Below are 70,860 nucleotides of genomic sequence, written 5' to 3'. Positions count from 1 at the left end.
GGCCGTCTCTGCCCCCAAAGCAGTGGGGGATTTGTTTGGGGAAGCTCATGGAGGGGCTAGTCCCGCTTCAATCGATCCCGGTTGGAAGCGAAGAGGGGAATTGCGAGGCAAAACCTCCTCGTTAAGGTTAATAACTTGAGAAGGAGTATCAGCCTGACAGGGTTGAGGAGCTGAGGGGCGTATCGCTTCGGGGTAATATACGTTCTCTGGCCTACGTAGCTCAGATGAGGCTTCAACCCCAGCACGGTTAAGAGCCTCGCTCCAAGTTCTCGCGCAGTAGATGCGGCACACCTCCGAAACCTCGGCTCTTAAAGCTTTCTCAGTTTCAGCTATCCCAATTTCGTAGCCCCTCTGCTCGGCTTCATTCATTACCTGTTCGGAGTTGATTCTCGCTTTCTCGGCTTGTTCTTTGAGCTTTTCAGCTTGCTCCCTTAGCTTCTGAGTTTCCTTAGATGCTTCCTAAGAACAAGAACTTGCTCCTGAGTCTTCTTCAGCTCGGCATTCGCCTCGCGCAGAAGCTTTGCTTATTCCTCGGCCTGCTTCTGGTAGCCTTCTGATGTCGATTCAGCACTCTTGCGAGCTTCTTATTCGACCTGTAGTTTTTTCCTTGCGTCGACTAAATCCTATTCAGATTTGGACAAGGTCTGTACAGCCATTACCCTTCTTTTCCTTTCACCATCTAGCTGATTGGAGCAAGCATTGAGCATTTCATCTAGCTTGAAAGTATTTTGGATGATCTGTAAAAAATGGGGGGGGAGTTAGCATTATAGTCAATGAAAGGTGCGCATTAGTGAGTAACAGTCATAAAATGAAACAGTGTAAAAGACAGCTTCTCACCATGCCCAAGTATCGTTTGTTGTCAAGGATGATTTGATTCTTCCTCATATTCTTTATCTCAGCCATATCTTTTGGGAGCAGTAAGGTCTCCTCTATGGCCGAGGCAACATGACACCCAATGCCGTCGTTAAAGTCTCTTATAGAGGCATCGTCTCGCAGGGGCTCCCCACCGAGCATAGGAGCTGGCAGCCACGCTTGTGACTCAGGATGTGGGGAATCAGATTTCTCTTGGCCCCGTGTAGCGGGGTGCTTAGTTTTCTGCTGCTTTGTAACTCGTTGGACATCCTCCTCTCGAGTGGGATGAGACTTGCTCGCATCTGCCACCTCCTTGCCCCTCTGTTCCCTGCGTTTTTTCTGCTCAGCAGCACTGGGCGGCGCTGGTTGTGGAGATGATCGAGGAGGGTGGCGAGGAGCTAGAGGAGGAGACCTGGCTGGAAGAAATGGAGCCTAGGATGGTATTGTTTTGGCGGGTGCAGACTTCCCCGGTTGACCTTCCATCAGCTCCATCAAGCTTTTCTGGGGTTTCCTTTGTATCCCCATCTCGTCAGGATTTTCCTCGGGGCTTGTGGGCTGATCAAAAATCCCGAAATCATCCGAGGATTCAGATACTGTTACAACAGTTTCCTCATCTTTTCCCTTTTTCCTTCCCCTATTGGTTCCCTTTTTCTTGAGGGAAGGTAAGGGTGAAGAAGGTCCCGCCGAGACGCTGGCCACGAAAAGAGGCTCTGTGCAAGGTGTGTATTTGGGAAGTGGAATACCCTCTGGAACGATAAACCCTTCGTAGGCAACACTGATACGGCGAAGCCGAGGATCTCGTGCTTTAATCACGCACTTCGGCGCCTGAAAGCCAAAAGAAAGAGGGGTATAGCCAAGAATTAAATGTGCTGCCCGGAGCTGACCATCAGCCTCATTCACGTATATTTCAGCTTTCAATAACCTGTCTAGGCTCGCTTTATTGACTAATCTGAGATTGGGCTTCGTGTAGCGTCTATCTGCAAAACCGTTGATTCTAAAGTTAAAGTTGTAAGACACGAAAATAATAAAGGTAAGTAAAATGTGTTAGCGAGCTAAATAGTATAGGTCTATAACTTCGCACCCACCTGGTGTTCCTTCTACTGTCGGGCAAGGTAGACCATCATGCCATTCCCCATAAAAAATAAGGAAATCCTCTTTTAGGTTCTTATTTGAAGTGGGAAGGCACTGAATTAGCCTTACTTCAGGATATCTCGACTTGAGATAATAGCCCTGGTCAGCTAGGCGGTGAAGGTTGTACACCCAATTCACGTCATGATGGGTTAGCTTTAGATCCATTCTCTGATTCAGAGCGTCTACGCTTCCCAGAACCCTAAACATATTGGGAGCACATTGGGTGGGGGATAGCCTAAAGAAGTTGAGGTAACCCCTAGTGATACTACCCATGGGGATAGTCATCCCGCCCTCAATAAAGGCGATCATGGGGATAACTACTTTCCCAGTTTGCTTGGCATCAACCCACTCCCCTTAGGCCGCATACCTCATCTCTACCGTTGGGGGGATCTTATACTTAGAGCGGAAGTTTCTAATACCCTCATCGGATTCAACGAGACATCGAAAGGGATTCTTCTGTTTCCCAATTTTTCTAAAAAACTTAGTAGAAAAGACTTTTTGGCTTTAAAACAAAAGTGGTAAAAACTTCAAGAGGACTTACAGGTTCAAAGGAAGGACCTCGGACAACGTACGATTATTTGTAGTCGCCAGGAAAATAGCGAAGACTGGAAGAAGGCAGATTCAGTGTATAAGCTCTGGAACCACGTAATCATCAAAGGTAAGGTGCAGGTTTAATTAGGGAGCGCCTTTATAGTCATGTGAGGATTGTGAGCGGTGAAATTCCCGCTTACAGAATAAGGGAAGCCCCCTGCCGTCTGATTTAGATCTCACCGTCGAACGTGGGAGATAAGGGAGTTGTCAGAATTTAATGCTGCCAAAATCGGGATGCTGAAGCGTCAGGGGCATGCCCCAAAATGCGCGCAGGTGCAGGCTTATGACGTCAAAATCCACCTTCTCTCCCTAGGAGTCGAAAAGTAGGATTTTGAGGGGCTATTGTGGGGACCGTTCGATCAATAGGCCCATAGGGTTCAGAATTGATTTAGGATTGTTGGGCCCGTGGCCCATCCGAGGATGTGTATCCGTCCGAGGACGATCGGGACGTGGTCTTATTGCGACCAGATCTCAGAATTAGGTCACCGTAAAGGATAGAGTAACCGACTAAGGATGAAAGAGATAAGGCAAACAAATATCTGTAACTACAGCTGCCTCCGCATTAATGACCTCTCAACCAACTCTCTGGCCGCATTAATGTGGAGGTGATACCTGAACAGTAAGGAAGCAGCCTTACAGCTGCCCATAGGAAGTTCCAGGAGGTGCCAGATGGGACAGAAAGAAATCCTCCGGACCCAACCTACACGTGTGCGGTAAGGATGGAGCGCAAAGGAGAGTATATAAACTAAAAGAAGAGTATGAAGAAAAGGATCGGAACAGAAAAAGAAAGGAGAAAAAGAAGAAAGTAAGAGTAGAGAAAAAGAATTGCACTAGTCACTAAAGAAAACGTTCGTTATACCAACTTTAGACCTTTAACGTGCTTGAGAGTGAATCTTTTTAGGAGAGACCACAGTTAACCTAGTTCTTTACACCCACGCTCTACAAATCATATTGTCTGGGCCTTTTTACGTGCGAACCCAATACTGTTTAGGTTCGTTACAAAATCGTGTCCTTACAGTAACCATAGTAACACCCTAATTTAAAAGCAACATCAACAGTTACCCTAATTTAAAAGCAACATCAACAATATTCAACTTCTTCGTAATTTTTTTTTTATACAAGATAGAAATTCGACTTTAGTCTAATCTAAGTGTATATATGTATGTAAAGTTCCCTCCCGAAGACTTAAACCCCGGTCTTTGCCTCCTATACCCCACAAGCACTTATACTTATGGAGTGACCATCGCATCAAGAGTATGCGGTGATCATAATGGGTGCATGGGTCATAATGGTTCAGCTATAAGCATGCATTTATCAAACAATAAAAGCAAGTCTATGTTAACATTAATTTGATAAGGATTTGTAAACCCTCTTGAGTAGAGGTATACATATTACATAGTATAAACCCTCTTGATTAGAGGTATACATATTACATAGTATAAACCCTCTTGATTCTAATCCTCTCATTTCTAAAAACTTCTAGTCACGTTGCATGGAGTTGATAGATCGATTGAGCCGAGTGAATGTTGCCAAGGATGAATCTAGGAAGAGACAAACGAAATCTCTGTTTAAGTCTTTAAGATGTGTATGTATATCAATTTTCAATTGGAATGTTATGGAACTTAACTATTATTAGAGTGTTAGGTTTGAGTTTCGGTTGCTGGAGCTTTCAAATGCAAGGTGATGCATTTGTGGTGAATTCAATAGTTGCTGGAGAGGAAATTTGAATCCTAATGTTTATGTTGAAAATACTAAAAAGTGTTAACTAGTTAAATTATAATACTCTTGACATGCATAAATTAAAGTTTCTGTTATTTAATTTTAACCATTTTCTAAAACTTGATTTAAATTGGGTGTGAGCTCTTCTGGAGACCATATAAAATTTAAATTATCAACATATATACTATAATAATAGCAAATTCCAATTTTGGATAATTAGACTTCCCCTTTTACGGATACAGTTCAATTTCCCCCACTATTTGTAATTTGTAAAGGTAAGGAGTAATTTGCTAAATTCCAATACATCACGAACGACTTTGACCTCCGCTTAAATTTCCCAAACTTGAATAAAGAAAAATTTGGTTCTAATTTTTTTTTTTTTAATTTTTATAATTCAATAATTACAATATGGGATAGACAATTTTCTTAATAAACGAGAGAATGCATATTGTCATGAATTATAAGACTCTTGAACCATGACTAATTCCAAATTTCTAGTTAGCTAGTTCAAAACCAAGCTTTTAATTTGGAGTTTGTGAAAACAAATTTTTCTATATGTATATGGTCCTAAAAAGATGTTCATCAAATTTTTTTTTTTTTTTTTTAAATGTTCCTCATGCAGGTCAATCTCAAAAGCACAATCCACCAGCTGCTTGCTTCTTCTTTTTTCCCCTTTCCTTTTCTTATTTTCTTTTTTTTATACTTTCCTTTTCAATGTATGTTTCCCAACAAGAGACCAGTGAAATGGGTCTTCACTTCACTCCACCGCATCACTCAACCAAAGGAATTACAAATATTGCTAATTCAAATTTCAAACTCCCTTTTCACCGTAGCTGCCAGCTACAATGGAAACTTGCAAATTGACAACAATTTTAGTTGGGAGATGCAAACACCACACCTTTGAAACACAGAACACTGTCATATTCAACTCAGGTTCACACGTCCCATTGTATATGATTCTAACCTAATTATGTGGATTTTACCTGTTACAACATTATATGATTAGCAACATCCCAACCAAAAAAATCTTCAGGATAAGTTTCCTTAGATGGTATACAAAGTTAACAACTGATCAAATTTGTAATAAGGAGTAAGGACATCTAACCTTCCGATGAATATTAAATTGTCTCAATTTGTTTTATAAAAGATTTCATGTTTATACATATTTTTGAATAACTCCATCCAATTTTCTGGAATGACTAGCTCCTGTATCTAGACATGATTCTTTTGATCAATTTGTTTGATATAAGTAAAAAGGAAGGAAAATTGCTTTATCAATAAGTTAATAATGAATGAACTAAAAGGCAAGCATGAAATATAATAGGAGCAGCAATGCATAAACTCCTCCAAGTAATCTTGTTGCTTTCAATTAAAATATGTAACTGAAAACAAAGTTTGCGACTTTTGATCGATTGCTTTTCAAATGTGGAACTAATCAAACTGCATCTCTCGAGAAATCGAGCATCAATCGAGGAACAGTCGAATTATGGCTTTCGATCAATTGAGCATCAATCAAGTAACTTGATCTTGAATACTTGAGCAAATTTTAGTAAGATCTTTTTATATTACATTGTCGCCAACCTAAAACCTAAATAGAACTCTAGTTCTAATACAAATTGTTGTGCAGTTACAAGGGTACGAAATGGATCATTTCATTAAAATACCAATCTGTGATCATTTCAAAGACTATATCATATATTTTGAATGGAATAATTGAAAGATAGATTAGTAGATTTGATGTAACTAACCTCCTAACTTGAAAGGGAGAATAGGAGGTGTTTGATACATATACTTAAAAATTGAAAACATATGTTTGAAAACATGTGTGGAAATACGTGTGGATAAAAAAGTGTATGGAAATACGTGTAATGTTATTTAAAAACTGAAAACATGTGTTTGAGTGGGTGCACTAAACGGGGCATATACTTTTCGGATTACTTTTGTGCTTACTTCTCATTAATGCATTCAAGGTATATAAATAGACTAAGATAAGATAACCTCGTCAATGAATCCTAAAACATAAGAACTAATCTTATCCTAATCTATTACTACCTTATTTAGATAAAGATCTATTACTAAGCCTAAATTTAAATACTTCTAATCCGAATAACAATTAATCAAGCACATTATCTCGGTCATAACACCATTTTTGTAACCATACTATTTGCTCTTTATGCATTGAGAGAGAGAGAGAGAGAGAGAGAGCCTCTATATTTTCTTATATAAAAACAATCTCACATTACTAAAAATTGATAATAAAAAACAATATATTATCAAAATTGTAAAATATTTTAAACTTTAAACTTTAAACTTTAAATTGCTTTTTTTAAGATTTAATTGGATTATGTTTAATGAATCCTATCCACCCTAATGTTTTAGATTTGTATAAAACTTGGTATTCAATTACTTATAAAGGGGGAAAAAATTTGAGCATCAGGAATTAAAGCCTAATCTAAAAATGATTTTTTTTTATTAATTATTATTAACATTTTATTATATAATTTTTTTTTAAAAGAAGGTAACACATGTCAACGTTCACATATGTAAGAGATAGCGAGTCTGAAGTCTGAACTCCCCAAATGTCTCAATCTCTTAAAAAATAGAAAAAATAATAATAAGTCTGGTGGACGACATTTTTACACCAACCAAGATTTTTTTATCGATCTGAAAATTTCAAATTTTTTTTAAATATCTCAAACGCACAAAGAGAAACTGAGAAACTCTCTGAGAAATGGAGAGAAACACACCAGTGAGAAAGCCTCACACATCCACCGCCGATCTGCTAACCTGGTCGGAAGTCCCTCCGGCTGAATCTCCGGCCACCGTTTCCGGCGCTCGCTCTCACCAGGTACCAACTTTCTCTCTCTATCTCTCTCTCAGGTGAAAAATGTACTGTTGGGTTTGTTTACATTTACTCATTGTGTGTGTGTGTCTCTGTGTTTGCATTGATTCTCAGCCGTCCGATAAGATCAGCAAAGTCCTCCATGGAGGTCAGCTCACTGACGAAGAAGCTCAGAGCCTATTGAAAAAGTAAAAAAGACTTATCATTTCTATTACTTTTCACTCCAAAATTGTCTCTTTTCTACTTTCAAATCATCATTTCCTTTCATGCATTATCTTTATCTCAATTTGCAATCAGATCTAACCCATCTAAATTTTTTGGTCAAAGTTTGTTTTTTTTTGTTAATTCCTGATCTGTGCTATAAATGGGTTCAATTGTTTATAATTTGTAATCTAAGCAATGAGCTAATAAGGCAATTATAAAAGTTAACTGTTATTTTGCCATATTTTAGTAATGGTCTTAAGGTGTTGAAGCCAATGATGGGGTTTCTACTTTTAGAGCTATTGCTTATTCAAGATCACTAGCAAATAAAAAATGGTTTTAAGAATTAATTGTTAAGAAGAGAGTGGCAAACTTAAATTTTTTGATTTGATGGTTCATGTAGATTGTAGAGGCTAAACTAAAGCCCCCCAAAAAGCTTACTTTTAGAGTTTATTTGGGTAGTATCAGTCCTTTCAACTCATGTTAACTCTAAATGCAACACCTTGGTTGAGCTTTGGCTCAAATGGGTGCATATGTAACTCACCATTCAAAAAAAAAGGGGGTAAAGAAATCGAGTGCTAGCTCCCTCCTAAATGAAGTTTTGTTCAGAAAAAGAAAAGAGCTGAACTTGAACCTACTTGGAAACTTACTCTTTTTTGCCCTTGTTAGGGTTTATGGGTGGGGTTCAAATTATGTGTGGCGTAACTTTTAATGGATGGGTTTTTTTTCAAATCAACTGTTGGATTATGTTGCCTCTTTAACTCTGTGCTTGCAAGATATCAAGATGATCAGTTGTTAATAACTATTTAATCCCTAAAATGTTTTAGTTTCAAGTTTTTTTTTTTTTTTATAAATTAACTTATACAGAAAATGTGAGCTAATTGATCAAACAGTAACATCCAATTAACACAAAATTTGACATGCGTGTTAAGAAAAATGAAAATGAGCAATCCAACAGTGAGATTTGAAAATATTAATTCAATGAAAATTTACTACATGGTTTAACATTAATAAAAGGTTGCATCAAGTGTAACTTGATCTGGTATCCATATATATATATATATATATATATAGAAAATATGAAGAATAAATCTTGCTGCTATAAAGTTTGAAGCTTATGATAACGTCATTTAGGATTCTCATCACCAGTTCTTCTGGAATCATGATGACATATAATGCCTGTTTATCTAAGGCTAGTTACAACTGTTTCTTGTGCTACTTCTAGGAAGCCATGTTCAGGATATAAATTAAAAGAAATTACTGGTAGTGGTATATTTGCGGCCAACAGTGAGGATGGTACATCCGAATCTGATTCAGCCAAAACAGGACTCCGTGTTTATCAGGTATGTAGTTGATCTCTTTGAATTCAAGATGTAATATGAACATATAAAACGTCAAAAGTCTATCATGTTGGCAATTCTCCTTCTAACTTATTATGGTTGAACTTTCAGCAAGCTGTGAATGGAATTAGCCAAATTTCATTCAGCACGGAAGAGAGTGTTTCACCCAAGAAGCCTACCTCTCTCCCTGAGGTAGCAAAGCAGCGTGAATTAAGTGGGACATTTCAAAGTGAGTCAGACTTAAAGAATAAGAAGCAAATATCAAATGCCAAGAATAAGGAGCTCAGTGGACACGACATCTTTGGACCTCCTCCTGAAATTGTACCTCGGTCAGTGGCTGCTTCACGCACCTCAGAATCAAAAGAAAGTAGAGACATGGGGGAACCTGCACCTCGAAATTTACGCACGTCTGTCAAAGTTTCAAATGTGAGTACTTCATGGGCATGGAAGTGAATCTTTTTATTTTCAAATTACATCCTGCCAAGTATTATAATTTCGATGAGAAGTTCAAATCTGTCACTCTGCTATCACCTTCTTCTAATACACCACGCCGAGTGAATGGGTATGGAGTGTCAAATTTTATGCATATACTTAAATTACAAATGTTCTATGGGCTCAATAGTTCAATTCCCAAGTTCCTGAATTATCAGAAGAGGATCCAATGACAATAATTTTTCAATTGCAATCTTATGGTAATTACAATTCATCCTTTTGATTATTACATTATTTCAAGGAGTGCAATACATGTAATAAAGCAGTTCAAGCTTCAAAGTCATAATTTAACTCTTTTCATACTGCACGCATAGCTTACCAATGAAAAAAAAAATGCATACATAGCTTGATATTCTAAATTGTATTATTTCTTCACTTGAATGTCTATTTTAGGTCTCTCAATCTAATTGTTGCTAAATTGCATCATGTAATCAGTATTTTTCTACGACTAGTTTTTGCTAGAGGCTTGACTATGTCCAATACCCCTTTCAATCAGTTTTGGTTTTCTTCTAACAATTAAAATGCTGTGTAACCTTAACACATTTAAGCACAATGTGTGAAGGAAGATGTAGTATTCCAAATTCTGTGGTTCTGCTACTACAATTCTCCCTTTTTATGGTCTAATGGCTTGAAATTCATAATTATCCAAAATGGATGTTTTGTGAATTTTCATATATTTTGTTTTCAGCCATATAACCTCATGTTTTATTTTTGTTCATTTTATGTAGCCTGCTGGAGGTCAAAGTAATATTATGTTTAGTGAAGAACCGACTGTCAAGACAGCAAAAAAAATACATAACCAGAAATTTGCCGAGCTGACAGGCAATGATATTTTTAAGGGAGATGTTCCTCCTGGATCTGCTGAAAAGCCACTGAGCACAGCTAAGCTGAGAGAAATTAGTGGCAGTAACATCTTTGCTGATGGGAAGGCAGAGTCGAGAGACTATCTCGGAGGTGTCCGCAAGCCCCCTGGTGGTGAGAGTAGCATTGCTTTGGTTTAAATAATGAGTATATGCTGGTTTCTTCATATCCCTTTATGATGAACTCTTGTATTGACTGATAGACCTTTCATGCTTGATGAGGATTAAGAATGTGGGTTTTGGAGTGAATGAGTACTGTTATATCTTTACATTATTAGGGTTTAACATCCATATGAATATGGGATGGCTGGTTAGTTGGGTTATTTGTGTTTCAAGTTTCAACTATGTATTTACCTATGAACTAGGTAATATTTTAGGGAACCTTACATTTTCTGTAATTTGATCCTAATATTAACATATGTATGTGAGTGTGAGGACAGACGGATGTGTATTAGATTTTAAATAAATAAAAATAAATTATGTTAAATTATAAGATTGTTATAGCATTCCCATTGGGTCTTGCAAATGCCATATGTTGGTTCAATTTAGCATCAGAGCCTCAAACCCCCCCACCCCCCAATTACCCGGTCTTGCAAAGTCTTGCGATTGCAAAAAAATTGCAATTGCAATTGTCCGGGCACTGTAGCAAGCTTGTATAAGTTTTATTATATTTTATTCTCTCTTTTCTCTTTCTATTTATTACTTTATTGGATTATATTATTTTATTAGGTAGTATATATTATTTTAATGAGTTGAATAGGAAAATAAAAGTTGGAATGTTAGGTGTGTTGTAAAATGGTATGGAATAAATGATAAAGTAACTTTTGAGGTGGTAAAATAGAATTTTTTGTAGAAACTAGATGTGAATGCTCAAAAAATAAATTACTTATGTTATTTTGCTCAAAAACATATCTATAAAGCGAAAAGTCAAAAGTATGTAATAAATATATGAAATTATATAAATAGATTCACAAATTAGCATAACAAAAATAGTATCTTATGAAATTTTATAAGGTAACATATGCAGCTGTCTATTTATCATGAATTATTCAGTGGAATTACTAACATACCTATATGTATTTTTATTAGTCTTTATTTTTTTCATATTTTCTTCACAATATGAAAGATAGCCTATTTAGCAAGAGAGTGAGCTAGAGTTGACTGGCTTCTCTGTATTCCTACAAGAGTAGTATCAGTTTCCATCATATAATTATATCACTCCATTGATTGCTAACTGCGAAAGTGTACATTTAAAATGATTTAGAAAACATAGCTACCAGACCATATTTCTAGGCTAAATTGTACATATTGCATAACATAAGGGCCCCCATTTTAAATTCAGCAAAAAAAAAAAAAAAAAAAAAAAAAGGTCCCCCATTTTAAAGTAGTTGTTGTTCAAAAGCTGTGCTAGTTACCACTTTTTTGGGCCATGTGAGGGATCGGGTGAACCACTCGGTCTCGTCGTGGTAAAAGATGTGCCATGTGATTTTCTGCTCCTCACACGAGTACTGCAGAACTTGTTTTGGCCCTTCCGAGCATGTGTCATTTGCCAATGGAGTAATGTATCTTTTGAGTTATGCTAACTTCATAAATTTTTACAATCTTTTTTGCAATCATTAGAATAATGTTAGGTACACAAAACCAACACCACTTTTATTAGTATCATTCACATGTAATCTAACCTGTTGTGATTGTGAAAAGCTGTACCTTTATACTTATCGTTTGTTGGTAAATTACATCCAAAGTTGTTTGAGAATTACTAGTAGTATTAGATCCAAAGTTATGAGCTTGTTGTGGTTACTCAGTCAATGGCATATATGATATATATCATCAAAATAAAATGTATTAAAAAAAAAAAACCAACAAAATACAAAACACTTAAACACCACTATATAAAACAGAACCAGTATGTGCATCTGAATTAGCATGACAAACAGTGAACAGAGCCCACAGGGAACCATAAGAACACACATCCAAAGCAAAGACAACTTATCACACTCAACATAAATAATGTTCATATAGAACATAACAAGAGACACATCCAAAGAAAAAAGAACTTATAGCGAATAACATAGATTATTAACTCAAACCAGCAGGCATTTCTCATGCATCCCCATGTCCAATCAGTGCAAGAAGCATTTTCTCATAGTCTCCAGAAGTGTCGCTGTCAATTGCACGTTCCAGAGGAACGCTATTCCTCCGATGGTATTCTTCTTTAATTCGTTGCATGTCAACCTCAGCTCGAGTTGTGACTACTCTTGTAAGAGCCCATTCATCTGTCCCCAACTTGTTGATTGCCAGACGCAAAACCTTCTCGAAATATTTCTCAGGGCAGGTCAAGCACTTAATTGTTGCTCTTAGTAATTTGAGGTACTCATCTTCAGGATCAGTCTTCAAATCCTGCAAAAAGGATACCAATTATCAGTTTTAATAGCATCATATTATTACCAGAAAAGAGATATTCAACAGGTCACAATAATATTTACATTTAACTTTAATCACTATAGGCATGCCAAATGAATGAGCCTGGCTCAAATGGAACTTCATCCTTCTATAACAATAGATACTGGGTTAAGTCGAGGGTTCAAAACCACTAAACTATAATTGCCAAAGACATATATAGTAATCGAGTCACAATTGCATGAATGCTACTTAGGCCATCTCATAACAAGTATCACCACAGCCACCAGAATGGTTTTTAAATCTTCTGCTAAAAATAATAACATCTAAACGGCCTACTTAATCTTTTAGACACCATAAAAATATGAAATTCATAAAATATTATTTAATACAGTGCTTCAATCAAGAACTTTTTCTAGAGTTTCCTCTAAGTACACCCTTATAGGCAACCAAAATGAAAATAATAGACATTTAATCAATTAACTTATATCTCTAAAATTTTGAAAAAAAAGATTTGATAAATGAGCGTGACCTTGGGAACAATTCTAGTCACAGAACATATATCATAGCATATGCTAATTACCTTATTGATGGCATTTCCAAATGCGTTGTTGTAGTGATTGAGTGTCGCATTGATCTGTGATTTACTCCTTGTAGTTAGAATTCTAATGATCTCTTCATCATTGAAAGCTTTGTCTGAGATCTTCTCATGAAGTATCTTAGCCTCTGATTTTGCCAATGTCATGTTCACCTCATCCCCCTCGTATCGGAATGAGGTCACAAGAGGAACCAAAAGCTGTCAGGGAACCAGAACTAATCTATTAGCCAATGCATATTTTGCAAGCAGAGCAAAGAAAGATGAGAACTTTTCTTGGCAGAAAAACTGAAAAACAAGTAAGATGTACAATTCATTTTAACCTCACTTTTTTAGTACTTTATAATAACTGATACCAATACCTTCTCCAAGGAATAATATCATCCATTGAATCTCCGAAAGATGCACTACCTATTATTTGCAAATTTACTAATACTGAGAGACATTGTATTTATTTGTACTCACAAACATCACCAATGTACAAAACATTCATTTGTCCAATCAATGTCTTCATTTTCTCTTAGTTTTTAACCGGCTAAGGAAGTTGCTACATCTTTTTATAAAAATAAACTTTGTTTCTCACAAACTTAAATCTAATTACTTATGACTTAAGGAGTTTTAGGCTGTACCTTGCGAAAATCTCCAGATGTATGATATGCAACATCTTCTTCAAGGGATCTCTTAAAACGAGCATGATAAGCCTGCCTTACCACAAAGAGGTCATGTGAAGACCTAGTACAAGCTATTTCCATGACAATCCAGTTGTTTGAGGTCAACCTTTTTGTAGCCTCATTAGCCAAAAAAGCATCACGCTCAGCAGGATCCAACACCCACAGCAGCACAGTTCGCTATTTGATATTGATGCAAACAAAATGGACAATAAACAAGCATTACCATTAGCCTCTTAATTATGGCGCTAACGCAATCATTTCATAACTTCCCCTCCTACCCTAAAAATCATTTCACAAGAATCACAACATTTTAGTGTGTTTGGATGAACTTTTCATTTATGGCTTATTTTGTTTAAGAATAAGCTGCGCAAAAGCACAATTGTATCTAGAAAAATGTGAGATTTCAAACGGCTACACATAAGCTAGTAGTGAAAATAAGTTGACATTTTAAGCATAAATAAACAAAACTAGTATGTAAGCTGGCCTTTTAAGCTAAAACAAACCGAATGAGTTCGTTTGTTACGGCTTAGTGTCTATTTGCTGGTAGCTTATTTTTTTATCTTATTTGGTTATATACAACTTTTTTTTAATAGGTAAGAATAATTTTATTAAAATGAGACTACTTAATGAAAAATAACACAAAGTAGCCTAAAGAATTACAAATAGAAAAGTATTTACATATGAATCGACTCTAAAAATAATACATTCTACTTTTTAAAGCCATAGTTTTTCTAAGTACTACTTTAATCTACTCTCAGCAATTATGCTCATCAAAATGCACACTTTAATTTATAAATTAGCCCAACTTATTTCATAGGTACAAGTTTTCAAAGCTTCAATTTTTATTATAAATAAATGAGTTAGTGAAAAAGCAAACCTCAAAGTCACTAGAGAGTTCTTTGTCAAGATCTTTAAGAAGATCTTCCCCATAAGTCTGAGCATAGGTCTCCCTAATTATCTTTCTCTGAGCTGCATTCCTGTGTGCCAATATCGATATGATCAATGCCTCATTCGTTCCCCATCCTGAATAGATCAACATTATCAATCAAAATCCATGCTAAATTGGATTATATATAATCAGATCAGAATAAAAAATCAAGGATTTATGAAGTTATGATTGAATAACATAAAATCTCTAATCTTAATTAACATAAAGACCATAAAATCATTAGCACATTACCAGATTGGAATTGGAAAACTTAAATGTGATCATAAAACAGACAATTCAGTTTAAAGCACAGATCAAACATAGGTGTGATCAAAACGATCTGAGACAATTAGAACAAAATGCAAGAAATGACATTATAAGAGTAATATCAGAATTAGTAGATAACAAAAAGATTGATTAGAGGTTGAAACAGACAGAGAACCTTGGAAAGCCTTTCGGAGTTGCTCAGCATCCTCGGCCGGTGAAGGAACCAATGCTGGTACTTTAACAGATGCCATTGCTGTCTTTCTCTTGCAGTGTTTGTGTTTGTGCAATTGAAAAGATTATGTGAGCTTGGCCTTTTATATGGCAATGAAATGAAGAGCCATTATAGGAATAATTTTTATATAAATGTTACCTTGATTTACTTTTTGCGGCAAGGAATTAAAAGTGTGAGCGTGAATACCTACTTGTTTATTAGACTAAATGCCACGTAATAGTAAGCAACAGTATAAGGAAAACAGCTCATGATTTTAAACTACATCATTGCAAATTCATGCCTTGCTTACGGTTGAATTTAAATTTGAATCTTATCCTATCTGTCAGACTGGGAAAGTTCTGGGATAGTTCTGGGAAGGTTCTAGATCTCTATGGCCTGATATGAAAATTATTAAGTACTCTCGGAATTTCATAAATGTGTACTTTTCCTCTCACATGAATAGTGGGTTCCACCATGAATTTAATTAGTGGGACCCACCATTCATATGAGAGAATGAAGTATATATTTATGGTACTCTGGAAATACACAATAATTTTCCGCCCTCTGATACTATTATCTGCTTCTCTTAAGGGACAAAATTCACATGATCTAAGAATGTCTTGATTCTCGAGCCTAAACTCTTTTTTTTTTTTGCTCTTGAGCCTAAACTTATGTTAAGGTTTAAGGAATTTTTTTTTTTTTTTTTATTTATGAGAAATACGTGAGCTTTATAATATGAGGAAAGATACAAAGTATCTTGAATCACTAAGGACTCAATAAAAGATTGAGTTTCTTCTATCCAAATTACAAAGTTATAATTTACGATTCTAGTTTTGGTGTCTAAGAGTCCGTTTGAATACCATTTATTTTGCTGAAAACTGAAAATACTGTAACAAAATAATTTTTAAATGTGTAAATAGTGTCGTGAGACCCATTTTTAATTTTTTTTTCTGAATAAAGTACTTATGGGTCCCATGAGCAATGCATGGGGCCCACTGAACCGTGCATAGTGTCTTCTGAAACGCATGCATCAAAAAAAAAAAAAAAAAAAAAGGAAATGCCAGACGCAAGACGTAAACGCTAGGGCTGTCCAGATCAACCCGCCACCAGCCCCACCCGCTCGGACCTGACCCGGAACCACCCGATCCGACTGCTCTGGCGGTCAAACTCGAGTCCTGACTCCAAAAACCCAACGTCGGCAGGTCGGTTTCGGATCTCTTCCTCTAAAACCTGTGAAACTCAACCCGCCTGAAGACCATAAAATCTGGCCATTTTTTCCAGATTCTGACCCATTTTTCACTTAAATCCGTCGATTTCTGGCATAATAAACACCGGATCTGGCCGGACCAGTGATTTCTCATCAAGATTTGGCAAAAATCTCGTCGAATCCGACGAGATCTCATCGGATCTTGGATGGATCTAGCAAGATCTCGTCGCGTTTCCTTGGACACCGGTGAATATCAGGTTTACCCGAAACTGACGACCTCCATCCGACAACTCGAACCAACGAACCCGTTACTATAATGGGTCGGTTGCGGGTTGAAAAATAGCCCACCCGAAATGTAACGGGTCGGTTACGGGTTGGGCAAAAACCCAACCCGTGGACAGCCCTAGTAGACGCTATCCAAAAGCATACTAAGAGCAACTGCATCAAAGGTTGTAAAATTTTGCAAAATACAAAAAGTGGTTAATTTTACATATTTTGGCCCAAAAAAATACTCACATCAATACTTATAAAATTGTGCATATATATAAAAACGCTCAATTACCGTGCATATATGACGGTTACTGTAACTTTACATTTAATATTTTACTATTTGTTTCTCTCTCCTTCACCTCACTCTCTCTTTTGCATCATTGAAGGAAATAATAAAAATATGTAAAAGAATGAATATTTTATTAAATAAATATTTATAATAGATAAATTAATGTGGATGTTTTGTAAAAGTGGATGTGTAAAATAGAAAAAGTATATTTTTTTAACAAAATAGACAGAAATTTTACACCCTTTGATGCAGTTGCTCTAAGCTTGTGGTTTAAGGCTTATTCTAGAATTTAACAACTTAATAGGAGCCCAATATTTGAGTAACACAAAGCTCACCCAAGTTTGGGTTTAAGAATTTGGCAAAATGTCTTCATCTTGCCCAAGAGATGATTTTTTTTTTTCATCTTGCCCAAGAGATGATTTTTTTTTTTTAATCATGTCATGCCCCATCCAATATGTATAATTTTAATTTTTTTTATGTACTATCATATTACCATCTCTTTCTTTTCTGCTCAAAAAAAAAATCTCTTTCTTTAGTACCTTATTGTTTGCCCCTTCCCATTCTATATTATCTCGTTCACTCTTTTTTTTTTTTATAGATAAAAGGTAAAAAAATAAAAACTATCTCGCTCACTCTTTGCCCCATTGGTGTTGTAGTCAAATAATAAAATGCATCCTTCCGAACCTCACCCAAGTTTTATGGGTTCAAAGAAAAGGTAGAATGCATTTGTCTCACCCCAAACATGAATTTTGTCTATTTCATCCCATCCCATCCCATACATTTAATTTTAATTTTTTTAATGTGTATCATATTAATATTATTATCTTAAAAGTACTTGTCTCTCCCTTTAGACCTTTTATTATTGCCTCTTCCAATTCTCCATTATCTCTCTCTCTCTCTCTCTCTCATTGGTGTCGTAACAAAACATTAAATGCTTTCATCAAAAACATTAAATGCTTTCATCAATTTCAACTTACTTCGCTGCTATCCTTAATTGGTTTCATAGAATTGGAAGCAATAAAAATAAATAAAAAAGCTACAAAGGCATGTCATGTTGCATCACATTTAGATTTTAATTTGACCATGTGTTTCTAGATGATAGGAGTGACCATTTGTGTTTGAATATTGAGTTCATGTACTCATGAATATTCGACTATATGAGTTAACACTAATTCGACATATTTATTAAATGGGTCAAGATTTATTAATCCTAACACAACTCATTTATTAAATGGGTAAGTCGTGTCGACCTGTTTATCAGATTTTACCAAAATGAAAAAAAAAATGCAAAAACAAACAAATAAATATTTTTAATATAAAATTCATAACTAACGAATAACATCACAAATAATTATCTATACTACTATTTAAAGAGCTTCCTACTATTTGGGATCCTCATTTTCTTGGTCCAAAAATGCCCCTACATCTCTATGTTTAAGTAGAGACAAGACTAAAGGACAATCTGATAAAAATATAGTTCTAACTCTCACTAAAATATTGCTTAAAAAATAGGACCAATTTCCTATGGTTTTATCCACTTATAAATTAGATTTTCAAAATAAAAATTATATATAAAAAATAAATAACAAACTTTTTTTTTTGCTACAAAATAGGATCACTAAATCCAAAAAAGCCTTATCTCACACACATGTGATGAGACTAGTTCAAAACTAAAATATATCTCAATATCACAAATAATCAATCACATTATGTCAAAGAAAGTAAACTACAACAACTAATAAGTTTAAATACTTAACGTTTGAAGGGTATATTAGTAAAATGTCATTTAATTAAATGAATCAAACGAGTCAAATGGGTTCTATAAGTTGAACACTAATCCACCAATTTATTAAATGGGTTAGTCGTATTAGTCCGAATATAACGCGAATCCATTAAATCTCAACCCATAACTTATTAATTTCATGTTGTGTGTATATTGTGTTGGATTCATGGATCGTGTCCAATTTTACCACTCCTCATGCTATATAGAACGAAGGATGTGATAATTAACAATGGGTCAATCAACAAAAGGAAAATCTCAAAAAGACAAAAGGAAAATCCAAAAAGAATGGGCCAACTCAGTACTTCTTTAATGGACCCACTTCACTTGTCCAAGAAATAAGCCCACGTCAGTACCGTGAGGATAGATAGGTATGAAAACGACGTCGTTAATGTCTACTTTGAATAAAAATAAAATAAATATATGAAAGTACGACGACTCCACTGGGGATCGAACCCAGAATCTCTGGTTCCGTAGACCAGCGCCTTATCCATTGGGCCATGGAGTCCCTTTTGTCTATCCCCGAAGTTAATTAATATTTAACGTACTTTAAAGGACTAGAGACTAGATAACATTGAAACCTACAACGAGGTCACCGAGAATAACTTTTGACGTCCATTACACGACCCTGTCGGGTCACCTTGTTGGCCGCCAATGCCATAGGTTAATATCTTTCGTTGGGTGGCAACAAATTCAACTGCTTTGAAAGCTATGTTACTTTGGATATACTCTTTCTTCTCCTGCCAATTCCTCCTTACCCAGACACTGAAATTCTTTAATATAAAAAGAGAGAAAAAGATTGTAACTGTAACATAGTACTTTTGGCATTTATAAAAAAAAAAAAAGTGGGAATACAGAATCAAGAATCATCATATCATATGTGTTGAAAATTGTACTGTAAAATTCCATCTTTTGTGTGTTTTATTTGTATTTGGAAAAATGGGTAGACAGCAGTCACTGAGGAACAAAGCAGCTCACTTTGTGTCTGATCTCACCACTGTCATCCTCAACCCCATCTCTGACAAACCTTCCAAACCTCATCGTCATCCTCCTACACCTCATGTAAGGATCTCTCTCCCTCTGCTATGCCTTAAAAATCTTGACTTTTCTATATTTTTTTCTCTTTTTTGTGGTTGATTTTTTATATTTTAATGCAAGTTTCAGAATTTGGGGGTTTTGGTTATTGGGGTTCTGGTTCTCTATGTGGGTTTTTACTATATATGTTCTACAAGTCATCAAGCTAATTGTTTGGAATCTTAGAGCTCTGATTGGCTCTAACCATAGATGGGGTTTATGTGTATATTTTGTTTGTGATCAATTTATCATACAATGGAAGGTATTTCATTATGAACTAAAAAAATATGAGACTGATGGTTAGGATGCATAGCATATAGGAACAAAACCCTTCATCCAGATAAACATTAATATTGCTTGAATTATGATTGTGTTGAGTTTAGAATTTAGACTGTTCATTAATTTGTCCAGATTCTAACTCTGTAGTTTTTGTTTTGTTAGGAAGATGTGAGTGAGTCGAAAATAAGTCAACTAGAGTCAATTAATGAAGAGGGTTCTGGGGATTTAGGGGATGGGCCTGATACTTCATCATTTAGCGCTTTTCTCTACTCTCTATTGTCATCCTCTGAGACTGAAGATAAATCAAAATCAGATGAGCAAAAGAATGACGAAGTGGAATCGGGTGACCTGCAATCAGACAATGTAATTAAGGAAAGTGGTGGGAAGAAAAGTTTGTTTTCTAGGGGAAAACAATCACTTGGTAGAGCTATGTACAAGGCTGCAAGAATTGGTGGCTATCGATCCCAGGATCGTAAGGGTGACTCTGAGATGAAAGTTGATGGGAATGATGCTGCTGAATTAGCTGGAGTTGAGATGAAGAATGTGCAAAATGAGAAAGAGTGTCTGGCTTTGATCGAAGTCCCAGACATTTCTGAACCTTCTTTGCTTCTTTCAGAGAAAACCAGAAGTGCTCTTTATGCATCGCTTCCCACACTTGTTCAGGGGAGGAAATGGTTATTGCTCTATAGGTGGTGTGAAATTTCATTTGCATAATTGAATTTGGATCTTCCTAAAGTTGTAAAAAAATCTTGCTGTTACTATCAATTATATACTTTTGCTTAACATATCTATTGACCTCTGCAGTACATGGAGGCATGGCATATCACTTTCAACCCTGTACAGAAGGAGCATGCTTTGGCCTGGATCTAGCTTGCTGGTAATTATAAATTTTTGTTTTTCTGGAGATTAACTTGGAATTCATATATTTAATTACTGTCTTCGAGTAGAAAATCGTGAAAGATTTATTTAGGTGCTCAAATCATTGAAGAAATATGTTTTTCTTGGAGATGAATTCATAGGCAAAATTGGATTTTAACATATTTTGAAAGTTTAAATTCTTTGAGCAGATGTACATATCAATTTTCCAAATTTTCTAGAAGCTTGAGGTTTCAGAACAATTATGTTGTTAATTTGAGAAAGATGACCTCTTTTATTTCTATTGTTAAGCTAGGAGCACAATTTGTGTCATATAAATTTTTGGGTGTCACTACACACACTTAAATTCAGGATAAAACTTTTGTATTTATCATATGAACTTACTATTCTTTCAGGTGGTTGGAGACCGTCGAGGTGCAGTATTTGGTGGCATGGTTGAGGCCCCTCTAAGACCAACCGACAAGAGAAGATATCAGGTGTTGCTGAAACACATAATTTTTTTGGGTTCGTTCAGCTAACTATTTTGTTTTATGAATCTTTTTGACACCAGACATTGAACAGGGAACAAATGATACATTTGTTTTTACAAATAAACCGGGTCATCCTGTTGTATTCCGCCCCACAGGTACTTACTACTGCATATTAGCTTTCACAAGCAACTCGTCTGTGATTTCCCATCGACATTTGAGTCTTAGGCTTGGTTTTTCATGTATTCAAAATGGAAAGCAACAAGCTACATTTGTTTTCTCTTGCTTAATCAATGTAGTTAACATTGTTATCACAAACAAGTGGAATGTGTGATAAACATTATGCTTTCTACCAACTAGGATTACAAATAACAACAGAAATGATTGCTATACTATTATTCTTTGAGTGCTTAGAAGATATGTATATGCAATGGCCGACCCCAATTAGTCTTTACTCTGTTGAATTGAGGATCCATATGGACATGGTTTTATCCAGAGTGGACTTCCTGGTTGGACTGGGTTAATCATGAACAGAAGTCAATCTATTACTGTTTTTTTTTTTTTTTTTAAAATTCTGAAAACCATGCATTTTAAATAATACCGGTGAAATATGCAAACCATAGGTCAATCCAGCAAACCACTGAACCATTCACCAGTTCAACCGGCTCAAGTTGTAAAAATTTGAAATGGTTGTCGAGGGGATTCAAACAAAAGACCCCCCATGAAATTGTCTCTTTTCTGTGTATCCTAGGTTAGTTCCTAAGAGCTAGATAAAGACAGATAATTTCATCATGGGAAACTGGAATTTGATTTGCTACATTTGCCATTTACTGATCCCCTCCATAAGATTGCATGCTTGATGTAAATTTCCATTTTCTTATTGTCTGAAATTTAGTTTGTGTCGATTTTTTTGTAATGATTTGCTGGAATTCAAAAAAAATTTATTATTTATTTTCAAAAATGTATGTTGTCATTTACAAAGTAAATGCCAACACTAAGAAGCTATCATCTATATATTTTAGTTTCCTGTAACATTTTAATTCTAGGTTTAAGTCAAGCAGTAAAATTAATGAGATCATGGTAGAGATTTGACTCTCTGGTTCTACCTCAAATTGGATGTCATAGAAGTATAATTATGTGGAAAAATTATTAAAGGCATGCACACAGCAGTGTGGTCCTGAACCTAAACCTGCCTTGAAATGGACCACTTTCTCAGAAGGGTGCTGGGTTTTTGTTCTACCTTTTGGTTTGGTATGCAAGACTAATTTTGGTGGAATGCCTTGTTATATATGAGCAGGTGTAAATCGCTATTTCACTCTGTGCTCCACCGACTTTCTAGCAATTGGTGGAGGTGGTCACTTTGCACTGTATTTGGATGGTGATCTGTGAGAATTCTACCACCTCATCCCTCCCCCTTTGTTTTGTTGAATCTTTCTATAGTAGCATACCTTAGTTCCAGGATAAAAGAAAATGTTGCCATATTAGTTTTGTAACTATCTTGATTTTTTCTCTTGCAGTTTGAATGGATCAAGTTCTGTTTCGGAAACATATGGAAACACTTGTCTTGCACACACTGAAGACTTTGAAGTGAAGGAAGTTGAGGTGTGAAGAAATTTATTGTCTCTCTCTCTCTCTCTCTCTCACACACACACACAGAAGCACACATGTTTTCTACAGCTTGGCTTACCAATTATTTGGTTGTGGTGCATTTGTTAATTGATGCAATATCTCTTTTGTATTGAAAAAAAATAATAATAATAATCCAAAATTTCTTCATGTGAATGCAGTTGTGGGCCTTTGTATATGCTTCAAAGTACGAGGAAATACTTTCTTTAAGCCGAACAGAGGCACCTGGGATTTGCAGATGGTAAATGCTCTGCAAACTCATTTGATGATTGGCCACCTTCTTAGTGAGGTAGCAGCTTTGTACTGTTGCATAATGCTGATTGCTGATTGTCTTCCTAGTTGAGAACTGAGAGTGGACGGTCTTTTGTATATACCAAGATATGCTCCAACTCAGTATATTTTTGTACATATGTATTCGCCCCTGTATATACAAAGAGGGCTTGTGTTTTTTGAACTGCCAGTTTTGGGTAAAAGCTGAATGCTGATGGTATACTGGTTGATAATATGAGTAGTGGTCCAAGCAAAACAATGTGCAGTTTCAGAACTGAAACATGCATTTTCGTTTTTTCTTTTGGTCCTTTTGGTGAGGGGTGGGGAGTCAAGTGATGAACGTTCGGTTTACAAGGACTAGAATTACGAAAATTTACTTCCTTACATGTTTAGAAGAGATCTAACAATGAGAGCATTTACTTTTTAGGTAAATTAATTTTTCCTTAAACTATACTCCTTTTACACTTTTCCTCATAAACTATGAGAATGTATACTTACTTCTCTAAACTATTACTCATGAAATGGGATATAAAGTGTTACACGAGTAATATTTTAGAGGAGTAATTGTGTACTCTCATAATTTATGGAGGCAAGTGTTATGTGGATAATAGTTTAGGAGAGTAAACGTGTTTTTTCATCGTTTAGGAGGTAAGTGTAAAAAAAGGTATATGGTTTAGAGGAATGAAGTGTAATTTCCTTTTTATGTTGCAGTACTAAAAAAGTAATCTATCTGTTATCTTTTGTGTTCTTCATACTCCAATAAAGCAGAGGTTTGTTGATTTATTCAATAAAGTTTTATCCAAGTGGTTGGATAAGTATTCACAATCCAGGTTGTTAAAAAAAATCTATTTTACAACTTCAAAACCTATTTTATCTATTTTACCATTTCATTTTACAACTCACTTAACATCTTAGTTTTTATTTTTACATACAATTCATTAAAATAATATAAAAAATTAAATTTACAACTCATGAGTGAGAGAGATGCAGAAGTATGAGAGAGAGAGAGTAAAATATCTATATTTGTTTACAGCTCATGAACAATAGGGTTGTATATGTATACAAACCTTACCATTCACCGTTGCTAAAAAATTTTAGATACTCATACATGAGTAAAGCTATGTTTTCTTTTCCCAATTATTGAATGATCAAAAAAAGAAAATGGTTGGTGTCGAATATTCAAATTCTCTTTTCCCAATTATTAAATGATAAAAAAAAAATGGTTGGTATAGAATATTCAAATTCTCTCTCTCCAATTATTGAATGATCGGGAAAAATAAAAGTAAGCGGATAAGTTTACTTCTAAATTAAATTAGAAGAAAAAGAAGTGACCAACTAGAAAGGAAAATGCTTGGTAAGAGAGTGTAATTAAGTGTGTGTGTTCAATAGTTAGTTTGTTTCTAAATAAAATAAAATAAAATAAATCCTAGAACTACAAACTATTTTACAACATTTTTTACAAACTTCTGATGTAGTAAGTAGTTATTAGTAAATTAAAAATTGATGTTAGTAGTGGATCCATATCAACATTTTGTAAAAATATTATAAAATAGTTTATAACTATAGAAAAGAATGGCTTTTCCTCATTTGTATCGGATTCAACTTTTCATGAACATGGCTATATTATTATGTACATAGCCAACATATTTGTATTTAACCAAATATATTTGCATTTTATTGGTATGATACACACAAGTAATGAATTCTAAAGCCCGACCTTACTTCCACATTGCTTTTTTTTTTTTTTTTTTTTTTTATAAGTAAGAATGACATATACGAAAAGCTACTCTATGCATGAAGAACATGGAGCAAACCTAGAAAATACAAGAAGAAAAAAACAGAGAAAAAACTAAAAAGAAAACCAAACAACAAAATAATTACAAAAGAAAAATGGAGCTAAGGAAAGAAGGGAGAGAATCACAAGTTGTGAGTCCCCATGCCCGAGACCAATCAAAAAGAATCTCACTAAAAGAAGTAAGCATCTGATCACCAGAGCTATCCAAGTCCTCAAAAGTCCGCCGATTCCGCTCCTTCCAAATACACCATAGGATGCACAACGGAACTAAGTTCCAAATCTGAGACGAGTGCTTCCTCAACCAATTCCACCAGCCAAAAAGCAAATCTGGGATCGATCTAGGTATAACCCAAGACAAGCCAAAAGTTATAAAGACAACTCCATAACTGATAAGCCATTTCACAATGAAGAAGTAAGTGGTCTACCGTCTCTCCACAATGATGGCACATAATGCACCAATCCACAAAATCCAATCTCCTCAATCTCAAGTTATCACCCGTTAGGATCTTATTCCAAGCTACACACCAAACAAAAAAAGAAACTTGCCTAGGGGCCTTTGCTCTCCATATAGCTTTCCAAGGAAAGACAATTGAGGGAGAATCCCTTAATTTGTTATAATACAACCGGATGTCAAATTCCTCATTAGGCTTCAACTTCCATCTCATCTGGTCTCCAACTTCCATTGGAGGAGTATTAGGTCCTAATAAACGAAGAAAATGCAGCCCTTCATCCATCTCCCAATCATAAAATTCTCTAATAAAACGAACATCCCAAATTCTTCTCTCCTCCGCCCCCTGCCTTGACAAAGAAGCTCCTACAGATGCCTCCTTATCAATGGCAATACCATACAACCTTGGGAAAGCCAATTGAAAAGGTTGATCCCCATACCACCCATCCTGCCAGAACCTCACTCTATTCCCCAACCCAACAACAAACTGACAATTTTTGCTGAAATCCTCCCAACCCATGCGAATACCTCTCCATAAACCACACCCATGAACTCCCCTACCCAGCTTTGAGGTCCATCCCCCCCATTCTTCCCCATATTTTGAAGCTACCACCCTCCTCCATAACCGATCCTCTTCCTTCTCAAACCGCCACAACCATTTCCCCAATAAGACCTTATTGAAAGTAGTAAGTTTCCTTATCCCCAAGCCACCATTGGCTATAGATGCACAAACTTTATCCCATCCTACTAGATGAATCTTGCTATCACCCTATAGAAAGTCCCTTTGCAACTTTTCAATTTTATTAGCCACATGAATAGGAATGGTGAATAATGATAGAAAATAAGTAGGAAGACTAGATAGCGTACTATTGAGTAGCATCAATCAACCCCCCTTAAACAAGTACAGCTTCTTCCACCCAGCTAATTTCCGCTCAATTTTTTCCAAAATTGGATTCCAAATTGAAGGGGAATTATGTGAAGCCCCCACAACGGCATGCCAAGATAAGACATAGGCAAAGTTCCAACTCTACAGCCCAAAATTTCAACCAGGACATGCACATTAACAACCTCCCATATTGGAACCATTTCACTCTTGTGCACATTGACCTTCAAACCTATTACTGCCTGAAAACTAAGTAACAACAACCGAATATGAAGAATTTGCTCCACATCTGCATCACAAAATAGAATTGTATTGTCTGCAAACAATAAATGTAAAACACATTCCCAACCACCCCTCCTACCCTCAACTTTAAAACCACAGATCAAACCAACTCCCTCCACTCTTCTCAACATCCTACTAAACACCTCCATCATGATCAAAAACAGCATAGGAGATAGAAGATCCCCTTATCTTAAACCCCTTGAACTACCAAAGAAATCAGCTGAAGATCCATTAATCAAAACAGAGAACTGAATTGTGGATATACAAGTACGGATCCACTTACACCACTTCACTCCAAAGCCCATTCTATTCAACAAATACAGCAAAGCCTCCCAATTCACATAATCGTAGGCTTTTCAATATCAAGTTTACAAATGACTCCAGGAACTCTACTCTTCCCTTGGCTATCCACACACTCATTCGCAATAAGAACTGAGTCAAGGATTTGTCCCCCACCCACAAAGCTATTATGAGTCTCAGATATCAACTGATCTAAAACCACTCTCAAACAATTTGCCAAGATTTTATACACACTCCCCACCAAGCTAATAGAGCGGAAATCTCTAATATTAGAGACATCATGCTTTTTAGGAATTAATGCAATGAAGGTAGCATTAGGGATTTTTCAAACTTACAATGTTGAAAAAACTCTTCAAAGACCACTAGGACGTCTTTCTCCACTACTCTCCAACAATGATGATAAAACGCCATAGTAAACCCATCCGGACCTGGAACTTTGTCACTTTCTAAGTCACTTACAACTTGAAGAATCTCCTCTCTCTCTCAAACTTCCTTTCAAGCCAAACCCTCTCTATATCCCCAATACGATCAAATTCCAAACCTTCCACAAAAGGCCTCCACCCCTCAGTCTCCTTGTACAAATTTTTATAAAATTGTACTACTTGATTCGTTACCTCGGATTCCTCCTCAAAAACCACCCCATCCACCTCTAAGGTCCTCAGAAGATTAAACCTTCTATGAGAGTTAGCCATTTTATGGAAAAACTTGGTGTTATTATCCCTTTCCTTGATACATAACATCCTAGATTTTTGTCTCCAGGAAATTTCTTCCAAGGAAAGAAGATGCTCCACCTGGGATCTCAAATCTGCCCTATGACATTTCTCCCCATCAATGAGATCAAAATCCCCTTCCTTAGCGTCTAATGTTTTCAACTCCTCCAATAATTGCTTCTTTTAACGTTCTACATTACCAAATTCTCGGCAATCCATTGAACAATGTCCTCTTTCAGAGTCTTTAGTTTTTTTGCAAGCACGAAACTAGGTGTACCTACAACGGAATGCCGATTCCACCAAGATTGAACTCTATCCACAAATTCCTCCGTCTTTAACCACATATTTTCGAATCTGAACGGACTTTTCCCCCTTGCCATTCCACTTTCCTCCAAGAGAATTGAACAATGATCTGAGATAAGACGGGGTAAAATCCTTTGAATAACATCTAGGAAATGGTCCTCCCAATCTGGAGTGACCAAAGCTTTATCAATCAATCCTAGACATCGATGGTTGATCAATACCACTTGACCATGTAAAACTACCTCCTTCCTAAGGCAAATCAACCAAGTTAAGATCCTTAACAAATTCAGAGAATTTTTCCATAGCTAGGGTCAAACGTGTCTCACCCTTATGCTCAATAGGAAAGCTACCCACCAACTCATCCCACATGTGACCCCTCTCATTATTCTCATTTGGGCCATAAACGCCTGAGCATGCCCATATAAAACCGTCCCCCACCCCTTGCCACTTTATTGAAACTAAGAAAGTACCAACCATAACCTCCACCTTATCCAAAACCCTTTTATCCCACATAAGCAAAATACCATCAGTAGTCCGATCGGCCTCCAAAACAGCCCAATCCACATATGGACAGCTCCACAAACTACAAACCAGTTGTCTATTCATGCTAGCAATTTTCGTCTCTTGTAGACAAACAACATCACACTTTTACTCCCGCAACAAATTCTTCACCACAAGTCATTTCCGAGGATTATTTAAACCTCTAACATTTCACAAAAGCATTTTTATCTTCATAAACACAAAAATATCCCCAACTACTGACACCAACACAAGACCACCCTTTATCTCCTATCATAATTCACCAAAGAGATTAAGTTTTGCAACTTTCTACGTCCCTTGTTTTTGGACTTAGCCACTTTTTTTGCTACCCGTTGCTTTCCTGTGTAACACATTGGCTGCCTCCATCATAGTTTCTAGCCTCTGTAAGAGAGCAATGCACAACTTCTCATGTCGAGTCATTAACAACCCAACCAATTTACTGAAACCAGGAATTCTGTGTTTCACCCACCCAAAAATACTTAACTTAGTCTCAATACTCAATACCTTAGTGACCTCTTCTAACTTTGCCGAATTTGTCGACGCACTCGGAGCAATGATTTGCAGAGATAAACAAACTGACAATTCTGTTTCACCAAAACCCACAGAAAAATCAGCTGCATCCTCCACAAGCATAACCTCCCTAGGAAGGCTTAAGAGTTCCTTACAATAAGAGGAAGCAACCTCCTGACCCAATACTCCAAAACCCAGTGACCCAGCTCACAAAAACTCTAGAAAAAGATCGGGAAAAGGATGTCCAACCAAACGCGACACTAATTTGAGAGTCACCGTCCTCTTACCTTCAGAAATCAACCCACCCGACAACATATTGGAGCCCAAAATACTGTTCCGATCAGAGCTAAACCTGAAAACCATCGTCAGAGGAGACTCGATGCACCCCGACACTTCTACCGACGAAGCACAACACTAACACTCCACCTGTATCGAAAAAACAGGACTCATCAGAGGCATCGAGAAGCTCTTTCCTCCATTCTCGACTTGAACCTATTCCTTCTGTGTCCTCACAGGACCTCTAGCTACCTGTATTGGCATCTTAAAGCTCGTCGGAATCAACAATGTGCTCTCCTCAACCTTCTCGTGAATATTGGTTGAGAAGATAGGCCCTACAAATTTATTGGAACATTCTCTAAGCTCAAAAGTTTTTGGGCTTATGGTATTTGGGCCTAAACTAGACTAACTAATTGGCAGTTGGGCTGCCAATTTGTTAGAGCCCAAACCTAGCTTACCCTTGCCAAGTTCCTTACAAGCCCGTGTTACCAATTTAAAATTCTTTACTCCCCCTTTATTTCTATCCCAGGAAACCCGTCTCCTTCCTTTCACATCAATCTCCACGATTAGACCACTCCCTATCCAGCATGATCTCCTTAAATCACTCATCTTCCCAATTTCATTTGCTTTTGAATTCAAACTAAAACTTGATGTGATACGTTTCCTATTTTCTGCCGAATTTTGCTCGCCTAAATCTGTCTCCACATTAATGCATTGTTCCCTCCTATCCCCTCCTCCCACCACCATCGTATCAGGCTTGCCCACCGGAAAATCCCCCACTTTAGCACCTGTAAATCTCGAATTCATCACCAACAACCCCCTTGACTGATTCTGTCTCTCCACAGACTCCCCTTGAATCATATTTTTATCCTTATCCTTGGTTGTAATATGTTGTGACTGAGTCACATCCCTTGGCTGCACCTGACCCTTCAAGATCTCAACAAAAGACCGAAAGGGATGAAGCCCCAACATTCTCCTCTGTGGCAGGGACACAAATTTGGCCTGGCCTGAACCACCTAAAACATATTGGTCAAGCCCAAAGACCTTCCGACCATTTTGTGCTTTGCCTCCAGGAATTATGACAGATCTTCTACGCCTGCCAACTTTGAGTTCAAACACTAAAAGGAATTGACCAAAGGAATTTGATCCTCACTATAAAGTGTACGCAGTATCTCCTTCCCTAAGTGTAAAAAACTGTTTGGGATTGATTCTGACCACCGTGTATTCTATATTCTTCATCAACCATAATGTTGCATTCTTGCCCACGAATACTGACTTCATGGAAGTGTTTGCCCTGTTCAAAAATACGTAAGGAGAAAAATTTTCCACCTTCCTCAACCACCAATTGAAAAGGCTTAAATTCAATGAAAAAACTATGAATTCCACCCATACTTAAACCCCTAACCCTTCTTAAACCTTATGTTGAAATTAGACAATGTGCATTCCTTGAAGAAGTGAATGTCAACCACAATTTGAAAGAAACAGGAATTCTAGTGTTCCACCAGAAAACCAACTTTGCAGGAACTTTGAATGGAACACCATGGAAAAATCAACCCATTTGTCAATTTTTTTTTTGTATTTTCTACAGGTGAAGTATCGTTTGAATTAGAGCTTATTAGCAAAATACATTTGTTTGAAATGACTATTCGTCTTTTGGACCAAGGTTTCTCAAATACGGGGGGAAAAAAGATACAACAAATTAAACATCCATTCACAACCACATGACATTGCCAAGCTTAAAATTGTTAAGATAGAGTAATCTAAGTCTACACAAGAAACCTGGGAAAAGACAAGTACAGAACTCTAATAGCCTAGCAACCAACAATGCAGAAATTGATTACAAAACAGTTGTGAGAGAGCCGAATTGATGTAAATGACAGGAACTTCACAGCCACAAGCCTTTTGTATCAGGATCTGTCACAATACCAGAAAAGGGTGTTATTAACTACATAATCTCACCAAGAGCCTTGTAGCTCAACTAGTTACGCACCTTCTAGTGTTTTTAACAGAGACATTCAAGATTCAAATCACCCCTCACCCGTTGTAACTATCAAATTATCACCAAAAACAATACACAATCTCATGCAAAATGCTTTCCATGATACATGGACTGTACAATAAGTCAATAACCCAATTTCCTTGCCCCCCAAAAAAAAAAAGATTTGGTGCATATTTAAATGAATCAAAGTGTAACCAAGAAACCAGATACCTACCCGTCAAGAACAAATTTCAAGTGATGTGACAAATAAAAAAGTGTGGGAGTCCTCAATCAAACAACCGTTGTAGCTTTCTCTACAATCTCTGGTAGCTTTTGAGGGGAGCCATTTATCAGATTGGCGTCCTTGGCATCCACTTCTTCCTCATATGCAGCTGCATGAACACCAAGGGCAGCACGACCAGACGGGTCAGGATTTTTTGACCACGCAGCGTCCCATTCCACAGCTTTTGCTGTACTGCATGCTACACTAGGACCTCCAGGAACTGTTGACCTTGCAGCATTCTGTTCAGAAACGGCAAATTGAAAATAAGTATTTGTAATAAAATTTTAAAGATAATGTATACAATAGTCAGCAGGCACAGCAGGCAACATTCCAGTAGATATTGATCTTCCATTTAATTGAAAATAAGGTGTGGGAAAAGAAAAGGAGAAAATTTAGAAATTTAGAACTGTGACTTCAACATTGCACCTTCAAGATGAGAATGGAAGAAAATCTAACACCACAGATGGTAGATTAAAGATAATGATAAACAAAAACAAGCAAATATACACCACTCTAACTCTCATTGGAAACATGCAAAGACCAACCTTAGGATAGAACTTCTCAAATATAGACCTATAGTAGTATGCTTCCTTTGTGGCAGGAGTATTTTCAGGGTAAATAAAGCTTGCGTTCGTCAACATTGCATCTGTTACCTGGCCAGTAATGAACAGAAAAATGAGAAATAATCATATGCAGCCAAGGAAGAAGTATCACTTATATTTCATGATCTGGAAAGTCAAAAAAAGTTAACTACAGCTCTGGTTCCAAATGGTATATGGCAACACAACTGATTAAGCAATATAACTCATATCACCAATCCCACAAATTCAAACTATGCATACTTGTTTGTTTGCATGATCCTTCAAGCCGTCAATCCAACTGTACCCAACACCATCACTAAACTGTTCCTTCTGCCTGTATAATATGTGCTATAACCAAAAAACAAAGAATTCCAACAATTATTGCACAAATATTACATATTCAAGTCAAATATAAGAAGATGTAGGGAAAAAATAAAAAAACAAAACATGTAAGAAGTTTGGGCAGAATGATGGATGGGAATGTAGCAAAAGCGCAATAACCCCAACCTTTGGCAAATATGGATTATGTTCGTCATCGAATGCATTGCGTAGGATCCACTTTTCAATTCTTCCAAGATCAGGCCTGATCTGTCATTGCAAATACATGGAAGTAACTAATAGGTACATTCAAAACAAAAGAGGGGGGGGGGGGTGTTTACATATACAGATTTCAGAGCAATTGCCATCATAAATGGACAATTAGTTTCAGAATGGTGTTTCATTTGACATCATAATCTTTAAATGGATATAAAAATAATTTAGAGATTTCTTAACGATCTCCCCTACCCTATTTCAATTCTTGAGGCGCCTATACTGAAATAAGCACCATATACTAGGATACTTCCTACCCCTAAGAGTAAAGAAAATCCAGAATAGTAAGAAATGGAACTCGAGATGCATATTCAATCATCATGGGCCGTAAGAATTAGAAACAGAAGCACAGAAAGCAACCAAGAAAAATCAAAATTTTAATATGTGTTGATATGCACTAAGGTGTGTAAGATATAAATGCCAATGGCAAACACCAGCTAATAGATAGTTTTCTAAAAAATAACAACCATAAATTCCTTAAATTTTTTTATAGGTAGGTAGCCAGTAACGGTTATTGCATTCTGATCACATATTATATCTGAACTGCTCTGCAGGTTAAAACTGTGAAAACAAAATGTACAACCAGAGTCAACAAGTGTGATACCAATTTCCACTCAGGATCAATGCTCATAGCAACGTTGATGAATTCTTTATCTAAAAAGGGTACACGAGCTTCAAGACCCCAAGCTGAAGTTGATTTATTGGCCCTCAGGCAGTCATACAGATGAAGAGATTTAATCTGTTGCAGTATCACAAAATGTCAAATAATAACATGGTAGTATAACAGAATCCACCAATTTTACATGCACACAATGATCTACCACAAAAAACTGAAAAAGGCACTGTGTGGATACCTTTTGACATGTTTCTTGGTGAAACTCCTCCTTGTTAGGCGCCTTGTGGAAGTACAAGTAACCCCCAAAGATTTCGTCTGAACCTTCCCCAGAAAGAACCATTTTCACTCCCAAAGATTTAATTTTTCGAGACATGAGAAACATTGGTGTGCTAGCTCTGATAGTCGTAACATCATATGTTTCAATATGGTAAATGACTTCCTCAAGTGCATCTATGCCTTCCTGAAATGCCAAAGAGAAGAAACATTTCTCATATACTTGAACTAAACAAATCTGAGCCTTTTGCCCCCCTTGTGGGGAAAAAAAGGAGGGAAACCATAAGTAATTACCTGAACGGTGAAGTGAAACTCATGATGGCGAGTTCCAAGATAATCTGCTACCTCTCTGGCAGCTTTCAGATCAGGAGAACCCTGAATATTAGAAAATGGAAAAGGAGCACATAAACATATAAAAAGATAATCCATAACCATAAATCTAATAAAAAATTAATTTCAGGATAACAATCAAGAGACACATAAACTAGCAAATTCTTGTCTCAGTAACACCAAATTTTGCACATGTAAGATAAACAATTAAGACGTCAATAACCAGGTCAATTTCACACTATTCTGCATCAACTTTTTAACACCCTATACAGAGGTCACACAGCAGATCAAAGTCAGTGACTATAATAATCTATAGATACCACTAGAAGCACTCAGACAGCTGTTTTAAAAGCCATTGGACATAAGCCAGCCAATATCCAAGCATGTCATTAAAGCCCGTCCTAGACACAAAAGAATAAAAAGATAAAAGAGGAAGGACTAAAAATAATAACCAAGTACTATTACCTTCAAACCAACGCAAAAGGTGTGCAACTGTGATCCCCACTGACAAGCAGCTTCTAGTTCTACCATATGGCGGCTAGCCACTGCAGCAACAAGAGAGGAGTCCAGTCCTCCGGACAAAAGTACACCAAATGGTACATCTGTCATAAGTCTCTTTACCACAGCCTAAATGAATTTGATACCAAAAAACAAGATGGATGAAGTTAAAAACACTAAGTATTCATTTAGTATGAATAGCACACAGGAAGCAATTAATATAGAAAATCAGTAACATCCAAGATGACCAAGAAAATAAGATCAACTAAACTAGTATATTTCACAAATTCAAAGAGGATAAACTAATTGCCCTACAAGTTAAGAACAAAAATAATAGCACTAGAATTTAAACAAGCACAAGTTCAGAGCATGCCTTCTTAAAGGTCTCACGTAGAAGTATGGGATCATATGGAGTTGAGGGTATCTGCTCTGAAAACCATGGTGGGTTATACCATCTTCTAAGTGCTCCTGTCAACATGTTACAGATTATAAAATAAACAGTTCATAAAACACCTAACACATCTAAGTACAAAGTTTAAAATTTCTAAAATTAATCATAATGTCTTGAGTTCCCCCACAACCAAAAAAAAAAAAAAAAAATTGTAAAATAAATTTCAGACACAATCTTTTTTTGTTATAAAAAAACATAACCAACTTTGACCATTAACAATATGATTATAAATTTTTCTTAAAAAACTTCAAGAACATTCCATAAAAGGCATTAATAAAATAATCCTCATTAACATGAATTGGAGCTTCAAATCCAAAACAGATTTCAGAATTTAGACCAACCCAGAACAAAAATTAGTCCATCAACTTTGAGAATGCATAACCAATACTATATTTAATCAAAAGAGAACTTTGCTCTTCACTAGCTTTGTAGATGTATACCCTGTTTGCTGGAATATAGATGCCCAGGGAGAAAAGACATGAATCTTTCACAATCATCACTCAGAGCCTTCATTTCTGAAGCAAACCATACCGATCCTACAAAATATGATCAACCATTAATTAAAGTATGTGGTCCTCACTAAGATTTTGAAAAAAAAAAATTCAAATTAAATGGCAAGCTCTAGATGAAGTACAAAACAAAAGTTAAAGTATCAACTGAGCCAAACTGGGTAGACTTTAAATTACCACTAATTTAAGATCTCACTAAAGCTGAGGAAATGGGAACTTAGAAGCATTGTAGTTTTTCCCATGATCAAGCCCATCTTATATGTCAACATACCCCACTTATTAGAAATGATTAAAGTCAACAAAGATTACAACTAGTATTTTTTAAACTTAAGAAATATATAATAATAAATAAAACATAATTAATCAAGAACAGGAACGAATGTCAAAGTAGAAAGATAATAAAACAAAAAAAAAAAACTCCTTGCCATCCCTTGTTGACGTTAACAAAGTAGTTTATCTTCTCAAATCTATTAGGCTTCACTAAAACAAGTAAACCACAAAGGCATATAAATGAAACAGGAATAAACATACTAGTGCTCTTATATGAGCAACATTGACCACAAGACGAGATATCAGTATTACCATGTAAACAATGTCTAGCACCAGAATGGTTTTTATAAGCGTAAAAGTATTAATGTATCAACAATGAAAATTATAAATTAAGACAGAATCTACAGGAACCTAAATATTGGGAGCCAAGCAAGATTAAATAATGCTTGGGACATCCCTCATACCAGCTCTATTAGATAGGAAAGGAGACCAATATACGATAGCCAACAACTTTTAATATTCCACTTAGATCTAGCCCGTTAGGAATAAATGCCCCTAGATTACTCCGCAATTGATTCTAGCGGGTAGGGTCAGTTGCTTGTAGATTTACTATCTATAGACGAGTCCCAAGGGCTCTTCTTTAGAAACTTCCCTACGGCATTCAAAATATATATATATATATATATATCCACCTAGATCTTAAGAGAAAGAAATTCCTCATACCAAAATGAAGTTACATACCATCAAGACCCCAACCGATATATAGTGGGGTAATACCAATAGCGTCACGAGCTGCAATAAAACTGTTGTCCCGGGTGTCAAGAAGAACAAAGGAGAACATGCCATCCAACATGTCCACAAAATCTTCTCCATACTCTTCATACTGGAAAGAAAAGTAGCTAAGTTCTCAATTGCTTATAATAAGAAGTATGAGCACAAAATCTAAATAGGTTTTCAATTACTTACAAGATGGGCAATCACTTCACAGTCGCTTCCAGTTCGGAACTGATGAGACTTCAGCTTCTCTCTCAATTGTTTGTGGTTATATATCTCACCATTAACCTAAGGACAGAGTTCCAAAATTCTAAGATGAGGACCATGAAGCTTTGTCTGTATAGTTATAATTTTTTTTTATTACATAGATAGGTAAAATTTCATTGACTAAAACAGAGACACCACCCAGCACATGGGATATGTGCAAGGTGCGACATATAGTAAGAAAAGGTTCCTACCAATTCAGTATGAAACACTAAATGCAATTGTATTGTATTTTTATAAGTGAGTTTTGGCCCGAGGGGAGAGGGAATGGGAGATTCGAACTAGCAACCTCCACCCCATGAGGCATGGTCCCAAATCAATTGTGCTACCCTTTGGGGTTACCAAATGGCATTGTTAAAGAGAATAAAAGCTTAAAACTAAATATTATTGATAAGAACCATGAACGATACAATGAACGCACAAATCACTTTTATCCAAATACAATATTGTAAGTTTACATTTCTACATTATCCAGGTTCTACCATCTTAAAGTTCATCCAAAGTCTACCAAAATCAACATGTACATTCAAAATTTTCTCTATAAATTTTTTTAAGGGGCTTTATAGTTTTCCAATAGCTTTAAAACTAGAAATAAAAAAGATAAAAATAAAAAACTTTTATAGTTTTATTAGACAAAACTAGACATATGATGTTCCTTGAAGGCCTTTGAAATTATCAATCTTGTTGTGTATGCTGTGTCTATGAACTTGTTATCAATTATCCTCAATGCCTAGTAAATATGTGAGGGGGGAAAAAACAAGAGCAATGATCAAGACACGATTTTTTTCACATCTTTCTTAAGGTGGCAAGTTGTGATTGGTTACTTTCACATGGGCGCATCACTGACCGCACTTTTATTATGCACCCATCACAACATGCCACCTTGATTGCCTAACACTTGATAAAAATTCTAGTGTCACTAGATTTATTGAACAAAAAAAACACAATAGATATAGAAAATACCGTGACAACAACGGTCTTGTCTTCGTTGTATAGTGGCTGATCGCCGGAAGTAGGGTCTACAATAGCTAATCGTTGATGAGCAAGATAACAGTTTCCATGACAATGCAAGCCACTCCAATCAGGACCTCTATGGCGCAATCTACACTTCCAAATAAATCGAAAACAGAAATGATTGCTGTTAGTATTAGGCATTTCATTGTCTCTATATAAACAAAAAAGCAAAGCCAACATGTACTTGGAATCCCAAATCCCCCACAAAAAGAATAAAATAACAATGACCAAAATTGAAATTAATTTCGCATTTTTGGTTAGGCAAAGTAAAACAAAATTAGCGTATCTGTTTCGCGTCAGCTTATTTAACTTTTTGTCGATTGCTTTTTATATAAGCGAGGTTATAAAAAGCTGTACATAAATAAAAATGATCATTTTAGAATTAGGAAACGCTTTTATATGTATGTATGCATGCATGTTTGTATCAAGCTTGAAATGATAGAAATGGCTGAATTTGGTTGAGAAAAATGTAATCGTATAAAATGTATTCTTAATAGAACCAAACATCAAAAATTTCAAAACCATGATTCATGACCATTTCATATCAAAAGAAATTGAAAACCTGCGAGACAATTCGATGATGCGAGAGCGCTTGGCTTGAGAGTTGTCAATGCAACCGAAGACGGCGAGAATTCCACACATGGCTGGGCTGGCGGCTTCTCTCTGTCTCTCTGTCTCTCTGTGCAGGACTGTGTGTGTTTGTGTGACAGAAAAAGGAGGAGAGAATTGAGAGTGGAGGCTTGGTTTAGGTGGGGAATCCAGTGGGATTTTGTGGTATTATATATGATCACAGCCGTTGATTCTGACTCAGTCTTTCAAAAGATTCCGATTCCTTTTTTCTTTATTTTAATTACCGACTAGGGTTTAGGGCGTGTTGCTCTGGCAAATCGAATCTACGCAAGTCTCTTTTTTTTTGAGAATCGAATCTACGCAAGTCAAGATCTGCTTTTTTACTTTTTAGTACTATCTGTGTTACTTTATATCCATCTCTGATTATATATAGAGAGATGCTACGTTTACAACATTTCTACAATATTTTTACAATAAATTATAGGTGGTTAATTGTTATTGGTTCAAATTTCAAATTAACGCTAAGATTACTTTTTTGTCCCAACAATAACAACTAGTAACAACCTGCCACTTAAGATTTTTTGTAAAATTGTTGTAAAAATATTATAGACATATCATTTCTCTTATATATAAGACCATGCTAAGGCACTCGTTAACCCTTCATTTTATGACATCATTTTTATATTAATTATTATTTGTTAATAAAAAATTTCTTTAACTGGACTCTTAATTAGTATCCTAAGGACACTCGTTAGGATTTTCCTTATATATATAGGGTCCAGTTAATGTATACCCTTAGAGCACATGTTAATAAAATTCATATATATATATATATATATATGGTAAGCTAGAAGAGCACGATACTTTGGATTTTTTTGGACTGTTTGGTAACGTTGTTCTAATAACATTATTTGTATTTTTTAGAAATACGTGTGAGTAAAAACAAATGTAAAAATAAGTGTAATGTTTAAGAACTGAAAAGTATTGCTCAAATAACCATACCAAACGGCCCCTTTATTTTTTTCTCTTTTTTTGGACAATTCATATCAGCTTCATGTTCATATCAGATTATCTAAAATTTTCTTAGTTATTTTAATTTTTTTCAATTACTATAATCATCATCATCTGTTCTCTTACTTTATGGTTAGGATAGGTAAAAAAAAATAAAAAAAATCTAAAAGAAAAATAAATAGTGTCAATATAAAATTACACAGTTATTATAACAACTATATATTTTTACACAATTTTGTATAGACTAATGTGAGTAAATTTTGGACTTATTTTTTTTGAGAATCACCAAACATACTCTTAATTAGCTAAAATGTGATACTTTTTTTTATTATACAAGCACACTAATGTGACACTTTGATTGGTTTATTTCAAAGTAAAATATTTTAAAATATTTAAATACTTTACATATAAAACATTTTCGAATTTCGACAACCTAATTGCTAGCACATGTTATCGACGGTTACCCAGCGCACTAGACTAGCGACCTAACCATCAAATAGAGGGAGGGTTACTATGTGTTTTGGTAAAATATTTTACCAAATTTTTAAAAATAAAACATTTTACAACTTTTTATAAAATATCTTACCATTAACGGAAAAATACTTTATGACCACATATTACGTGTAAACAAACTTGAAAATAGGAAAACACTATAAGGAAAAAAATTTACTTCAAACAAATGAAACGTATTATTAGAATCAATTTGGCAAAGCTATTGTGGAATTTCTCACCCTGGTATATCTAATCACGATCTAAATCCTCTTCGTTACACTTTTTAAAGATTATTTAATGGTTGGGATTTGTTACCTTGTATAAAAGACAATAATTAATGTTAATTAAAATTTTTTGCAAGTCAAATATGAACACCCTAAATTATACGTAAAGCCGCTATTGAGGGTGCAAGGCCCGTTGAAGGGTTTGGGACCTTGGGTGGTGAGTTCAGTAAAAAAAAAAAATGTCACTTTTAATAAAAAAAATTTGATGTTTTTAAATTCTAATAATGACCATTCATGTTTCTCAAAAAAAAAAAATAATAATAATAATGACCATTCATCAGACAAAAAAGTATCAGAGTGTTTTGCCATTATGAAATTTTCACGAAATTGCATGTAATCGAAAAACAAAACTCCCATTAATGGATAACCAACTATCAAGTTATGGTGACTCTCAAAAAAAAAAAAAACTATCAAGTCATGGTATGTTTTTCTTCTTTAAAAAAAAAAGAAAAAGGTAATGGTATATTTCAAAATTAAAACTTTTTTTTTTATGAGCAATGCTACGTACACAAACTATTTTACAATATTTTTACAAAATGTTGATGTAGCCAATATTTTATTAGTTTTCATATAAACTCACCATTAATATCACTTTTTCATTTATCAATAATCACTCACCACATTAATAGTTTGTAAATTTTTTTGAAAAATAATTTATATCTCTAATATTATCTATATATATATATATATATATATAAAACCGAAACCTTTGCTGGCACCACAATTTTCCACGTCAGCACAATATTTAAAAAATAAATAAATAAATAAAATTTATAACTCCTCAAAACCCTAACAACCTTACCCCTCTCTCAAGTTAAAAAATATAAAGTCACGGTTTCTGCAAACTCTCTCTCTCTCCAGACGTAGGAAACCCTAAAGCATTCAAGATCTACAATGTACGGTATAAATTTTAGCTTATAAAGTTCAACTTTTGTAAGGTTAGTTTTGTTTATATATTAATTAATGCATAGTACTTTGTTCACCATTGAATACTCATATAATCAATTTCTAATTCAGTGTTCAAGAATTAAACCAAAATTCTAACTGCGCTATCATAAAATATTATTATTAGTATGAATTTTATGGAGTTGTGGTGTTCAAGAATTAAACCAAAATTCTTTTAAATTATCTATAATATTTTGTCCTCTGAAAATTTTATCTCTTTGATTTTATTATATTGTGTTTCTTAAGGTATAGAGAGATTTTCTTTGATTTCTGCAAACTCTCTCTCTCTCTCCAGATGTAGGAAGCCCTAAACGCACGGTATAACATTCAAGATCTACAACTCATGATATAGATTTTAGTTTATAAAGTTCAGCTTTTGTAAGATTAGTTTGTTTATATATTTAGTCCTTACGTTTAGGTTTAGGTTTAGGTTTAGATTTTAAGAGATTTATATATTACTACTATGTGGCTAAATTTCCCGTGACATCAGTTTTATGTTTTTAACCAAATACATCAAGAAAGCAAGAGAAGGCGCATAAATATTTAGTCCTTACGTTTAGGTTTAGGTTTAGGTTTTAAGAGATTTATATATTACTACTATGTGGCTGAATTTCCCATGACATCAATTTTATGTTTTTTTTTTTTTAATTTGTTTAATGTAAGGTTAGTTTGTTTACATCAGTTCTTTATCTCAAAGATAAAGTTTTTATTTCTACCGCAAGAACTATTTAGGTATGTATCTCTTGCAAGCACACATGAACTTAAATTGTCTTTTAATATATGCATACTTTATTATTTTCTAATAATTTTCCCGTGCATCGCACGGATTAGCGACTAGTTTTACTAATGGTTATCAATAGTCTCTTCGCACAGTGACATTACCCAATTCTTGTATAAAGGGAATTTAAGTTCGAATTCTCCATCCCTACTTTGTATTAATTAAAACAAAAAACAAAAAAGGAAATAGTAATGTGTAAATTTCTTTAAGGCGTAAACGCCACATATATAATAAATGTCTCGGTCAAGCTTATGTATTGGTATTGCTTTTACTAGCTTTATTTGTTTAAAGTCAACAAAATAAGGCTAGGCAAAAACATGCGTCTTGTCAAATTGTCAGTCAACTTGTGTACTTAAGGAGTTGTTTTACTTTTCTTTTCTTTACTAGGGGAGGTGGGGGAGAGGGCAGCTACTAGTTTGGTCCTTTAACTATTAGAAAGTCCAATTAGGTGCCTGTTTGGTTTGGATGTTTTCCTGCGTTCAGCGTTTGCGTTTTGGGCATGGGATTCACGTTACAGTAAACGCATTCTTCTTTCTTTTTTTTTTTTTTTTGGTTTTCATGCGTTTCAGAGTGATGCGGCTACTGTTCATGCACTGTTGCATGAACAGTAACCGCAAATGTTGACTTCCCACCGTGAACAGTGATCCGTGCACTGTTTATGGACCCACAAATTTCACTTTTCAGTAACTTTTTTATTAAAAATAGGTCCCACGACACTATTCACATATTTAAAAAATATTTTGCTACAGTGTTTTCAGTTTCAGTTTTTTGTTTCAGCAAAAATAAGTTCAATCCAAACAGACCCTAGATCATTCACTTAATTTAAACATGGCAAAACAGGTCAGATTGAATAAACCTGCCTGTTTTGTCACGTCTACTAACATTTAGTAAATTAAGATTGAGGTGTTGTGCGTGCCGGAAATGAAATTATTGGGCTTAACTTCACTTGAACTCACAACTTATTTATGAAGTGGGTTTTAGGATTTCCTACTTTGGATCATTTGCAGTACAAAAACTCAAAGTAATGTTCTCTCTCTCTCTCTCTTCCTTCACCCTTGTTTTTCCCCTTTTTCTTCCCCAACTTCTTCTATTTATAGCTCTAAGTTAGTGGGGAGGTCATGATTACTGTCATTGTTAGTGCAATTAAAGGTCCAATATTATCTGTTGTAAGTGGGTGTTTAGGTGAGAGTGAAATGCTGAGATTATGACTTTGGAACTTGGTTCCAACTCAAGCTAATATACCCGGTAGTGATGCTACCTGGGAATTGCCAAGCACCCTATGGTACGTCTAGATTTTAGACTTTCTTAGTTGTTCGGGAAATTTATGCCGAGCACCGATTAGGGGACAAGATTTAAACTTGCAGTTTATGAAGGTAGTATAAAGTAGAGATTTGAAAAATGGGGCCGTGCTACTGGGCCTGAACCCAGGGCCCAATTGGGTCTGGGTACCTCGGTGTCGTACAGGTTTAATTCTTATAAAATATTTACTTATTCTTATTTACTTAATATGTTATGTACTCCATTATAGTTTGTTATTATTTACTTGTCACATTTATTTTTTTCTTCCTACTTTAAACAGATCAAAGATTATATCAAGATTAGCTTCTAAAAAATTGGAACAAAAGTTGTACCAAATTTGGGTATCAAGTGTTTAGTGGTAATTGGTAAGTGGTAACAGTATCACCAGTGAGAATCTAATCACAATTAAGAAACTCATAAACAATTGATAGAATGCATCTAGTTCAAAAAAAAAAATTGTTTGAAAAATACAAGTCAACTCGACCAGACCTACAACCCGACTCGACCTGCAACTCGAGTGACTTGCAAACCCAATTGACCCGACTACAACCCGACCCGACATGCCCGTTTTGCCACGTTTATCAATTATTAATGGTATCAATTTAGTCCATTAATTTTTAAAATTTAGTCAATTTCATTACTGGGTCTTATCTCTACTTAAATTTTAACAAATTTAATAGATGAAATTTGCTTGATTTTAGGTTTTTTACACTTTTCATAATAACCTTTCAGCACAAGCCCTATTTGCCAAATTAGTTAAGGAAGACATTAACTTGATTTTGAAAGTTAGGGGATTAAATTGAAACAATTAATAGTTGAATAACTAAATTGAACTTTACCCAATACTTGAAGGATTAAATAGTAATTTAATTATTATTTTTCCACATTACCCTTAAGTTTTCTATTTGAAAAAAGTTAACAAATGCTTTAAGAGCATTGGTTTATAAACTATTTTTAAAAACATTTTTATAAAAGAAATAGATTTTTAACAGCTTTTTATATTTCTCAAGAAAGTGGTATAAAAAAGTTCATCAAATTGTTAATTAACAAATATCCTAAAAACACTTATTAACCCAAACCCTTTATTTTTTAACACTCTTGTTATGTAGGCATTGCAAAAAAGTTTGTGATGGTATCGAGCTAATATTTGAGGTCACAAACATAAACAATTGAATTAACAACCATTATATAAAATAAATGAATAATAGCCATTCTAGACTCTCTCTTTTTTTCCTTTATTGGGAGGGGGTAGAGGAGGAGAATGTATAAATAATTGCAACATCTCTCTCACAAATGGTGGACTCAATACACTTGTGGGACCCACATATTATAAGAGAGATACTACTTAAACATGTCCTATAAGATAATTTTCTAAGAGAAAGATTGATGATGATGATATTTCTTTATATCAATTAAGCACACTATTTCATCATCCATCTGACAAATTTCTCATAAAAATTAATGGAATTTAGCATCCTTTTAGCTTTTTTATACAATATAATTAAATAAGAAGTAAGAAGGTATTACTTACAAAGACCATAATATCTAACAATGCGTTTGGAAAGAGAAAAGATGAGGGAAGAGAAGGAAAAGGAAAGGAAATGAAAAATGAGATTTATATTGTTAGGGCGGCCAAAATGGCCAAATACCACCAATTTCTGAAAATTTTTGTAAAAAAACACTGTTTCGAAACTATATAGAGAAATACCACTTTTTATGGTACTCGAGTTTCTTAAACTCAAGTTCCTAGAAGTTTTGTCATCGTGGCACTGTTGAGGTAGAAATTGGGCAATTAAAAAAAATTATGTGGTACTTGAGCATGGTAAACTTGAGTACCATGCAACACAATACTTGAGTATACTAGGCTTGAGTACCATTTTATAGTAAAATGCTGTTTTTTTTTTTTTTTTTTTTTTTCTAAGGTACTTGAGCTCACCAAGCTCGAGTACCTTGTAAATATATATATATATATATATATATATATATATTTTGGAATTATCAACAAATAAACATAAACATAAAAATAAGTAGCTTTTTTACGTATTTATTTATTTAAATAGAAGTATTGTAAAATATAGAGATTTTAATTTCAAAATATGAATTTAATTTCTACATGCTAGAAAATAATTTTATGCAAAATGCTAGAAATAGTTTATGCAGAAAATAATGAACAATTTTTATGAGAAAAAAGTGAACAGTTTTACTTAATGCAAAAAATAGATTTTATGAATACAGTAAGCAGATTTGAATATATAGTGAATATGATGTACAGAGAGCAAATTTTATTAATGTAGAAATAGATTTTATCAATGCAGAAATACAAATTCGTTCATTTTGAAATTTAAACATGAAATAGAATTCAGATTTGGCTTTTAAAATTAGAAAACAAGATTTCACTAGGTGTTTTATGAGAAAACAAGGAACGATTTTTTAAAATAGTGAACAGAAAATAATTTACGCAGAAAGGAGAGTAAACAATTTTTTAAATAATGTTGAACAGAGAATAATTTTATGCAGAATGCTAGAAATAGTTTGTGTAGAAAATAGTGAACAATTTTTATGAGAAAACAGTGAACAATTTTAATTAATGCAAAAAAAAAGATTATATGAATGCAGTAAGCAGATTCGAATATACAGTAAACATGATGAGCAGAGTGCAAATTTTATTAATGTAGAAACAGATTTTATCAATGCAGAAAAATATATTCGATTATTGTGAAATTCAAACATGAAAAAGCATTCAGATTTGGTGTTTAAATTTAGAAAAAACGATTTCACTAGGTGTTTTATGAGAAAACAGTGAACGATTTTTTAAATAGTAAACATAAAATAATTTACGCAAAAAAAAGAGTGAACAATTTTGTAAATAATGATGAACATAAAATAATTTTTTGCAAAATGCTAGAAATAGTTTATGCAAAAAACAGTGAACAATTTTTATGAGAAAACAGTAAACAATTTTACTTAATGCAAAAAAAAAAATTATGAATGCAGTAAGCAGATTCGAATATACAGTAAACATGATGTACAAAGAGCAAATTTTATTAATGTAGAAATAGATTTTATCAATGCAGAAAAACAAATTCGTTCATTTTGAAGTTTAAACATGAAAAAGCATTCAGATTTGGCTTTTAAAATTAGAAAACAAGATTTCACTAGGTGTTTTATGAGAAAACAGGGAGCAATTTTTTTAAATAGTGAACAGAAAATAATTTATGCAGAAAAGAGAGTGAACAATTTTTTAAATAATGCTGAATAGAGAATAATTTTATGTAGAATACTAGAAATAGTTTATGCAGAAAACAGTGAACAATTTTTATGAGAAAATAATGAACAGTTTTACTTAATGCAAAAAACAGATTTTATGAATGTAGTAAGCAGATTCGAATATACAGTAAACATGATGGGTAGAGTGCAAATTTTATTAATGTAGAAACAGATTTTATCAATGCAGGAAAATAGATTCGATTATTGTGAAATTCAAACATGAAAAAACATTTAGATTTGGCATTTAGATTTAGAAAAAATGATTTCACTAGGTGTTTTATGAGAAAATAGTGAATGATTTTTAAATAGTGAACAAAAAATAATTTACACAGAAAAGAGAGTGAACAATTTTTTAAATAATGTTGAACAGAAAATAATTTTATGCAAAATGCTAGAAATAGTTTATGCAGAAAACAGTGAACAAATTTTGTGAGAAAATAGTTGTGGGGCCAAAGAAATTGTGGCCCTGGCCCAGGCCCAGTTTATCTTAGGGTCCACAGCCCAAGCCGAGGAGAGCCACTGCCGAGGACGACCTCCTGCTCGGCACTTCACTAAATGCCCAAAGGAAGGAGCAAACCGAGTGTAGGGGCAGGGCAAGGGAAAAAGCCGCCAACACAGTAACATGAAATTTTGTGTCTGACAAGCCCATACTCAAACCCATGCCCATGCTCATGCACTTTTCCGGCAACCCCCAACCACTTTAGGTATGGGTCGACTGGACAAGCCTGCACCCCAAAAAGTAAAATTAACACATGGACGCAAAAAGGGAAAAGGAACACCAGTATAAAAAGGAGAAGAAAACAAAGCAAGGGGGGGACAACCCATGCTAATGGAGGGTTTAGCTAGTGAAGCCAAGCCCGTCCATACAAAAATTCCCGTAGGAACTGCGACTAAATCGTTAACCTATGCCCAAGGTCATACCTTTCAAGCCCACTCTCTACAAATCATATTGTCGGGACCTTTTGCATGCGAGCCCAACGTCGTTCATGGGTCGTTAAAAATCCTGTCCCTACAATTGGCGCCGTCTGTGGGAAGGTTTGTGTCTTGGCATAGGCGATAGTTCGAGACAGTTCTCTTGTCATTTCTACCAGCCGGTTATGGTGTTCTAGCATAAGGTTCCATTAGGGGCTATGACTTTTGAATAGGGGCTATGCTTTATAGCGTCAGCCGCGCAGATGGTTCTAGGGGCTTGTCCGAGGATCTAATTCCCCTAAAACCAACTACTTAGAAGGAAACGTACAAGTTTTGGACAGAACCAAGGTCTTGTATGGTCCTCGGACTCAAGCCTCTGGAGAAACCAACTACTTAGAAGAAAACTGCGAGTTTTTGACAGAACTAAGGCCTTGTATGGTCCTCAGACTCAAGCCTTTGGGGAAATCAACTACTTAGAAGGAAACGTACAAGTTTTGGACAGAACCAAGGCCTTGTATGGTCCTCGAACTCAAGCCTCTGGGGAAACCAACTACTTAGAAGAAAACTACGAGTTTTGGACAGAACTAAGGCCTTGTATGGTCCTCAGACTCAAGCCTTTGGGGAAATCAACTACTTAGAAGGAAACGTACAAGTTTTGGACAGAACCAAGGCCTTGTATGGTCCTCGGACTCAAGCCTCTGGGAAAACCAACTACTTAGAAGGAAACGTACAAGTTTTGGACAGAACCAAGGCCTTGTATGGTCCTCGGACTCAAGCCTCTGGGGAAACCAACTACTTAGAAGGAAACGTACAAGTTTTGGACAGAACCAAGGCCTTGTATGGTCCTCGGACTCAAGCCTTTGGGGAAACCAACTACTTAGAAGGAAACGTACAAGTTTTGGACAGAACCAAGGCCTTATATGGTCCTCGGACTCAAGCCTCTGGGGAAACCAACTACTTAGAAGGAAACGTACAAGTTTTGGACAGAACCAAGGCCTTGTATGGTCCTCGGACTCAAGCCTCTGGGGAAACCAACTACTTAGAAGGAAACGTACAAGTTTTGGACAGAACCAAGGCCTTGTATGGTCCTCGGACTCAAGTCTCTGGGGAAACCAACTACTTAAGAGGAGAGTTGCAGGGTTTAGACACAGCCTGGACGTTATATGGCCCTAAGAGTTTACCCCAAATGAGAGTTACCCATTGATAGTTGGGTTAATTCCTAGACCGACTGAAATCTGCAGCCTACCCTCGGATCCTCGATACTAAGGGAATTGGTGCAACTGTTATAGGGCCAGGTGTTGTCAAAACACGGTCCAAGCCCCACACTACTCGGCAGCCCCCCTCGGAGGGTATATTTATTATTTATCGCTCTCGGACGATCGCCGCGCCTGCATTACGGGGTATTAAGCCGAATCTCGGCTAGTTTCCTGAGTTTAACTTACTAGGAGTTATCGTTATTATACTTGATAGTACTTGATGATGCCGATAAATTCAAATTAGTAAGGTTCTGTTTCAAGATTTCCTGCTTTAAACATCACTAAAAGAAAATACATACATACGCGTACTTGTTCACAAAGTAATTGCTGCCGAAAGGAAAAGTATTTAGAAAGAAATAAATTCATCTTTTATTAAGACAAAAAAATAGTACAGCGTACAATGAAAAGCTAGAATAAACTTATACTAAAGCTAATTACATAAGTGAAAAGAAAAATACAAGAGAAAGAAGAGAAAGCCGAAGAAGAAGTGCAGAGGAGAGGTTGGCTGCTGTTCCAAGATGTTGTTTAAGGAAACCATTCCTTAACACTTTTACATGCCCATAACTCAGGCAGCCAAAGAGCCCAACTTGGGGCCTGCACCGTTGAAGAAAAGATGCAGGGAACCTGACCTCAGACTAGCACCGCTTGAAGAAAAGGTGTAGAGAGCCGGAAGTGGAGGAGCCTCTGTATAACCACGCCTGCGATAGAGCAGACGGCGCTGATGGCGGAAAACCTTACTTCTGACATGTCAAGAATCTGACGCGACCAGTACCTGCTTCGGATTTTGGCTAAAAGAGGTAGAAATACCATCCTCACCTCACCAGGATGGAAGATCATCTTGAGTCTGTGTCCACCTTGTCCAGACCACACCACCTTGAGCCTCGGAGGAACCCGGTACCTCTGTGGCGGGTGCAGTTCCTTCACCCCTATACGTGCCTTAGGCATATTACACTAAGGATGTGAATCACTAAATATGGAGACTGCGATTATGGCAGAAGGATTACAGTTGTGAAGAAAACCGAAGGGTTTGAATGTAAGAGGAATAACCTCCTGTCCTACTTATTTAAAGGGAAAGGAGGAGATATTTAATTTACGCAGAGTCCCAAGGAATGCTACAGACAAGGAATAGTTTGCTCAAGTTCCAACGCCATTCGTGACCGTAGGATCTGAAGATCCTCGTGAAGGCGCACTTCGAGTATAGGGGTGTCAAAGGACTCCGCGTGAGTGGGTAAAGGAATGCCTCTTAATTTGGCACGTCCCTCGTGTAAGTGGAAAAATGCAAATATTAATGGAGTGTAAAATCAGAGCCAGCTATGATGTAAGCCCAACATTATCAAAACCCTCCTCCCCAACTAAAAGTCGGGCAGCAGGCTTTTGAGGGGCTATTGTGGGGCCAAAGAAATTGTGGCCATGCCCAGGCCCAATTTATCTTAGGGTCCACGGCCCAAGCCGAGGAGAGCCACTGCCGAGGACGACCTCCTGCTCGGCACTTCACTAAATGCCCAAAGGACGGAGCAAACTGAGTGTAGGGGCAGGGCAAGGGAAAAAGCCGCCAACACAATAACACGGAATTCTGCGTCTGACAAGCCCATACTCAAACCCATGCCCATGCCCATGCGCTTTTCCAGCAACCCCCAACCACTTTAGGTATGGGTCGATTGGACAGGCCTGCACCCCAAAAAGTAAAATTAACACGTGGACGCAAAAAGGGAAAAAGAACACCGGTATAAAAAGGAGAAGAAAACAAAGCAAGGGGGGGGGGGACAACACATGCTAATGGAGGGTTTAGCTAGTGAAGCCAAGCCCGTCCATACAGAAATTCCCGTAGGAACTGCGACTAAATCGTTAACCTATGTCCAAGGTCATATCTTTCAAGCCCACTCTCTACAAATCATATTGTCGGGACCTTTTGCATGCGAGCCCAACGTCGTTCATGGGTCGTTAAAAATCCTATCCCTATAACAGTGAACAGTTTTACTTAATGTAGAAATTAAATTCATATTTTGAAATTAAAATCTCTATATTTTACAATGCTTCTATTTAAATAAATAAAAACGTAAAAAAACTACTTATTTTTATGTTTATGTTTATTTGTCGATAATCCCAAAAAAAAAAAAATTTACAAGGTACTCAAGCTTGGTGAGCTCGAGTACCTTAGAAATAAAATAAAAATAAAAAACAGCATTTTATTATAAAATGGTACTCGAGCTTAGTATACTTGAGTATTGTGTTGCATGGTACTCGAGTTTACCATGCTCGAGTACCACATAATTTTTTTTAATTGCCTAATTTCCACCTCAGCAGTGCCACGGTGGCAAAATTTCTAGGAACTCGAGTACTATAAAAAGTGATATTTCCCTATATAGTTCCGAAAAAGTGATTTTTACAAAAAAATTCAGAAATTTGTGGTATTTGGCCATTTTGGCCTTGTTTGGGCAGTAAGAAGGAAGAGAAATAGGGGAGAAATTGAATCATTTGGGCTCAAATTTTGATTTCTGCCAAATAGAGAGAAACTCCACACATAAAAGTAATTAAAAACTTTGACTTTTAACTGCTTCAAAAAAAAAAAAAAAAAAAAAAAAAAAACAACAACAACAACAACAAAAAAAACATTTTCACTAACTAGTTTACATTCCTCTCTTTACTTCATAAGGGTATAAAAGTTATAAAATATATATTTCCACTTCTCTTCCCTTAGCATACCAAACACAAGGAATTCTTCACTTCTTCCCCCCCCTAATTTCCCTTCCTATTTACAAACACGTATGAGAGAAAGTGTTGTTTTTTTCCTATTTTTCTCATTTTTTCCCTTACTCAATTATTTTCCTTTCTTTTCCCATAGCTTCAACCAAACAAAATGTAAGCTTTAGTGTGAGGTCATGACAAGGGTTAGGAGTGGTGGTAATGGACGAAGACAACAAAAAGTAGGAAGATGAATTCTCAACGAGAATAAGGTTAGGTTGAGAGAGAGAGAGAGAGAGAGAGAGAGAGAGGAGTTCATTTTTATTTTTATTTTTTTAAGCGAGGAAATTATTTTGCTCTAAATGACATACATCATACATGTCATTTTAAATGAGATATTTTTAAGTAGAAGGCATAATTTTTGAAAAACAACATGAAAAAATTTCATTTAAAATTTTTAATATGATGGAATATAACGTGATGAGATAGTTTATCAATTAAGACATTACATTAGATGAGGACTGAAGTGGACTCAAAGTTGGGTCACGGGAAGGTGCAAGACCCAAAAAAATAAAAGAGTTTCTGTATAAAACTTTTATTTTTTTTGAGAAACAAATTAGAATATTTATATCCATACCGAAAAGGAATGTTTATAAAGAAAACGAAACCATTATCGTATCTATAAAAAATAAAGAAACCATTATCAAAATAAAGAAAAAAGGAACTAGATAATCATCAAATTGCACTTTTCACATATTGCTTTAAACTTTTCATCATGTCTGGCATTGAATAAATGCGAACCTGCCTACCCCCTTTCACCTCACTGGGTCCAAGAATCCAAGCTAAAGATCACATATATACCACACCAGTTTCACGCTATAAAAACTGACACAAACCAAAACAAAAAAAGAAAAAGGAAAAAGAAAGCTCTAACCGCCCTCTCTCACTCAACAGGGTCGCCAATTTCCAAGCTCCAACAATGGCGACCAATGCCGTCAAGTCCAAGAAATCCACACCGCGCTCCGACAAGACGAGCGCCAGGATTTGGTTCTACTCGCTCCTGCTCACCTTGCAGTACGGAGCTCAGCCTTTGATCTCCAAGCGCTTCATCAGGTAACCTCCTCGTTCTTCAACTACCATTTAAGCACTCTGATCTTCCACACTTCCACATTAGAGATGACAGACAAAGATTTGTTGTAGAGTTTTCTTTGGTATTTTTGAAATGTAGGCGAAGATTTTTCTTTAAAAAATAAATAAAATTGGACGGATTGAAAATTATGGATCATAGCTTGGTGTTAGGGTTTAGGAAATGCTGATTAGGTTTTCAGGTGATTTTAGTCGGTTTTAGTTTCTTCAATATAACAACGATGTAAATCTTGATTTGGATCTTGAGGCTGCTTTTATAGATGAATTGATGAATATTGTGCTCAAAATAGATAATGCTTTCCTGATTGGGCAATGTTCTCCTGTTGTGTAATTTCTTTTTGGATAAGGAACACTCTTTTTTATGTAATATAAGGACACTAGGGTTTCCATACATGTTTAATACCTTGTGGTGTTGTTATTACATACTACCAGTTATTAATTTTTTAATAGTTGGGGGGGGGGGTGGTGAAGATTTTGAATCGTGATCAAAACACGAAAGGGTGCTAGTTGAGCTACAAAGCTCTTTTTTTAGTCCAGGCATTCTCCCTTACTGCCGAGGCATCCCAGGTGGGGGCAGTTGAGCTACATAGCTCTTGGCTACAATCCGCTATTAATGCAAATATTCTAATTTGTAATTTTATTCAAATAGCTCAATCACCTTGTTTAGAGGAGGGGGGGGGGATGTCATATAGTCTTGGTTCTTTGAAGTTCACATTGTGCTGTTGTCAGACAATGTGTTCCGTGTGTGTATGGAGGAAGGAGATGCTATTTTTACTTAAGATGGCAAAGAAAATTAGCATAGTCTTATTTGGTTCTTTGAAGTTCACATTGCCAGACAATGTACTCTTGTAGGATACTAATGCCTGTATTTACATTAATACATATGTTTTTGTAGTGTAAGTTCTCTTGTTGCTCATCATGAAAATTAATTTTTAAAATCAATCACAAACTTTTACTATTTTGCATTCAATCGCCACTTGCAAAGAACTACTTACAATACAATTTTACATTCATAGATTCATGGGCTATTTAGTTCCTCCATTCCCTGTACAGGTGGGATAGGTTTATTGCTTTTAAGAAATTGAATATTTTATGCTCAGTTTTATCTCCTTACATGGTAAAGAAGTGCCATTATCTCATTATAGATTTTTTCTGCAGACGAGAGGTTATTGTCACTTCTTCTGTTTTAACATGCGAGATAGCAAAGGTAAAGTTTGTACTCGACATGATTATCTTCTTCCTATCTATTTTGATTCTGTTTTAATTATTGCTGTTGTTGTAGTAGTAGTAGTAGTAGTAGTTATAATATTCCCTCATAAACAGACATGTACTCTTCATGTACTTCTTAGGTTATTTGTGCCCTATTTTTCATGACAAAAGATGGCACTTTAAAGAAAGTATACAATGAGTGGACTTTGGTTGGGGCGTTGACTGCATCAGGACTTCCTGCAGCTATTTATGCTCTGCAAAATAGTCTACTGCAGATTTCTTACAAGAATCTTGATTCACTCACATTCTCAATGCTGAACCAGACCAAAATATTTTTCACTGCTATCTTTACATACTTCATAATGAGGTATGTTCCAGAATGGCATCTCTTCAATTCTTCTTCTTCTTCTTGTTTTGGCACATATGGTTTCTCTGACAATTGGTCCTCAGTAAAAGCAAATAACCTTCTATGCACTATTATTAATAGATGCTGGAGATTAAGACGATGTTTATGTTCATTTGGCTGATGCTTTCCTGCTATGCTGCAAGTAGTTGATTCCATATTGATCTGAAAGACTGTATTGGAACTTGCAAATGACTTGTTTAGTGGTTAATTGCCCACTGCCCTCTCTACCATTTATGAGGTGATATGAGATTCAAGGAACGGTGCAAATAATCCATTTATTATTGTTGCAAATGATGTCCACTAGTAGCCCATGGTCCCTTTTTGTTTATGGTGTAGACTTCTTCAGCTATTACATTACTTTCTCTTTTGAGTATACTAAGGAATGTGAGTGTTATCTTGTGTCTTTTAGGTAGTTCTATGGTACAGTTACTTGTTCCATTTTCCTTTTCGTTAGCAGCATATAAGGTACATATGAAAATTCAATAGTGCCATTGTCCATTGTTAATGGAGTTATGCTCATTTTTTGACGGGAATGTCCACATTTGGAGTTCTATGGTACACCTATTTTCACCCCCATTCTGACAAATGAAAATTTGTCTTCTCGAGGCATATATTTATGATTGTTTACGAGGCAATGCCAGTTATTTTGAGAGATAGCACATTAGAATTTACAATGTATTTGTTTTGCATATTTGGCCAGAAATGTCTCGATAATGCATTAGTTTCTATAGATAATCTGGTTATGCAAAAGTCTAGGGGTTGTGAGGTATCTGACATTGACTTTGGGCTAATCCTTGAGAACTCAATATGTAGGCAGAAGCAATCAATTCAACAAATTGGGGCCCTTTTTTTGTTGATCATTGCAGCTGTCCTTTTAAGTATTGGCGAAGGCTCTAGCAAAGGAACTAGTAGTGCTGATGCTGAGCAAATATTATTTTATGGAATTATTCCTGTATTGGTTGCTTCTGTACTCTCTGGACTAGCTTCTTCTTTATGTCAATGGGCTTCTCAGGTTAGCACAAAAAAATATTTTTCTCTAATTAGAATAAGTGATTCCATTGTCTTGTTAATTTTCTTTGCTCCCCGATACATTTACTTTTATTACAGGTCAAGAAACACTCATCGTACTTGATGACTGTAGAAATGTCTTTTGTTGGATGCCTGTGCTTGTTGCTCAGTACCTCTAAGTCTCCAGATGGAGAAGCTATCAGACAACATGGATTCTTTTATGGTTGGACTCCTCTAACTTTGGTAATTATCTAACTGCTCTACAAGAAAGCAGTGTGAATTGATCCAATATTTATGCTATTCTTTCTAGCTCATACTCAGGTAGAGAGCTAGCACGACTATCTAATAGTTAGGAGGACCAAACAGAGAGAAAATTTTACAGTTTACATCAAAGATCGCAAACTGTCTCTGCTCTTGCATATTGCTAATAGTTTGATGCGGAAAATTTAGATCGCCATGCTTTTTATTATCGTCCCCTCTCATTCTTAGTAGTTACTAGATAGTACATCCATCAATAGACACCTTTGTTGTGGAATGCTGTATTTATGGGAGTATGTCTCATTTTTTCCTTTTATTCATTCTCTAGATGGGCTGACCGTGCTTGTTGACAAGCTGACTATAAGTTAAACTTTATAGTTTATACATGTACATGGTCTTCTAATTTTTTGTATCATTGAATCATTATTAAAAAAAAATATATTAAATAAATAAATAAAACTTTTGAGTGTTTGGGCTAAATATATACCTTCTGAGTTGTTTCCTCCTCAACTCCAAGATAACTTATGCTTTATTGTAGAACCTCAAAAATGTCAATTGTTCTTTATATTATTAATTGAGGGGTAAATTTGCAATGCTATACACAATTGCTAGGTCTGTTTGTTTTAGCTTAAAATGACAGTTTATTTTCACCACCACCTTATAACTTCTTAAATCTTCTCTTTTTCTAGGTACAGTTATTCTTTAATACGGATTATTTTTAAACAAAATAAGCCAATGAAAGTAGGATCATCCAAACGCAGTTGTAACTTATGAAAATTTTATGACTGCAGCGGTGGGCAGTTATATATATATATATATATATATAGAAAATTCATCAAGAAAAATGAGCAGATTATTCTAGGGGCCTGGGTTCAAGTCCCAACACTCAATCTATGGGCGGGGTTGGGGAGATAAATTGTATTGCACCCAAAAAAAAAAAAAAAAAAAAAAAGAGAGAGAGAGGAAAGAGGAAAGAGGAAAGTGGCACCAATGACATGATTAATCAAGGATGTGGTGTGGGCTCTTTGAGGCTTCAGGCCAAAAGTTCAGGAGTTTGAAACTCCTTTTGGAATTGATTATCGTAATCAGGTTGACAGTCAACCAGCATTATGGAAATCAGATGCAAACCCCCTTCCTGCCCTTTTATCCTCTCCAAAAAAAGGCCCAAAAGAAAAAGAAGCCACTCACCTGCCCCAAAAGAGCCCAGCAAAATTCAAATTCCTCAAAGTAGCATAAATGCTGATGTAGTGAGTGTTTGGATCCACGGCACGTTTTAACGTTCGGGTTTTTTTTTTTTTTCAGCATGTGAACAGTAACATCACATGAATGCAGGAGACAAAGTGTACTGTTCACGTACTGTTCATGGATCCCACTGCACTATTTACATATTTAAAAATTATTTTGTTACAGTGTTTTCAGTTTCAGCAAAAATAAGTTGTATCCAAACGGACCCGTAAATTATATTTAGTAAAACACATGATAATTTTATGATACTGCACTTACTGTTTAGCTTTTATTGATGTGCCCCAACTTCATACCAATTTATTTTATTTTCATTTCAGATCCCGGTTATATTCAATGCCCTTGGTGGAATTCTTGTTGGCCTAGTTACAAGCCATGCTGGCGGTGTTAGAAAGGCAAGTTTGACTCTGTTATTCTTTTGAGACTTGATTACTTGATCATTCATTTAAGAACTGAAATATAGCGTGGTATACATATCTATCTAATTGCTAGCCATATTTGTGGGAATGACTGGCATCTTCCATTTCTTAAACAATTACAGTATCACTTCTCTCTTTCAGTTTTTAAATTATCAAGAAACTGTTTCATTGTGGAGAAGCTAATTGTAGAAGATATTCCTAACATGATTGCAGGGGTTTGTCATCGTTTCTGCACTTCTTGTCACGGCTATGATGCAGTTCATTTTTGAAGGGAAACCGCCTTCATTGTATTGTCTTGTGGCTCTCCCAATCGTGGTTTGTAGCATTTCAATATACCAGAAATACCCGTACCAAGTTAAAAAGAAGGAATTGTAAATTGTCACCACTACAGCATTTGATTAGAAAAATTTCAATCTGTAAATGGTAGTTAGAACTTAGAGGAATTCTTTTGGAAGTGTACTTGTAAGTACCCAATCAAGGGAATTGAGAAACGTGCTATGCTGCTTTCATCAAAATTCATAACCATTTGAATGTGGTATTGATACATGTTTGAGCAGTGCAGAATCGTGTGAGAAGTTGAATATTTTTACATTCATAAGAACAATGGACGTTTGAGTTGAGGTTATAAGTAAATTGATGCCAAAACTTTGGCAGCATTATAGTTATAATTTTTTCCCTCGTTGTCACGGTAATCTTTTCTACTTTGTTATAGCACAGCGCAGCATTCTTGAATTCATTCTCAGTAGCATGGTAAATTATATTCCCCCTGCACACTAGGAAGAAGGGGAAATTTTAAATTGGACTACTGCAGGCAATTTGAGATGAGTAATCAACTAGTTATTGCTTGGTAAATTAAATAGTCTAACCTTTTCTTCTTGTTTTTTTGGATTGAATAGATAACGACTTGAATGTATTAAATTTTAATATATTTTGGACACTTTCTTGCTGATCCCTTCCGAGAGGTGAAGGGATTGAATTTTACCTGTGATTAGGGGTGGCAAAGTAAGCCTAAATTCATTTGTCCACTCAAACCCACCCACTCTAATTAAACTCAAACCCACCCAATTATTAGTTGGGTTAAATGGGCATCAACCTAATTAGACCCAGTGATTATTGGGTTTTAACTAAAAATTCATTGAGCTTCATTTAACAATATACTCAAATTCAACCCAACCATTTCCATTAAAAGAAAAAGAAAAAAAAAAGTTTTTAGACATTTCAAGGTTTTCATTTTCCTTCATTTTCTTGGCCTCCAAACACTTCTCTCTCTCTCTCTCTCTCTCAAATAAAAAAATAGAACTAAGCAATCGAAAAACAGACAATTAAAAAAAAAGCCTTCAAACGTTTCAGTGTTTCAGGGTTTTCATTTTTCTTTATTTTCTTGGCCTCCAAACACTCCTCTCTCTCTCTCTCTCTCTCTCAACAAATAAAAAAATAAAACTAAGCAATCGAAAAACAGACAATTCAAAAAAAAGAAAAAAAAGAAGAGAAATACCCATATGTGCCTTCGCCGATCTGCTCCAATTTTTTGAAGTAGTCAACACATTTGGAACCCCATGATGGGTACTCCTCCACGTTCAACTAGCCTGTATTTATACAGAATATAAGGTCGATTTGGGTTGTATAAGAACTTTGTGTAGTGAGCTTGAATTCACACCATGGCTCCACCGCATCATCGCCGACCACCTCAGCGATTGAAACGCCTTCGTTGATAAGAACCTCTGCTTCTAATTTACAAACGACGTGTATGCTTGCGACGACGAGGCTGAAAATGACGTCGTCGTCGTCGAAAGCATCGACGACGACGAGAATCACAACAACGAAGCTCTAAGCAAGGCCAACGATGTCGTGGCCATGTTTACTAGGCTTTATATTCTCTTGGAGCAAGTTGGTGTGTAAAATGCCTCACGTAGTTTTGAGCTTGAAATGACATTTCTTTGTATTTGTTGCACTGTTTGGTTGCCAAGAAAGTGAGAGAAAAAAGAAAAGAAAAGAAAATATTTTTTATTTGGATTTTTAATATAATTGCTGATGTGGATGTGCTTATGTGGAATTTTTTAATCCCAAGAATGGAGACTAGAGAGAGTGGAAAAGGGAATCCAAGAAAGTGTTGGTGTTTTTACTTTAATGACATTTTGATAATTGGGTAATTGGGTGAGTTGCGGTTTACCCATAATAATTGGGTTGGGTTGGATTTGGGTTAGAAGCAATTAGTTAAATAGGTTTTAATGGATAAATGAATTTTATATACCCAACCTAATTATGTCAATCCCAAACCCACCCATTTGACACCTCTACCTATGATCATATCAGTGGGCCACTATAGTTTACTAAACTTTTTTCGTGGTGTTGTTGAAAGCAAGTTTTAAAGTAGGCATCACTTCCCCTCTACTCTACTTTCATTTCTTCTCCTTCCATCTCCCTATGTTTCAAACATACCATAATTCTCTTTAGCACTGAAAAACACATTGGAAATTTCACAAGCTATCTTATATATTTGTACAAGCTATCTTTTATATTTGTGATGTGGTGGGCCTAAGTCAGTTGAGTCAAAGTTTCATGTGTAAGGGTGTGAATTAGTCTTGTTGACCAAGTGATCATAGACTTGTTGATTAAGTGATGCACTCACATGCACACTAGATTTCCTTTTCCCCTAAAGTTATCCTAGTTAATAAAAAATTATCGAAAATTAAGTTGTATATTTTTCCTCATTTAGAGAGATTTAGACTTATGTTCAAATTATAAAGAGAAGAATTCCCCGATATTGTCAAATGTCAAGACTCAGATTAGATATATTTTTAGAAAAGCTAACCAGTGTGCTGATGCATTGGCCAAATTTGGATATCCCCTTTTTGCTTCTATTGTGTTTTTTTTCATTGCCCATCGGTTGTGGTAGAGAACCTATTGCCCCTCGATATAGGGCAGCTATGTTTAATAGACTCATTTCCATTTCTGCTCTATATCTATATGCTCTTTCACCAAAAAAAAAAAGAAAAAAAAATTGTCAAATGTCTATGTTATCCAAAATGCCCTCATACAAGGCCCACGTCCATACCTGGCAGCCCATTAACACTCATAGGTTGGACTTGTACTACCGCATGCATTAGCTAAGACCCGGCCCATTCCTAATCACACACAGAGCTCCACATTTCTCATCTTCATCACTCTGCTCAACTCCACAGTTCACACAAAAAAAAAGCCGAAAATATGGGAAGCAGATTGGGAAGACGAGTGGTCCACTTCGCGAACCTCCCAATCAAGCTGTTGATGCCAAGTAACTTCAACAACATCACAGAAATCGCTATCAAAACCATCCCTTCGGCCTCGAAGATCGAAATCAAGCGCGTCCTCGAGTCCCTCTACGGCTTCGAGGTCGACAAGGTCAGCACTCTCAACATGGAAGGCAAGAAGAAGAAACGCGGCGGCCTGTTGGTCGCCAAACCGGACTACAAAAAGGCGTACATCACTCTCAGAAGCCCTCTCTCCATCTCCCCGGACCTCTACCCGATTCGGATCCTCGAGGACGAGAAGCAGCGCATGAACAAGCAGACCAAGTCGAGCGTGGTCGAGGACGGCGAAGGGAAGCACCACTGGCTCGTCGATGATAAGCCTAGGGTTGCCGAGAAGAAAAACGAAAGATTCGGCGTTCGCGATCGAGATCGAGAACGCCGTCGCGGCGGCGGAGGAGGCGGAGGCGGCGGCGGTGAAGTGGCGAAGTTTCCGTGGAGCAGTATGAGGTCTCCTGTTACTTCTGCGAGGAGGTAGGGTTTTGAGAAAAAAAATTGATTGTGCTTAGAAATGCTTATGATTTTGATGGATTTTTGAATGTTTTATGCTTTTGCTTATGATAGATTAGAATAAGAACTTCTTGTTATTTTAAGAGGAAAGAAGAATTAAAAGCATTTTGATGGAATGAGAATTGTTTGTGGCTTATTTTGTTTATTTCATTAGGTACATGTATTTAAAATCTCACTTAGGCTATGGAATGTGTTGTGTTTGTGAAGTGTAGAATATTGAGGATTGAAGAGTATCAGGGATTTGAAATTAGGAATGCGTTATTGCGAGAAAAGTGCTTGTAGTTATTTATATGAAAACAATAAAATGGAGTGAAATTTAATTTTAGAAATTGATTCTCGATCAAATGACTTTTTTAAGTTGGTTTTAGAGGATCACAGAGTAAAAATTAGATGTTTTGCTTGATGTGCGAAATGTAAATGTAGCTAGTGTGGTGGAAGATGCCGAGCTTCACCTGAGAGCAATGAGCACGTAATTGTGAATCTTAAATTGATTAAATTTTTGTTCGTGTCTTGTAGCGTAAAGTGTAGCTAACTACACAATGTATGAGACTGTAGAAATAGTATGTGACTAAAATTATGGACTTCCTTTCTTCACTCTCCACTGATACAAGTTCTATGGGCATCTGCTATTTTTCTTCCAAGCTAGAGAAGCTTTTTATTTTTTTGGGTATATGTAATAAAAATCCATTAAAGCTAGAGAAGCATTAAATAATACAGATTATTAGTTTGCTCTAAACCTTGTGAAAAGAAACCCCACCAAATTGGGAAAGCAGATATGGATGATCCTGTTGAAGGCTTTTGGATGGAATTAGCATTATAGTGCAGGATCTTAGATGTTGAGAAAATTTAGGAGATGGATGACCTTCGTTTGAAGCTACGTCTACGGGCTGGGTTGGGTCTCTGTTGTCCATCTCCAGTTTCATCCCCATCTAATTTTGTATGGAAGGAGTTCTTGATCTTCCTCCAACTGAATGCCCAACCCGATGCATTCTTTGGCTTGTTGCTTAGCTTTCCATACTCCTGTTGAAGCCCAGAGTAGTCACTCTGTAGCGCTTCCATCTTCTTCTTCATGTTTTCAAGCTCTGTCTTCATAGTCTTGATCTCCATGTTTGTAGATGACTGGTTTCCCTCCGGCTCAGAGGTATTGCCATTCTTATCTAGCATTTCTTCCCTCATCTTCAGTTGCTCCGACAGTAGCACCTGCATATCTCATTTCATCTTCTCTTCCACATGTGAGAAATGTTAAGTTGATATGCTACATACTGGTGAGCACTGAGCTCATGGCACTTTATGTCTGTTGAGTGCATTTACAGTCTTACTTAGCTACATGTCTATGAACTTAGTTTTGCAAAGAGCCTCTCGGCTCAGTGGCACTTTTGTCTCTTCCCATAGGGAAGAGCTTGGGTTTGAACCCTGGGCCAAGGTCCCCCTCAACTTATTGTAGCCCACAAGAAAGACTATGAACTTCACTTTGTGGAATCTTTTTATTTTTTGATAGGTCACTTTGTGGAATCTTATAAATCTATAACGATAGGCAGGCTGTGCTTGTGACATCATAAATACAAACATGCATAACTTTATATACACACACACACACACACACACACACACACACACATATATGCATATATATGAAGTATCAATGTACTTTGTAAGAATAATGATATTTTGGCCTAGTGTCCATTCTTTATCCAATATTCATTATTTAACTACCTAGTATTGTTTGTTGATGAAGTATGTAAGAGTAAGACTTGTATGGATCTAAAAGTTTCTTACTTTTATTACTCACTAAAAGATCTACAAGGCTTGTGTAAGACAAGGTCGAGAATTCATAAAATATATACCTGGACAATGGTTCTTAGAGGCAATCGATCATTTTGTGCAGCATGCATGCATGCATCAAGAGACAGTTTCTCACAGTTCATTACCTTGCACAGCCTTCTTTGGTCATGCTCAGATAGTGAACGATTAGTCTGAAAAGAAGATTACATTGTAGAGTTCAAAAATTTCTTTCACTTCCTCCTCCCAAAAATAAAAGGCAGATTAATATAATAATAATACACAAGAAGAAGAATGGGAAAGGATAACAGGTAACCTTGAGGTAGGTGTCAATGGCTCTATAGAGACCATCATGACATGTTCGAACATTTTCTGGCAACGATTCAGCCAAAACTTGGAACTTAGTGACAGAGAGATTTGGGTCTCTTGCAATCTCAGCTAGGTAATTGTCTAAGAGCTTACTTATATTGCATTTGCCAGACTTCTGTTGCTGCTGCTGCTGCTGCTGCTGCTGTTCATGCATCAAAAAATATTCCACTATCCTTTGCACCACATCTATGTCATGCATTGTGCATTGTTCAGGAGAACTGTGCCAGCCATTAATGAAATACCAAGGATGAAAATTTAGTATTATTAGTTTCTTGATGGAGTGTGGTTAGTTATTCTTTTTATAGAGTCTTAGTCTATTTGGTTAGTTATTCAACAACTTTTTCTATTAAAATTTTTCTGGACTGTAATGTCATATCACACAATTTAGGAAGAAAGAGGAAGTTAGTATACTCACTTTGTTAGTTTCCCCTTATCAAAATTTTTGTAACTTGGGATCAGAAGATCATTCACACTGGCATCTTCCAACATCATCCCCACTCTCTTTTCAAGCTCCGAAATCAAAGCTGGTGTTGCAGAATATACCATTGCCATCTTTAGCATCTGCAACAGGAATTTACATGAAACAGCTTCTTGTTGAGGAGGAAGCATGCTTATTAGGCTCTCAATAATTGCTTTTTGCTCCTTGCTGTGTGCAATGCCCCCTTCTTCCTTCTGACTACAAATACTGAACTGAAGCTCATTCTTTCCATGGCCATATCCTCTAACTCCTTCTATCTCCATGTCCATACCCGGCAACCATCTCTCTGCATAGCGCATGATGCATTTACCTATGATCTCTGGTGTTGTTCCCTTAGCCCTTATTGCTGTTATAATCCTCCTGAAATGATCAATACGAAGGATAGCTATATCATCAAACCACCAGCCTTCTTCATGAACTGCATCTCCAGTTGATGAGTTTTTCCTAGAAGCCTTCCAAGCTAGTGAGTCACAGCATCTTCTAACAATTTGTAAATTTTCAGCCCATGGAGATAGAGCTTCACAGGATTTTAGAACAGTAATGGTATCTTTCCATGAGCAAAGGACTACAAATGTGAGGAAAGCTTCAGTCTTGCTGATGAGATTTCCATCTTCAAATTCTTCAGTCATCTCCAGAAATTCTGACGCACATCTTATTGAAGCTATGTTATTGGGGTTTAAGTCCAGTGGGAGACCATAACAGAATTTTAAAATGATTTCAAATGTTTCTGATCCCCCTGGGAAGTTTTCGAGATTGATGTTGTACCCATAATTTGAGATTGAAGGCTGAAGTTCCAATTGGCCTATGTAGCCACATTTTGACACCAAGGGATACTGCTTCAGGAGAATTGAGTAATGAAATGAGTGAATACTTCTGGTTATTTATCTTACCCCCTATATTCATCTTTAATTTTGATGTCAAAGTTATATCTGGCCCCCAACAAAGAAAAATCAGTATGACAAAAACACTATGGTTTTTTTTATGAAAATTTATCCAACAAACAAAAGAGCCCCAATTCTACGTTTTTGTGCATCGGCATGGTGTATTATATCTACCATTTCAAGTAGTCCCTTGTATTATATTTATCAGATCATGTATAGTACACACATTCAATCACTCCAAATGAAACAAATTGTATCAAGGCAAAGTGGTGTACGTGACACATAGTTTCAAGTGGTGTATCCTAATAAGTGTATATATATATATATATATATATATATATATATATATATTCTACTTTTTTGTGCATCGGTATGGTGTATTATATCTACCCTATCAAGTAGTCCCTTGAATTATATTTATCAGATCATGTATAGTACGCACATTCAATCACTCCAAATGAAACAAATTGTACCAATGCAAAGTGCTGTACGTGACACATGGTTTCAAGTGGTGTCTCCTAACATATATATATATATATATATGAGTTAGGTTCAAGTTACACCTGGTGTAACTCTAAGTAATATTACACCATTAAATAACTTATTATTAGATGCGAATTTTGACAAATTTACCGTTGGATTACATTATATTTATATACTCTCCATGCTTGCAAAATATTTTAGTGATCAAAGATTAATAGTCATATTATCAATCAATTGTTTAAATTCAAGTTTTTGTAGTTTAAAATAATTCATAAGAAATGAGTTTATGGATCATAAGGTAAATAACATTTGATTAGCATGAAAATTGACATGCATATTAAGCACATGTTATGTATATATATAGAGAGCATATATATGTAAACACTTAGTTTCAAGTTACTTATTAAAAAAAAAAAAGAAACACAGTTTCAAGTTTTTGTGTTTCATAGTGAATATTGAATATTGAACATTGTTTTTTTGTCTTGTTTATACCTTGTGAACATTAAAGGTAATTTCTTGAACTTGAATTGATAAATCTGTTGGTATTTGAGACGTGAGAAACCTGCAAGAAAGATTTTATTAGAGAGAGAGAGAGAGAGAGAGAGAGAGAGAGAGAGAGAAGAGAAGCCGCTGAAAACAAAATGGATCAGAGGAAAAAAAAAATTGCCAAAATTGAATATTTATGTCAGATGAGAGAATATCAGCTTAGACATTCTCTAGAAAGAACATGCTGTGGCTTTCCTATGATAAACTGATTTGTTGTTGCCAATTCTAGACTAATACTTCTATTACCGTGAGTGTTCTCTCTTTTCCAAGCTATCAGCTATAGAGACGAATTTGGTGGGAATTACGATGCGTTGGTCATGAACTTGATCAATGCCATCCGAATCACTCCCTGGGCTTTGTGGTTCAGTTACTTGAGGAGACTTCTGCATGGTGGCTTTCTAGCTGGAGACATGAGTGACAATACATATGGTCAAATAATATGGTATGGTATAATAGGGTGGGTTGTTGTCTATATAAATGCCTGAGAAGTGAGTATGTGGCTGGCTTAGGAGTACCATTATGAGGGTTGGTGGGGGGTTCATTTTTTTTTCTTCGATGTTTATTCCCTGTCGCAAAATTCGATTGTGACATATTGAGGCCCGTTAGGTTAGTGTCTGAGAAATGAAGATGATATTGGCTATGCCAGTTCCATTTTGAACCGCACAAATGTTGTGGACTGGACTAATGGATGATTGTGTGGTTTCATATATAGGTTGACTGTTCCCAACATTTGTAGCAATATGTAAACATTATTATTATTTTCTGTTTACTTACCAGAAAAAAAAAATGAGGATTTGTTTTTACTATATATTTCTTGTAATGTAAAACACGCATACATTTATGCTGACATTTTTTTTGAAACAAAATTTGGGAACAACAAACGATTTTGAAACACGCATACATTTATTTCCATATTTGTTTCATTTCAAAAAAAATACCTTGTGTGAAATATGTGAAATAGAAATGTATTCAGAGGTCTCTTTCTGCATGCGACTGTACAGCCTTGATAATGTGCTGGGTATTCAAAACTTCTATACTATTGTCTGTTCAATTACATGTCAAAGATGTCCAAGGGAAGATACCCCATTGTTCACTGGTAATTTGACAGCCAAACGACTGATTGTATATTCTCACATTTTTGAAAATATTGATGTTGATACCATACATTTGCGTGTATCCCATATCTTGATTGGCTTCATATTCGAGCAGCTTCTAGAATATGAAATCCTCACCAGGCAACTTTCATTCAAACTGACTCGGCTCGGGCAAGGCCAAGATCGTTCCAAGTTAGGATCCTCACGGCTTGGGTTGGATCATGATTGTGATAGTTTTTGTGGAAGTAATATAAAACAAAATTTATATTTTCATTTAAAGATTATTGTACCATATAACCATAGATTCTAAATAAAAGAAAATTGCGTACCTCTCTTAGCAACCCAAGTGTGTTGCCTCTCAAGGTACTCAAGTCTCTCTCTATGTTCATTTTTGGATTTTCAGAAGACTGCAGTATCACTCAGTAATTTTGATGGTCAACAACTAATATGATATATATATATATATATTTTAAGACTTCTAAATCCAAGAGAGAGATTGGACGTGGAATCCTTAGGGATCCTAATCTTCAGCGGTAAGATTAATCAATAACTTTTTGAATGTTATTGACTTGTCTTGAAACTCTTTCAAAATTATTCCTCAATTTTCTCAACCATATCAAGAAAACATTTGAACTTCTACAAATTGCAATAATATCCATCAACACATTGCAATTGACCCCTGAAAATTAGAGAATTACAAATAAGGTCTCATTACTTACAATTTTATATCTATGTCCATCCACCACACTATATTCCCACAAGCCACTAGGATTGGATTAATATTACTGTCATGTCCTTAGCTTATGTAACCCTTAATTTCTTGATTTCATAATTTCTATTGGACTTCAAAATATTTTTAAAAAAAACTCTTTAAATATATATATACAATATTATATATATGAAAAACATTTTTAAAAAATGTCACCGGCTGGTTTTGTTTTGAATCCAACTTCAATATGAAAATCAACTGAATATACTATCTTCTTTAGAGACTGGTGGATTCATTGTAGAGCATTTACATATTTTACTCATTACACACATAACCCTACATGTTTGTATATAACCTTTAAAATAAGCATCACCAGTTGACATTGTCAAAGTTATGTGCATAATAAATAAATAAATATGCACAAACTTTTCATATTTGAGGACAATAGAAAAATTGTGATAGAACAACCTTTTAATTAACAGTGATTACTTCATAAGGTGTTTTTGGTTGGATCCGATTCAGTGTATGTACTTGTTACATTACACCCACTTGTCTGCTTAAAGTAACTACTTCAATGATGGAGTAAATCATCCTATCACAGAACAGCATAACAAGTGTAGGCTTCAATGGTGATATTCAATTAATATCCACAAACAAGAACAATTTAATAATCTATGAAAATCATTACTCCCTGTCTTTGATTCCTTAACTATTAACATGATTTTTTTACAGAGGCGACATCACATGCCACATTTAAACAACGAAATATACCTATAAAAATTATGTATGTGAAAATAAAATTTTATTATCAAATAAAAAATGCATAGTATTGTTTTTTAGAGCACATAATTCTAACAAAATGGACTTGCCTCCTTGGCCAATTTGGACAAAGTGAAGCATGTTTGAAAAATTATTGGTCCACCTCATCTATGTACTCATCCCATGAAAAAAGATGTTCTCTTGCGTTAGTTTTTCCAACCTTGCCTGGGCCTTGAACTTTTTGTGAATCCCATTTCAGTATCCCAACTCTAGGATTTGAACTTCCTAGGCTTTTTGGGACTAATTGATTAACTTTATGATTTGTTTGGATTGGAGAGAGATGGAGAGTGAGGAGAGGCAAGGTCCCTTCATACAAATATAAGGTTAGTGACTAAGGTCAATTGGGAGGATTGAGACTGTTGCACTTGAATCCAATTAGGGGGTGTCAAGTGTGATTGTCATTAACTTTTTAATTTAGCTTTTAGCTTATTATGTTTATGTATATTATTTAAAACTTCATTTCTTCCCTTCAATGTCCAATTATAAAAGCACGCTTTTAATAAATAAAAACAATCTACAAAAAGCTAGATACATTGATGTCAAACGAATGGGGTTGATATTTTGCATTTGACGCTAGATGGACATTTGTTGGTTTTTGGTTTAGCGGTATTGGTGTTGGTCTGTGTGGGATATTTAAGTATTTATCATATATGTTGTTATTGGTCTGAGTAGTTGGAATCTGGGCTGATGGCGTTAGGCCTGTTGTGGGCCTCATCTAAGATTTGTTGGTCTTTGGCATAAAGGAACTATAAGCATGTAAGGTTTGGGCTCAGCCCACCTTCAAAAAGCATCACAAAATTTTGGATAAAATGGTCAGCCTGCCAGTCAGGAGCCTCTGGTTCTAAAAGCAGCTATACGTGCCCTGTCCAGAAGGCGACTTGCATTCTGGTCTGATATCTATCTATCTATCTATATATATATATATATATATATATATATATTAATCCCCAATATATATCACAAAGTCTTTAATCCTCAATATATATACCTATTCTGTTTTTTTCATTCATATCATGTTCTGTTGAATTTAATATCTGAAGCTTGTGGGTTTTGTTAGCTTAGGTGTTGCTCTATTTTTGTTCAGTTCAAAACTCAATGGTTCTTGTTCTGTTATGTTTTTGTTGCCGCTGGTTAGTCTTTGTTGGGTCCTCTTGTTGTATAGAGTCTTTGTTTGGGTCTTGTTGTTGGTCCTGAAGGTCTTCTTTAGTTTTTGCTCTGTTTATGGTCTGCTTCAAGCTCTCTCTCTCTCTCCCTATATATATATATATATATTTGGTTGATTCATGTGCGAATCCAAAATTAACCATGTGACATCATGTCATCATCATTTCTTGTACAATGCATTGGATCAGAGCTTTGTCTACCTTTTAATGGGCTTGGATCCACATTGAAATTTATTTATTTTTTTTCTATTTTACATTCTCACTTTTTAAAACACTGCATATCAAATTATCTATTTTAGACTACATTTCTATTAAAATATCAATTTCTTCTTTATTTTTTAAAATTGTTTATCTTTCTTCACACATAACAATTATCATTAACTTTCTTCCTCATCCTTGAGATACATAAAGAAGTAATAAAACACTAAATTCAAAATTAATAGTGTCAATATAAATTTATACGATTGCTATAACAATGATGTATTTTTATATAATTTTACATAACTTAAATATGGCTAAATTATGAGCCTAATTGGTTAAAATATGGTACATTTTCAATTATACAAGCAATGATGCAAGCAATAAGCTTATTTTCACTGCCATGTGTATGTTGCACGAGCATGATTGCATTGACAAAATTGCACATGCTGGTGTAAAACTTACACAATCTCATTCAGCAAAAAAAAAAAAAAAAAAAAAAAAAAAACAAAACTTACACAATCTTATTTCCGGTCAAAATTCACACCCTACCATGACAATAATAATGACTAGTCCATCCTCTGGAATCTGGATTCATAAGCTGTGGCGGAGGAAGTGCCATGTTGTTAGTCTCCATTTTTGCCGTAAGATGAAGCTATTTATTCATAATAAGAGAAGAGCTGAAAGACAAGGCCAGAAAAGTACTGTCGGATTTAAAGACATTGTTAGACTTTTGGTTGCAAGATTTCTCGTTAATTGTGTGCAAGCTGCAAGCAATAAATTCTATCCCCATCCCCATCCCCATCCCCATCCCTCAATTCATTTTGAAAAAGTCTATGCCATGAAAATTATCACAACCTCCTGTCACAATTTTAATCAAATAGAGTGTGATTAATAAAGAAAAATAATAGATGTATGTGTAAGTGATGGTTAATTATTCATAGTTTGCTACATTAGAGTTATTACAAAAAATATATATATATATATATATATAAAATAATTTGTGTCCGTAAAACAATTCATTGATTTCTTTATAAGATAGTTAAATTTTTAGCTAATGGGATGGGATTGCTTTCCGCACCCTGCAGCATCATATGGATTTATTCCATTCTATGTGTAACTTGCACATTTGCACCTACATATCCATGCACATGTTGGTGTAAAATTTACGCAATCTATTTTATGAGAGGATGGCATTGTATGATATTCACGAGGCCTTAGATTTAAAATATTTAACTTCTATTTTTGGAAAATTTCTTAAGAGATTTCCTTTATGTCCGAGGAATTGTTATATATTCAAAGAATTTAGAATACACTTAAAAAAAAAAAATTATTCAAATCCTAACACGAGCTAAAGAATATATATAAAGAAAAAATAGTGATATTAGGGACATTATTTAATTTTACTACATAAAATTTACATATTGATGTGTTAGAGGGAAGATGAGTGTTATGCTTCATTGGTCAATTTGATTGCTGAGGCTAAGAAGTAAGAACCTAACAAAAGCCTTTGTTGATTTTAGTTAGTTTTTTTTTTTTTTTTTTTTCCATACTATGAGACAGGACACTTTTATTGCTCACAACCTTGTTAGACATGTTAGAGCACTAGCAATAGTGGTGCTAAAAAGCTAAAAAACTATTTT

At 35.5% G+C, this 70,860-nt stretch overlaps 7 protein-coding genes and 1 non-coding gene across 11 annotated transcripts; 4 read left to right on the top strand and 4 right to left on the bottom strand.

Moving 5' to 3' along the window:
• Positions 1-6,888: 6,888 nt before the first annotated feature.
• LOC115995394 lies at positions 6,889-10,447 on the top strand. The gene is made up of 5 exons (XM_031119946.1): positions 6,889-7,141; positions 7,250-7,323; positions 8,562-8,679; positions 8,788-9,102; positions 9,897-10,447. Exons 1-5 carry the CDS (start codon positions 7,025-7,027, stop codon positions 10,167-10,169), a joined length of 897 nt encoding a protein of 298 aa, XP_030975806.1. The 5' UTR covers positions 6,889-7,024; the 3' UTR covers positions 10,170-10,447.
• A 1,449-nt stretch (positions 10,448-11,896) lies between these two features.
• Positions 11,897-15,348, bottom strand: LOC115995153 (annexin D2). Its single transcript, XM_031119604.1, has 5 exons — positions 15,065-15,348; positions 14,572-14,717; positions 13,653-13,871; positions 13,012-13,224; positions 11,897-12,428 (listed from the first exon to the last, which is right to left on the bottom strand). Exons 1-5 carry the CDS (start codon positions 15,138-15,140, stop codon positions 12,132-12,134), a joined length of 951 nt encoding a protein of 316 aa, XP_030975464.1. The 5' UTR covers positions 15,141-15,348; the 3' UTR covers positions 11,897-12,131.
• Positions 15,349-19,081: 3,733 nt separating this feature from the next.
• Positions 19,082-19,154, bottom strand: TRNAR-ACG. The gene has a single exon. It is a non-coding gene; the product is annotated as a tRNA-Arg (tRNA).
• Positions 19,155-19,252: 98 nt separating this feature from the next.
• Positions 19,253-23,941, top strand: LOC115995152. The gene is made up of 8 exons (XM_031119603.1): positions 19,253-19,708; positions 20,162-20,688; positions 20,804-20,876; positions 21,271-21,351; positions 21,437-21,500; positions 22,640-22,727; positions 22,860-22,944; positions 23,130-23,941. Exons 1-8 carry the CDS (start codon positions 19,586-19,588, stop codon positions 23,211-23,213), a joined length of 1,125 nt encoding a protein of 374 aa, XP_030975463.1. The 5' UTR covers positions 19,253-19,585; the 3' UTR covers positions 23,214-23,941.
• Positions 23,942-30,884: 6,943 nt separating this feature from the next.
• LOC115995151 (asparagine synthetase [glutamine-hydrolyzing] 3) lies at positions 30,885-38,588 on the bottom strand. The gene is made up of 15 exons (XM_031119602.1): positions 38,280-38,588; positions 37,667-37,805; positions 36,632-36,727; positions 36,407-36,548; positions 35,327-35,422; positions 34,809-34,903; positions 34,403-34,564; positions 33,902-33,982; positions 33,573-33,794; positions 33,323-33,457; positions 32,635-32,715; positions 32,389-32,475; positions 32,092-32,199; positions 31,499-31,785; positions 30,885-31,199 (listed from the first exon to the last, which is right to left on the bottom strand). Exons 1-14 carry the CDS (start codon positions 38,357-38,359, stop codon positions 31,555-31,557), a joined length of 1,755 nt encoding a protein of 584 aa, XP_030975462.1. The 5' UTR covers positions 38,360-38,588; the 3' UTR covers positions 30,885-31,199; positions 31,499-31,554.
• Positions 38,589-51,918: 13,330 nt separating this feature from the next.
• On the top strand, positions 51,919-57,566 carry LOC115950652 (UDP-N-acetylglucosamine transporter ROCK1). Its single transcript, XM_031067875.1, has 7 exons — positions 51,919-52,326; positions 53,518-53,566; positions 53,709-53,935; positions 54,788-54,986; positions 55,082-55,225; positions 56,803-56,877; positions 57,115-57,566. Exons 1-7 carry the CDS (start codon positions 52,193-52,195, stop codon positions 57,274-57,276), a joined length of 990 nt encoding a protein of 329 aa, XP_030923735.1. The 5' UTR covers positions 51,919-52,192; the 3' UTR covers positions 57,277-57,566.
• Positions 57,567-59,899: 2,333 nt separating this feature from the next.
• Positions 59,900-60,843, top strand: LOC115994442 (50S ribosomal protein L23). The gene has a single exon (XM_031118601.1). It carries the CDS (start codon positions 60,109-60,111, stop codon positions 60,664-60,666), a length of 558 nt encoding a protein of 185 aa, XP_030974461.1. The 5' UTR covers positions 59,900-60,108; the 3' UTR covers positions 60,667-60,843.
• Positions 60,844-61,162: 319 nt separating this feature from the next.
• LOC115994440 (BTB/POZ domain-containing protein DOT3) lies at positions 61,163-65,976 on the bottom strand. Of its 4 annotated transcripts, XM_031118599.1 has the most exons (7): positions 65,481-65,974; positions 65,181-65,250; positions 63,262-64,157; positions 62,940-63,064; positions 62,794-62,849; positions 62,543-62,671; positions 61,163-61,898 (listed from the first exon to the last, which is right to left on the bottom strand). In XM_031118599.1, the coding sequence occupies exons 1-7, from the start codon at positions 65,621-65,623 to the stop codon at positions 61,545-61,547; spliced, it is 1,773 nt and encodes a 590-aa protein (XP_030974459.1). In that variant the 5' UTR covers positions 65,624-65,974; the 3' UTR covers positions 61,163-61,544. The 4 variants fall into 4 exon arrangements, with proteins under 4 accessions (XP_030974459.1, XP_030974458.1, XP_030974457.1 ...); XM_031118598.1 differs by having other exon boundaries at positions 62,627-62,671; positions 62,794-63,064; positions 65,481-65,975; XM_031118597.1 differs by having other exon boundaries at positions 62,794-63,064.
• Positions 65,977-70,860: the final 4,884 nt, after the last annotated feature.

The sequence above is a fragment of the Quercus lobata genome, chromosome 6 (assembly GCF_001633185.2).
Source record: "Quercus lobata isolate SW786 chromosome 6, ValleyOak3.0 Primary Assembly, whole genome shotgun sequence".
NCBI lineage: Eukaryota > Viridiplantae > Streptophyta > Magnoliopsida > Fagales > Fagaceae > Quercus > Quercus lobata.
The sequence above is the reverse complement of the archived record's forward strand: the minus strand, read 5'-3'. Positions and strand labels throughout refer to the sequence as shown.

Bases quoted from the DNA above. Each gene is read 5' to 3' on its own strand.
- LOC115995394 (XM_031119946.1), top strand. From the start codon at position 7,025: ATGGAGAGAAACACACCAGTGAGAAAGCCTCACACATCCACCGCCGAT. The intron at 7,324-8,561 runs GTAAAAAAGACT...TGCTACTTCTAG, and splicing joins GCTCAGAGCCTATTGAAAAA to GAAGCCATGTTCAGGATATA. The intron at 9,103-9,896 runs GTGAGTACTTCA...CATTTTATGTAG, and splicing joins CGTCTGTCAAAGTTTCAAAT to CCTGCTGGAGGTCAAAGTAA.
- LOC115995153 (XM_031119604.1), bottom strand. From the start codon at position 15,140: ATGGCATCTGTTAAAGTACCAGCATTGGTTCCTTCACCGGCCGAGGAT. The intron at 14,718-15,064 runs GTTCTCTGTCTG...TGATCTATTCAG, and splicing joins ACTCCGAAAGGCTTTCCAAG to GATGGGGAACGAATGAGGCA. The intron at 13,225-13,652 runs GTACAGCCTAAA...GTTCCCTGACAG, and splicing joins CATCTGGAGATTTTCGCAAG to CTTTTGGTTCCTCTTGTGAC.
- LOC115995152 (XM_031119603.1), top strand. From the start codon at position 19,586: ATGGGTAGACAGCAGTCACTGAGGAACAAAGCAGCTCACTTTGTGTCT. The intron at 21,352-21,436 runs GTGTTGCTGAAA...GACATTGAACAG, and splicing joins CCGACAAGAGAAGATATCAG to GGAACAAATGATACATTTGT. The intron at 22,945-23,129 runs GTGTGAAGAAAT...ATGTGAATGCAG, and splicing joins TTGAAGTGAAGGAAGTTGAG to TTGTGGGCCTTTGTATATGC.
- LOC115995151 (XM_031119602.1), bottom strand. From the start codon at position 38,359: ATGTGTGGAATTCTCGCCGTCTTCGGTTGCATTGACAACTCTCAAGCC. The intron at 36,728-37,666 runs GTATTTTCTATA...CTCTGTCCTTAG, and splicing joins ACAAGACCGTTGTTGTCACG to GTTAATGGTGAGATATATAA. The intron at 34,565-34,808 runs GCATGCTCTGAA...AAATTCATTTAG, and splicing joins TACGTGAGACCTTTAAGAAG to GCTGTGGTAAAGAGACTTAT.
- LOC115950652 (XM_031067875.1), top strand. From the start codon at position 52,193: ATGGCGACCAATGCCGTCAAGTCCAAGAAATCCACACCGCGCTCCGAC. The intron at 54,987-55,081 runs GTTAGCACAAAA...CTTTTATTACAG, and splicing joins TATGTCAATGGGCTTCTCAG to GTCAAGAAACACTCATCGTA. The intron at 55,226-56,802 runs GTAATTATCTAA...TTTTCATTTCAG, and splicing joins GTTGGACTCCTCTAACTTTG to ATCCCGGTTATATTCAATGC.
- LOC115994442 (XM_031118601.1), top strand. From the start codon at position 60,109: ATGGGAAGCAGATTGGGAAGACGAGTGGTCCACTTCGCGAACCTCCCA.
- LOC115994440 (XM_031118597.1), bottom strand. From the start codon at position 65,623: ATGCAGAAGTCTCCTCAAGTAACTGAACCACAAAGCCCAGGGAGTGAT. The intron at 65,251-65,480 runs GTAATAGAAGTA...TCTTTCTTGCAG, and splicing joins GAAAAGAGAGAACACTCACG to GTTTCTCACGTCTCAAATAC. The intron at 63,065-63,261 runs GTGAGTATACTA...TGGCTGGCACAG, and splicing joins GATAAGGGGAAACTAACAAA to TTCTCCTGAACAATGCACAA.